Raw genomic sequence first — 72089 nt, forward strand, 5'->3', positions numbered from 1 at the left:
AGACATCCATGCAAACAGATTTTCATAACTAGACACAAGAAGCAAGTCCTGAGTTTGAGGATCAAACACTTTATCGTTCAGTTATTGGGTCACTGTTGTACATTAGTAGTTGGACCAGACCCGACATTGCACTTAGTGTTAATCTCTTATCTTGACACATAGGTAAGGCAAAACAGTTTCATTGGACATGTATTAAGAAATTATTGAGATACCTAAAACACACTAAACACATGAAGTTATTGTTAGAACCAACACACTGATTATGCAGAATTAAGTTGTTATGCAGATTCTGATTGGGCAAGTGATAAGAAATCACGTAAAAGTACTTCAGGTTATATAATGTTCTTAAATGGATGTCCTGTTTATTGGCAAATACGTAAACAGAATTTTGTTTCTTGTTCATCTACTGAAGCTGAATATGCTTCTGTTTCAGATGCATGTAATTCTCTAACTTGGTTTGATGCTTTAGTCACAGATATCTGGACACACCCGATCAGACCGATCACAGTGATGGAAGACAATGAATCGGTGGTTTATATTTCTGAATCACATTTCACAGGTTCTAGGTCAACACAATGACATCCGTTATCAAAACATAAAACATTTAGTGAAAAAAGGTTTTGTTAAAATGCAGTATGTATCTACGCATGATCAAATTGCTGATATGCTCAACAAACCACTTCCAGCAGCTCAACACGCATATCTGCGTAAGAAGATGTGCCTTATTTGATGATGTACTGATATTCGCTCAACTGGTAAAAGAAGGGGATGTCACTGCGTTTTTTGTATTTACCAGCAGAGCTCATTATTTCTGGACTATCAGACTTTCCGTAGCATGCCAAGAATTGTTATCAGTGAGCTAAACTGCGCATGTATCTCCACCCACATTCCTTCACACACTTTCCTTGGTTCTCTTGCCAGGAAGGTCCGGCTGCTGAGAAAGCAGCTGGCATGAACTTTTATTCAAAATGTAACAATTAATCTAATTAGATCAGTAAGATGTTTTATTTTCTTTATAACAAATTAATGAGTTTTGTCTTAGAAGAAATATCTTCGGGTTTTGTTTTCTTAAAGTATACTTGCAAGGAGAGGTCTCGATCCACCCCTCGTAATCAGGTGCGATTATCCCAAAAGCAGAATGGGATTAATCAATGCCCTGACAGTCCTTTTATAGTTTGAATAACCTGCAGTTTACAGATTAATGTAAGAAACATGAAAACAATAACTCTGCCCCACATTAAATATAAAGGAATTTACAAATGTGGAAAACTAAAAAAAGTTGAGCGGAAAAGAATATTTCAAAAAGATTAGATTTCTTTTTAAAAATGAAGTTTTTGGGATGCCATATAAAATTTCCACTGTACCTTAAACTTTTTAAATTAAAGACATTTGAACAAGATCCTTATTGTGTAATTTTGTAATGTGAATATCAGTTGTAATTTAGCATCTGCTGCCTTCATTAAAATGGTATAAAGAGCAGTTGAATGTCCACATTAGAAGCAGCTGTCCTGCCTATAACTCTGCTTGCAATACAGCTACACACACTAACCATGTTATCTACTTCTATTCAAGATGACTGAAGCCGTCAATTAAATTTGCTTTAATATATAATTTTATATGCTTTATCTCCTACCACAATAACATCCAGAATGAAAATATGAAATATAAAAATACAAAGAAAACATGGTAACGTTTGTTAATGCAGATTGGCACCAACTCTCCTTCAAAGCCAGCCATAGTCTATTTGCTTGATATGAATCTAGCTTACAGCCTAAGCGATAGAGGACCTTATTCACAACCTTGGTCTTCACAAAGTACACCACTATACAATGTGGGCCTCTTGAAGCTCCCACACTGCTCCACATTATTCCATTTGGAATAATTCCAAAGCAACACTCCACTTCCATATTCTAAAGCAGCCATCTGATAGTTCTCTCCTGCTGTTTACACCTTATAATCACACCTACAGTAAATATTGCTCTCATGTACCTCCGTCTTGAACTTTGTAACACCCAATAGGCTTTCTCCAATATAGAAGTTGGGGGAATGGTAGCTTCTCTAGGTGGCAGACCCAACACTACACCTGTTCAATAATCCTCCCAGAATACAAAATGTGGAGATCTTCATAGCTTCATAGCTATTGAAGCTTCCAAGTGCATCCTGATAACAAAGCAAATAGTTCACAGAAGCTGCCAAACCACTAGCTCACTATTGTCTGGATCAGTTTGTCTCTCTGTTTAGCCAATTTTCTTCTGAGCAGTTCTCTAATGATAGCCGCACAGCCATCTCCATTGCTTCCAAGTACAGCATACTGGAGTCTCACTTTCAACAGCCATTCTTCATTTGCTGCCTTTATCACTCACTGGCTCCATGCCATTTCCATTTGTTGCAAGGCCAGCTATTCCAATTATGATGTTCTTTTCTACCTTCTCTGTTTCCTTCTCCCTTCTTCATTAAGCTTTCCAATACTCCTGGCTTAAATCTCCCTATGCATTTTACTATCCCCATTATATATATATAAAAAAATCCCTTTCTAATCTATCTCTTTCTTACTCTAAATAAAATCCTCAAACCCCCTACCCTCATTGCAATGGCACATTTCCTTAGGAGCCATCTTTAAAAAAAAATACAATATTGTATTAAACTTATTTTTAATCACATATACAATCCTAACAGGAGGGAAAAGATAAGTCATATGAAATAATAGCTTATCTTATAGCACAAAAGAGGACAAATACAAATGGTAGTACAGGTAATCCCTGGGTTACAAGCGTTCCCTTAGTGAACGTTCAAAATTATGCGATAAGCGTCCCCTAGGGTTTACGAACAAGTCCCAAAATTATAAATGTTGCAGCACCATGCAGTTGTTCACCCTGATGAACAACTATAGAGATTCCGCAACATTCGCCTTGCCAATCCCTCCCACACCTCCCATAGGAACTAGGCCTGTGGAAACTCACCTTGAGAAGATCTAGAGATCCTTTGCTTTCTTGGCCTGTTTTGGTGCTTCAGATCTTTGGTGAGTATGCAGAGAATGGAGGCCTAAAGTACCGCAAGATCACACCATATCAGTAGTGCAAGATCTCACACTACTGATCCAGTGGTGGGTTCCTCCTGGTTCGGCCCGGTTCTCCCGAGCCGGTAGCTGTGACAATATGATGTCACCAAACCAGTTTTGCTACCCCGCCACCCCCTGCGCCACCCCGCGTTATTCTTATCTTTTATTTGGCCGCACCCCCAATCTATTGCTGCCTCCTGAGTCCCAGTTGATGGCTAGAGGGAAAAAAACTGTTTAAACTCTTGCTGCGGGGCTTCAAAGGGCCGTCCTACAGCTGATCAGTGTTAAAAGAAAACAAATGAGTAGAGCAGTGCCTGCAAAAATACATGAGTAGATCAGTGCCTGCAAAATAAATGGGTAGACCAGTGCCTGCAAAAAATAAATGGGTAGTCGGTACAGCTCTGCAAGCAGTTAAAAGCCTGGTAGACCAGTACCTCTGCTAAATCCTAAATAATTGTCACATGACCATCAAGTCACGCCCACAAGACCGGTAGTAAAAAAATTTAGAACCCACCCCTGTACTGATCTCTCATGATCTCACGGTACTTTAGGCCTCTGTTCTCTGCAAACAGAGGCCAGTACAAGATCTGCAGCAAAAGGCTTTGCATATGGCGGGAAGGCCTGAAACATCAAAGTTTTCTCTCTGTTTGCAAAACCTTTTGCAAGCCATCTTTGCAAAAAGCCTTTGCAGTCCAAAATGGAGCTTCGGAGGGGCGGGGGCGTCCCTCTGCACTCCATTTTGGTGTGCGCAGGCCTTGTTCAGCACTTTGCAGCCCAAAATGGAGCTGTGAAGGGGCGCCCCTCTGAAGCAATTTGTAGCCCAAAATGGAGCTGCAGAGGGGCGCGTGCGGCTGAGAGATTGGAGAGGAGACAGCTTGATAGATCTTCACACAGTAAGTGAACCAGTGCGGGGGTTACTGCTTGCTATTCTTCAGCTATGTTGTCTTCAGATAAGTCCTTTAAGGGCTTTATAAATAAAATATTTTTTAAAATTTAAATCTTGCAAAATGTTTAAGGAAAATCATGAAGGCCTCCTCTCTCATGTTTCAACGCTATGTAGAAAATGTGAAGCAAAACATAGACAGTGTGCTTTACATATTAGAGCTGTGTGGATTACATGCATTTTCCATTAAAGGAACAGCCCTTGATCTCTATAGAATTTCTTAAATGTAAAGGCCAAATTGAGCAATTACATAGAGTTGTCTGAAATATGTTCCTTGTTTTGTTTGTTCATTCAAGGAAGATATTATTGTGTGATGATACCAATGTGAACAGTTACGTATGCCTATTTAAAATAATTTCTCTGGCTTTATCCCCATGGCAAGAAATATTTTGTTGTTCATGTGGAAGAAAAGGGGTAATTTGTGTGATGCTAAGTAGAATAGCTACCAGAAGAAAAACTTTAAACAGTTCTGCCACTGCTTGCTTAACACTGTAACTCCCCAAGGCTATTTGTGAATTAAAGTTGATCTCCTTTATAAAATATTCTTGTATTATGCACATAATGTACACATTCTTTTTATATTCTTTAAATATACAAATCTTCAAAATAAATATTACAATTAAAATTCTGTACATTTGAGATGAAAGGCATTGACTCTTTTTTTAGTTATTTCAAGAGCAATGAATTGACAAAGAGCTTGGGGAAAAACAGGATTTAGGAACTACAATAAATGAAAAACAACTTCAGGCTTTTAAATTGTTGCTTTTGGCCCCGTGTCATCAAAGTCATTTTATGGCTTTATTAGTATGTTGTTTGTGGATTCTAAATCTTGCTCATGTATGCAATCTACTACACGATCATAAAATTCTTAATTTTCTATAAATGAAGGAAACTCAAATAATGCTTTCAAAACACAGATTGGCATTCTCTATATTATGGTGCAGAATCTAGTAAAACACAGAGCGTAACAACCAATGCCAATTTTTAAATGTATCCCATCTATACAATTAGGTCAAATTTTGAACAGGAAAGTGAACGTGGTGTAAAAATAAGTTTCAATATCTATATTGCACTACCATATAGCAAAAATTGACCAGTTGAAAACATCTAATTCACACAGTGACATAAGATGGTGAATAAACATAGAGGGTAATAAGAAAGGAAAGAAATTGGTTTGTGTATTGGCAAATAAAGAAGGAATATATGTAAAATTTTCCACTCAACTTTGTTTAATCTTCCTTCTTAGGAGAGCATAAAAGATATTGGAAGCAAGTTGATACACTTCTATGTCCTGCCTGCCTTCCATCCAGGGGAGAAATCCAGCAGGTTCTGACAGGTTCTGGAGAACCAGTAGCGGAAATTTTGATTGTTTGGAGAACCAACAAATACCATCTCTGGCTGGCTCCAGAGTGGGGTGCGAATGGAGTTTTTGCAATATCCTTCTCCCAGGAGTGGGGAGGGAATGGGGATTTTGCAGTATCCTTCCCCTGCCATGCCCACCAAGCCACACCCACAGAACCAGTAGTAAAAAAATGTGGATTTCACCACTGCTTCCATCCCATACACTAATTGAAAATATTATGGGATTGATAGCTAGTCTTGTTAAACCCCAAACTACTGTATATATTCTCCCTCCTGCCATTTCCCTTTTATTGATTTCTGAAAAGAAATATATTCATTGGGAGCACACTATTTGCCTTTCTTTTGATTCAATACCATTTATGAAGCTTTGGAATGACTTAGTGGAATTTAAAAGATCCCATTCTGCTTCCATGTACAGCTCAGGGTTATCTTTTACGATCACCTTTGAAATCGACAGAATGATGCTGAAGAAAAGATTCAACCCCTGCTGTCCTGGAGGGAATAGCACTGGCCTGCTTGTCTGCTTATTCTGGACACAGTTAAGCAGACTCATTAACCCTGAATAAATGTACACCGTGAATTCACAATTAAAACTTTTTTATTCCACTGGGGGCTTCTGAGCAACTTGCCATGGGGGCTGCCTTCCCCCCCCCCCACAAAAATGACATCTTTTGTAACAGTAGGAGGAACAGCTGGTGCAGCAGCTGTGTCTAAAAACTGCATAAGAGACTTGCAGAGATGAGGAAATGAAGAACTATCACAAAACTCTGCTGTAATTTCTCACAGATGGGGAGGGGGAAAAAAAAACCTCAAGGTATAGACTGCATCCATCTGGTCAAACTGCTCTTCATTTTGCAAAACTGTACCAGCAATGGTTAGCCTCTGAGACAGCATTTGTATACGTTGCCGATGTGACCGTCTGCTAACATGAAACTGAATGCTGATCTCAAAATATCTTTTGCTATAAACATAAAACCAGCCAAGCTTTCTTTGTTATTTAAACAAAGAATTCTGTAGTCACATGATTGCTTGGCCCAGAGTTATGAAAACTGGGCTTTTTAAATGTAACTAGTATGAAGGCAACTGCCTCCTAATAGCATGATTTTTAATTGGTTTGTGTTGTACCTTATGATTCTTAATGAACGTATCTTTTCTTTTATGTACACTGAGAGCATATGCACCAAGACAAATTCTTTGTGTGTCCAATCACTTGGCCAGTAAAAATTATATTCTATTCTAATTGAACTACTTTGTGTGTGAATGGTTTAATCAAGGTGGGGGGAGGAGGCATCTTTCTGTCTCTCTCTGATCTATCTATCTATCTATCTATCTATCTATCTATCTATCTATCTATCTATCTATCTATCTATCTATCTATCTATCTATCTATCATCTACCTTCCTACCTACCTACCTACCTACCTAATTTCTGTACTGCCCGTTTCATCCGTGACACCAGGCAGTTTCCAAATAAAACTATACAATCCTATAAAAAAGACGAGTCAAAATACAGAATCAAGAAAGAGTTAAAGCAGAATTAAAACAAAATTAAACAGTAAAAAGTTTAAAAAGGCAGATGGCTTTTAAGGCTATGGTATCATGCTACAAGGATGCAGCTCAGCATGAAAAAAAAGCCATTTATTTGTTCGTTTGCCTTCGAATCAGGCTTGGCTCCTGATAATTGCCTGGACAAATCCTTGCAGTTTTCCTGACAAAATTTTGGAAGTGGTTGGCCAGTGCCTGCTTCCTAGAGATGAGACAGAATGATTACACAAGATCATCCAGCTGGCTTCATGCCTGAGGTGTGATTAGAACAACTCAGGCTCATGGTTTCAAGTCTGATGCCTTAAACAATATGAGAACCAAACTATCTCTCATATTAAATATAAAGGAAAATCGGGTGATTGAAAAATAAAGTAAATGTCAAAATAGTAAATAATCCCTCAATATTAAACTAAGAGCAGGCTTCAGGCTACACTGAGCCATAACATGGTTGCACCTAATGTGACTTTTACATTTGCACTTTAGTGTTTCCTATCTCAACCATGGCTCCAGGCTACATTAGAAGCCAGAGGGAATAATTTATAGTGAGCTCCTTCTTCCAACTACTTGAAGTGAGTCTAGAGATTCAAGACATGAACCACACTGCTTGTAGTTGTCCCTATTGTTCCCATCATTGTTTACCACCCACATATTATACAGAGCTGAAATGGGAACACAAATAGATTGAGGGGGAGGCTCAACTATTCCCCATTCTAACCATGGGAGCTCTCCCCCACATTGGAGTATTTCGTATTTTCAAAAAAGAAAATAAATTCACTTTGAAAGCTATCACAGAGATGACTCATCCAACACTGAGGCTGAGCAGTAATGATGGGTGGATACAACTTGTTGGGTTATCTGGTAAAGCATATATAGCAGGGGTGGGCTATAAATTTTTTTTACTACTGGTTCTGTGGGTGTGGCTTATTTTGTGGGCATGGTTTGATGGCCATGTGACAATTCTTTAGGATTTAGCAGAGATACTGGTCTACCAGACTTTTAACTGCTTGCAGAGCTGTACCGGTCTACCCATTTGTTCTTGGAGTGTCCCGATCTACCCATTTGTTTTTGGAGGCACCGGTCTACCACCATACTGCCTTTTAACACTGATCAGCTGTAGGGCGGCCCTTTGAAGCCCTGCGGCAAAAGTTTAAACAGTTTTTTTCCTTCTAGACGATCAGCTGGGACTCAGGAGGTAGCGAATAGATTGGGGCGGGGCCAAATAAAAGGTAAGAATAATGCGGGTGGGGTGAGAGGGCCCAGCTCCCGAACAAAGAGAACTGGTTCAGTGACATCATATCGTCACCGCTACCGGTTCGGCTGAACCGTCCCGAACCAGAAGGAACCCACCACTGATATATAGGCAAGTACCTTTCCTATCTTCAACTACCCCAAAAATAAGACAGAGTCTTATTTTCTTTTAAAAACCCCCACCCGAAATATGGCCTTGCCTTATTATCGGGGGTTTTATTATTTTTGAGGTGCAGGACCTCAAAACCTCAGCCCCCTGAAGGGGGACTGGTGCCAGAGCGCAAAATTGTACACAAAATTGTCTACTACAATGTCCTACCTGTCAATGACTACTTCAGCTTCAACCATAATAATACACGGGCAAACAATAGATACGAACTCAAGGTAAACCGTTCCAAACTCGATTGCAGGAAATACGACTTCAGCAACAGAGTGGTCAATGCCTGGAATGCACTACCTGACTCTGTTGTTACATCCTCAAACCGAGAACTTCACCCCATTCCTAAGAGGTCTGTAGGGGGCATGCATAAGCGCACCAGCGTGCCTACCGTCCCTGTCCTACTGTCCCCATTTATTTGCACGGGATCGGCACCGGGTCAGAGGCTGCAAAGGCACGACTCGGTCCAAGGCCCCACCAGCCACCCGATCCCAGGCGGCTACCAGGTCCTCGGCCAAGTCATGTGCTAGATCCTCAGGAAATGGCCCAAGCTCCATCTGGAACCTATCAGGATCCATCAGGTGCCTGGGGCGGATCCATCTAATTGGATCCGCCTCCCTAAGGCGGGGGGCAGCGGTTTAAAGGAAAACCATGGCTGTGAAAAATTTTGGGACATCTGCTTGCTTGAAACCTGACTGGAAGCTCACAGAAAGTAATATCTGAAGTCTGAAATTAATTGGCATGGAAAATTGGATACTGTAAAATTCTTACCAGAACTTTTCTCCTGGCTGCTAGACCTTCATAGTTGAAAGCTTTCAAGAGCCACTGAAGGAATCCTTTTCTGTTGCCTCTGTCAATGCCTTCCCTTTTGCATTAGAACAATTAAAAGCACCCATCAAGCCTCCTTGACCTGATCAATTTTAATCTTTTGCCAAGAACTTGTTTCAAAACTCACGTTTTGAAAAAAAAAGTAGGGATTGTAGGAAGTTAGCATTCACCCCTTTCCTGGAAGGGTGGAATATTTTGGGAAATATTAAAAAGGCAGAATATTATATTTCCCTGGATGAGAAATGGAGAAGCATATTTTACAGACAAAGCAGCTCCCACCTTCCTGCCTCCCACCCTTTGTCAATGGGCCATTAAGGCCTGGGCCAGTCTATTCTACATAACAAAGATCTGCCTCCTTCAGACAGAGCCATAGTAGGAATTGCCAAAGATCCAACAAAGATAGGATTAGCCCTCTACACAATAGCAGCAGAAACTCACCACATGTGACCTGGGAAGCACATGTGACCAACAGCCAGCAAGAACCCCCCTCCCTGGGAGTCTGACAACCAATCAGAGTACTCTTTCTGGGCCCCAGGAAGTTCAAAGCCAGAGAAAGCATAAAGCCTGAAAAACTCGCTGTATCTGCCCCCTTTTCTGTTCAGGAACTCAAGCCATGTGATCCTGTCCACCATTAAACCATCTTTCCAAGCAGTCTCCATGTTTCCAGTGTCTTTTTCCCCACTTGGAGCACAACCTAGAAAGATGTTTCTTCCAACATGACAAATAGATTTCCTGCATAAAAGCAAAATATTATCTACTAAACTATCTCAAGAGGAAATTGCTTCAGGGCACTATCAGAATGCCACTTCAGCATTTAGAATCTTGGATTTTTAAAAATTGTTTTATAATATAGGTTATCAACCTAACACACATTAGAAGACACATAAAGTAACTTCATAATCTTGACCATATTTTCTGGGTGTATTTTTGAAGCCAAATGTTTATTTCCTGATAGTACTATGCTGTTATCTTTTCTTTTTCTGTCTTTGAAATTTTAGCTTAAGAAATTTGAGATGAAACTCCACTGGATACAGTGGCTGTTAGTAAAAACTAAGTTTCTAATGCATATAACAACAAAAAAACCTAAAGTTTAAGAGACAGAAAAAGTGACAACACACTCCTATCAGTAAATAAACATTTGGCTTCAAAAATACACCCAGAAAATATAGTCAGGATTACTTTCTTGAAATAAAACCATGAGAATCTATTTTTGCCATCATCTTACTGAGCGTTCAGTACAGTTTTGATCATAGGAATGAGATGTAAAAAGGATATTAATGGTAAATTGATGCACCAATAGCAAACATTATTGAATTACCGCAACTGAGTAATATTGCAATGCAGTGAGAACGAAAACAATAATATGTAATTCCAACACGTGTGTCATATGTGTCTGAATTTGAGAGAGGATATTTCTCTGATAGAGTAGGCATTTGATTAATAAATAGTCCAAAGGTCCTCAATCTGTCCTCTCAATATAAGGTTAGTGAAAATGTCTGAACCCTGTTGTTTATCAATGTAAAGTGTAAATTATGATTGAATGGTCTGGCCAGTAACAGATTGCTGCCTATATACACTACTACTCATATACTGTTGGAAGAAACATCCTTCTAGGTTCTGCTCCAAGTGGGGAAAAAGACACTGGAGACATGGAGACTGCTTGGAAAGATGGTTTAATGGTGGACAGGATCACATGGCTTGAGTTCCTGAACAGAAAAGGGGGCAGATACAGCGAGTTTTTCAGGCTTTATGCTCTCTCTGGCTTTGAACTTCCTGGGGCCCAGAAAGAGTACTCTGATTGGTTGTCAGACTCCCAGGGGGTAGGGGTCTTAGCTAGCCGATGGTCACATGTGCTTCCCAGGTCACATGTGGTAAGTTTCTGCTGCTATTGTGTAGAGAGCTAATCCTATCTTTGTTGGATCTTTGGCAATTCCTACTATGGCTCTGCCTGAAGGAGGTAGATCTTTTTATGTAGAATAGATTGGCCCAAGCCTTAATGGCCCATTGACAAAGGGTGGGAGGCAGGAAGGTGGGAGCTGCTTTGTCTGTAAAATATGCTTCTCCATTTCTCATCCAGGAAAATATAATATTCTGCCTTTTTAATATTTCCCAAAATATTCCACCCTTCCAGAAAAGGGGTGGGTGCTAACTTCCTACAATACATTACTTGATATTTTACATACACTGTAGTTTGCAATAATCTCTTGAATGTGTAAATCTATTAGAAAATATTGCATCCAAATTTACTGCGGAAAGGCTGATCTGTAATGGGCAATCTGCATTTCTTATACTGTACAAGGTATATATTTCAATGAAGTAGCAACAGATTTAGCTATAACAGGAAATAAAAATCCCCTTTCCAAATAAAACTAATCACCAACTTACCGTCCCTGGCAATAAGCATGTTTGGATGTAAAAGACGCTTGTATGCATGCTCACATTTAGCATGCTGATTAAAAGTTTATTTCAGGATGTTTGTACGGTTTTCCTGACTGCAAGAAAGAATAGCTTCGTTTTTATTATTTATTTCCCATTCTAGTCTATAGATCTTGGGTATATCCTTTGTGGACAGTACAATAAGCTGGTCCGAACTTCGAAAGTTGTAGTTGCTCCACCACTGGAGGCTTTTAAAGAGACTGGACAGCCACTTGTCTGGAAGGGTCTCCTGCCTGAGCAGAGGATTGGACTAGACCTCCAGGGTCCCTTTCAACTTCTGTTATTCCTTACTTTTTTTTAAAGCTTCCACTGCTGGCTAGGTGCTGCCACCTATCTGGGCTACACAAAATGAACGGGAGAGGAGGAACAGAACTGAGCTGAGTGGAGCCAGAATGCAGAAGTGTTATAAGCCCAAATTCACGATCCCGCCTTAAAAAAAAACCCCAAATGTATAAAATGGCATGGACGCCGTTTCAATTTATCCTGATTCTGATTCACACGGCGTGGCAAGGATTTAAACTACAATGTTTCTACTTAATAGTACATCTTACTATGACTTACTAAACCCGGATTGGAGGGTCACTTTTGTTTAAACGCACCCTAGGTTCGAGCTACGTCGCAGGCAGTTGGACGATCAAGTAGCTAATAAATAACCCGCCACTTTCGCTGGGCAACCAGGCGTCCTTGCGAGACCTCCCACGCCACAATAACGCCTCCTTCCTCACATGCTCCCCGCGTCTTCCCTCCGATTGGTCAGCCTCCTTCCCCCTCTTCCGCAACCCGGGCCGCCGTCATTGGAAGGCTGTCAGAAGGTTTTGAGCCGTCACCGCCGCGCTCCGGCGGCCGCCCGCTCGTAACCCAACGACAGGGCGGCGTAAGGTATCAATCTCGGAGCGGCGACCAATAAGGGGGCGACTCTCCCCTGAAGCCGAATGTTGATGTGGCTGACTCAGCCAATGGGAGCGACGGTAGCCTGCTCGTGCTGCTTTCGCGGCAAAAAGGATTTGGCGCGCAAACGTGTGCGAGGCCGGGACCAGCTGGGAACAATAACAGTGCCTGAGTTGAGCGCGAGCGGATCGGCTGAGCTCGCTGGTTGGAAAAGACGGGCGGGAAAAAAAAGAAAGCTTCCGTTGATTTTTGGCCGGGGAGGGAGAGACCCGAGTGGGAACAAGGCTGGGCAGCTGGGAAGTCGGCGCTGGCCCCGGAGAGCGTGGATGGAAGAGCCCCCCGCGATGTGCTGCTGTCTGTAACCCCCCCACCCCACCCTCCCTTCCCCTTCCCCTTCCCCTTCCCTCCCGAGCGGCGCCCAGACAGGACTCGCCGATGTCCTCCTGCACAGCCGCCCTGGCGCTCTCCCTCCTCGCTCTCGCCTTTCAACTTCGGGCCTTGGCTGGATGCGACTCCTCCGGACACCATTTCCCGGGCCTCTGCTCTTAAAAGAGGATGGGGCGTGTTCCATCCTACCAGCCTCTGCCATCCGGTGTCTCCCTCCACCGCAGCGGCCGGGACGATGGGATTAGTCCGCTGAGGCGACTTTGATTCCGGGGTGGGGGGACTCAAGACGGGGGGACGGTTCTGACTTCCTGCGGTGTGCGGAGAGGAGGGGGGCAACCCGGGCTCCCACCCCCCCACCCCCACCCCACCCCCACCCTGCCTTCCTCCCAAGTTCTCGGGCATGTGAGTCCCCGCGCTTTGTGCCATGTCTCTGGAGGGGCTGGAAGTAACTCAGAATGTGGCAGACCTGGAAGCCTTGCTGAGGGGAGCGGAGGCCATCCATGTGATGGAACAGCAGATCGTGATCATTTCCACGCCAGACCAGCTCCCCGCTTCCGAAGGAGACACCGACACCGAGCTGCTGCTCTTTGCCACTCCGCAGCCCGCCAGATTGGAGACCGTACCGCAGAGGCCTGCTCTGGAACGGCCACCGGTAATGCCACCGCTTTTTCCTGTCGCTGCCTTCCAGGAAACCAGGCGTTTGGCCAGGGGCGAAACGTGCTGCTCAGTGTGCAAAGTGTGTCACGCGTGTAGCATGAATGCATTGGCGTGTTCGTGAATGTGTGCTCTGAATGGTATAGAGAGGTGGGGGGGGGTTGTTTCTTTTCGTGCTAGCCAAATAATGTGCAGGCCATTTGTTTAGCGCTGGGTGGGACCTGATTCTGGAGCATTTCTCGAGCAAAGCTGCAGGAGGGCCTTGGTGGTGCTGGGTGTAGAAAGATATAAATTATTCTATCGGGACATTAAAAACTGCGTTGGACTAGACGTAATGGACGTTCGATCGTGATCAAATGAGGATTATGGTTATTTTTAAATCCTATGTTGAGAATCCAGTGGTCCTAAATCCCTCTTGTCTGTTGCCATGTATAAGATTCAGCTTGTTCCTTCTGTGTGAATCTGAGCAATGAGGGAAGAAGGGCCATTGTATTAGGTTAGACCTCTTTCATGAGTTTTAAAGTTAGAGAATAGCAGGATATGCTGGCGGTTGTATCTGTGAGCTGATATAATTGTTTTTAAAACACACATGCCTTTGTCAAAAGACTTTCTGGATGGCTATAATTATAGGAGAGTTTTCAAACTTGTGACTGAAATACTGCTGCTTAAACGTGGCATATGCAGCAAACTTGCAGGAAGGGCAGAGTGCTCATGAAAACATGCAAAGAAATGATTAACTAAAAGGCCTAGGCCTCAAAAAGTGAAATTGTAGAACTTAATCCCGCAAGATATTCCTCTCTAACCTACATAGTTAATATGTTTTTTAGTCTGATAGTTAATTTTCTTATTTATAATTGTTTGCAAGTTAACTGAATTATAGTTGGCCTCTTTCTTTATAGAGCAATAGCCTGCAAATGTTGTTAATGAGGCAGCTTCACTTCCTGTTACAGGATGTTAAGGGCTGTGTTCTGTGCAATTTGTTCTTGCAGTAACAAAAGCAAATGTTTCGCTTTGGTTGTGCTATATGTTGCTTTCTGAAGAGCAGCATACTGCTTGATGTTATACAAAAGAGAAGGGAATTCCAAAAGCAATTACTTGCCATGGCATGCAGAGGAAATAAGTGGCTTCAGCAATGCAAGTCTCATTGCTATTCTGTCCTGGAATTAAAGTGTTTAAACTGGAAAAAAACCTAAGGATGTTCCAGTGTTATTCACATACAAAGCTATATACACATCTTTATACAAGCATATAGGTATAGAATTAATGTCAACATTAACTTTTGTCTAGTGCCTTTATACATGGCTAATGGTGCTGTACATTTTTTTCTTTAAAATGCTTTGGAAGAAAAAAAACAAACCTGAAAAACACAAGATTTAAAAATATTTGTGCATACTATTGTGCACATAATGTGTATATAAAGAAATAACCAGGTCTTTCAAGGGTGCTGGAGGGAGAAGGGTTTTATAATACTAATCACAACATGGGAGTAAGTGCCATCTGGATTTTAGATTTCTCTACCACAGACCGTCTAATTTAAATGTGTGGATCCTTTGGGTACAACTTCTGAGAAGTTAGACTAAACATTTCTGTTTTACTGGACCAGTACTAGCTCTGTTTAAAGCTAAGCACACTCTTCATGTCTGCAACATGTTTCGGCTGTGGCCCAATTGTAGAGTGCCTTGTTTGTGTGCAGAAGGGGTCAAAGTTTAGGAAAGTGGAAAAAACACCTACTGCTTGGAATCTTCCTGAAAGAGACAGTATAAGGCAATTTCTTTGTTCCTTCATGCTTTTAACCACCTATGCTACTGGTGGTGTATCTGTGACCCCTTTGTTGAAATGATGAGAATTTTATTGTAAAGCCTAGCCAAAGATGCTGGTGAGGAGTGAGAGTTCTTGTTTGTAATTGAAATGAAGGAATGATGTGAAAAAAATAATGTGCTTGGCATTGAAGCTGCCTGCACTTGTTTTAAAAATGCTATCTGGCAAACTATTTCAGTCATATTCTTCCACATATTATGGTGATGGAGAAAGGGACTGTGTGCATTAATTCTATCTTTAGCACCCACGTGTTTATTATTATGTTTGCAATGGAGTCAGCAGTGTGCATGTGCAAACATGGCACTGAATATGTAATGTCAGGTATGAGATTAGGGCTTCTGATAACATACTGTAGCAGAGTGATAATAAGTGTACATATGTATGCATCTTTCACATATACAACTATATTCTGAATGTGGATGCAAACCCTTCAGAATTATATATGACCACCTACTGTCCCTATCTGTAAGTTTTTACCAGCATTTCAATTTTATTTTTAGGACTAGTTCTAAACTTTTAATTTTGTAATTTTTTGTTTTATTTTGTCAGCTGCTTTGAGCTTCTGTTGACTAGAAATATGGGCTGTATACCTTGAATTTATAAATAGGTGTTCAGGGTAAAACTGGCAGAATGCTATCTCTCTCTTCCATGGATTGGTAGAGAAATGGAGAATGACTGAAAAGATTTCAAATGAATTTTCTTAAGTTATTTTATACAAAACAAAATCATTTCAGCAGATCAGTTCGCTTCCTACAAAAAGTGTAATTTAACTTTCCTCCATTAACTATATAAATGGTTTTTTTCTGCCTTTTCATAAAAGAATGTTACAGCTTCCAAATGCCACATTGTAGTCATTCGATTTTAGTAATATTGCTTCTGTTTCCATGTCTCTGTATTAAGAAATACTGTTCCTGTTGAACTTTGGTCCATTGTGTAGAAGGTAAAAATGGCATTATCTTTCCATAGAAGAAAATGGAAGCTCTCCTGTAGCTCCTTTCCCTGCTTTCTCAATCAAGCTATTTTATTTAGCATCAAGCTATTTTATTTAGCAAACTTGCAGTCGTTATTCTGTTAAAACTACCATTTGCTGTATTGCTTAGGATTCTCTTCCTTAGTGGTCCACTGCTGGTGAACTCAAGCTTTTGGAGTTTCCTTGCGCAAGAGTTTGATGGACCAGAGTAGCAGACATTGTTGCTCTTTCTCAGCAGGCGGAACAAGGGAGGTGATGCCCACAATGCTTTTTTGCTGGCTTGACATCCTCCTCCCACAGAGGCCCTTTCGGTCAAGGAGCCTACAGTACATGGAAGCTTTACAGTTGATTCTTTGTTTTAACTGTGGGGGTCTACTGTTTGGGTCAAGAATCTGTAATGAACTTTCACTCTGTTGTCTCATGGGGTGCCGGTTATTCAGAGAAGGATTTAAAATATCTGATTTATCCATCATGTAAGCCATCGAGTAGTGGGCTTGAGGGCTTGACCTATAAGGAATGGAGGATGCCAGTGTCCTAGAACATTATTTACATGACTCTGTGGTTGACAAGAAGTTATATGGAGAATAAGGAAGGAAGTTTTCTTAAAAAAACAAGAGTATTTTTGGATTAAATCTGGAAAAATATTTCTTGTTCTAAGGTATTCAGTTTAAAGTTTTGGCATGTTAGTATTAGCTTTCTAGATAAAGCATGTTCCTGTTCTTTACATTATTAAATGCTTTCTTTACATTAAGAGGTATATGTAAAATTTCACTGATGTTTCTCCTTTATAATGGACCTGCAGTAGAGTTCAGCTTTACTGAACTCTACTGGCTTTACTGATTGTTTGACATAGTTTTCTGCTACCTTTTCCCCCCATGTGCTCAGCATGGCTCAAAAACTGGAGATGCCAGGTTATGTAACAGCATAGCCAAATATATAGTGAACCCTCTCAAATCCAGATTCTACCTGAATCTTTATTATTCAGATTACCCTTGATGTTTTCAATCAATTTAGTAATGTGTAATCATTCATTAACATAATTTTGGGGGGGTTGGACACTGTTTTTAATGTATAAAAACAGCATCAGTACACTTTTGTACTTCATTTGATAGAACGGGGATATGCTACTGGAAGCACCCAATCAAACACCATTCAACAACTCTTTCCTTATGTAGGGATAAATAGAGCCATAGTTCTACATTGAAGGCTCACCTGGGATTAAAGATACATGTCTCCTGATTTGTTGAATGATGTTCATTGGGTGAAAAATATCCTCTTTAGCAAGACTGGCCACAGTGCAATAGGACATGAGGTTATTCTCCTAGCCGGTGCATTTTTGGCCACTGTTCATTCCTTTAAAATGAAGATATTAATGTCTTTTTCTCATTTCTTTGCAGTGATGATGCAGTGCTTGTATTTTTCACACAGATGTACTACTGTTTTGTGCTGGTAGAAATGCCATGCCTCCTGCAAGCTAGGAAGGAAGAAGCTGGTTGCAACATTTTATGGCATAAATGTAACAGGAAAAGACAAGCTCATAGACAGATTGTTCATATTAAACAGTAATACTTCTCATGATTAAATTAAAAATTATTGTCTTATTCATTATATAGTTCATTAACCATATTCACTAGTTTCAAACCTCACTCCCATTCAGAAGGCATTCTTGGCATCAGTTTTCCAGTATCCATATCTATTCTGCAGATCCAAACTGGTTTAATTACTGCAGCTTTTCACCCAGGGCCTCTAGAAATTCTGGTTTTATGATGATGTGAAGTGTTTTTAATTTATGCTGGGTTCATGATTCCTTTTATTGTGGGAACTGCCTGTTTTCTAAGGTTTCATTCAGACATGTGTATAATTACTCCCTGAAGTATTTTTGTAATGCTTTGAGATCCTCTGAAATAATTCTAATATATTGTGAAAAACATCTACCAGTCAGATGTATAAGAATACATTTTATTAATGTTAAACCAAACCAATTTGTCCAGTTTATCAGTTATTGTCTCTTATTTTAGCTGCCTGAATTGTTAGGATTCCAGGTGTGTTATACACAAAGCAAGTAGGCATAGATCAGGGGTCTGCAACCTTAAACACTCAAAGAGTCATTTGGACTGATTTCCCATAGAAAAGAAAACACCAGGAGCCAAAAAACCTGGGTAGGCGTGGCCAACTCGACATCACTCACTCCCACTCAGTCAAATGACACCCCCTAGCCACGCCTACCCACGCTCTACGTCATTAGAGCAAAGGACTGGTTGTTTAAAAACTTCTTCTCCATCCCCCGCCATCGCCTTTACATTCTCAGGCCAAGTGAGGAGTGACTGGGAGGGGAGGGCAAGGGGCGGGACTAGCCAGTGATGGGATAGGGAGCCGCAGCAGAGGGCCCAAAGAGCCGCATGCAGCTCCGGAACTGCGGGCTGCCGACACTCAGTATAGATATTCAAAGGGCTGAAGGCTCTCCTCACAGATGGGAAGGATGAGATTTAGTTTCATTACTTACCTCTTTAATTAAGATATTTCTGTAATACTCAATATTGTAAAATGAAACCAATTTTGCAATCTTAAAATATAGAAACTGGGTTCAATCCCAGCAATACCAATGAGAATTCCAATACCAATGCCAGTTCAGGGAAACAATTACATCTTTCTCTCTTAGCAATTATTTTAAGAATGCTCTGTATTAACCATTCAGTTATGTCTGACTCTTGGCAACTTTGTAGGCTCTCCATGCTACCTGCCAAGCACAGCTTCTTTCAGTTGTTGGATGTCCATCTTTGTATCAGCTTTGATGGTATCAAGCCAGCGAGTTCTTTGCTTGCCCCTTCTTGATCCACTAACCATTCCTAGCATCATTGATTTCTCCAATGAAGTTGCATGCGTGACATGGCCAAAGTAAATCAGATGTAGTCTTGTGATTTTGGCTTCTAGTGAGGTGTCTGATTTTATGCCATTCAGCACTTCTGTTGGTAGTTCTGGTTGTCCATGGTAAACGCAATAATTTATGCCAGCATCACAGTTCAGAGGCATCAATTCTTTGATCAGCCATTCTTAGTGTCTAACTCTCACACCCATACATTATGATAGAGAAGACTATTGCTCTAACTGCCCTGCTTTTTGTACTTACTCTATATTACTATCTCTGTTTTTCCAGATCTGTGTTTCATGTTAATAACCATTGCTGTGTGGCCTAAGGTTGTCCTGCGTTTGATTTCAGGTGTAAGACTGCCATCTTGAACAATTTTTGATCCAAGGAAGATAAATTCTTGAACTACTTCAATTTCCAACTTGTTGATTTTAAAGATCTCACATCCATCTGTTTTAAGAATATGATGTTAAAAAATAAGGGGAGGAAATGATGGTTGGGACTGTTTGCAAAGTTAACAATATGGTGAAGACAGGGCAAAAGGCAATGACACTACTTTAAAATTCTGGAATTGGGAGTAGATACTTTTCTCTTTGCTTTATCTTCACCATCTCACTTCATCTTGATATAAGCTTTAAATACATTCCTTGTGCCCAGATAATGTCTTTAAGAGAGCAGGACAATGCAAACAAAAGAAAAGAAAGTATAGAAACAATAGCAGTGTTCCTAGATTGAACATTTTGATGGGTGTCATTGGTCAAGAGACTAAGTCAGCAGTAAAAAAGAATAATGCATATTCCCAGTGCTTACTCACTGTTAAGTTCATAGGCAAGCTTTGAGAACTGTGAATAGGAAGAATTTCAAACAATGCATTCTTAGATCAAATGGAGGTCAACCTTAGCTGAGCTCCATCTGAGAGACCTGATTTCGGTGTGTCTTAAGTGGTAAAAGGACAAAAAGGAATTAGGTTGTCCTTTTCTAAAAGCATGGGTGGTTATGAGTAAAGCAAGAGAAAAATGAAAAGAGAAGTTTCTTCTTAAAGTTACAGAAGCAAGATTAACACATAGTACAATAAAATGTAACAGAAATAGAAATACAAAATTTCCATATCACACACTACCTGTACTAACTATGATGATCACGCTGTATTTTAAAAATCTTATTATCTGGCCGGGCTTGTCAAATATACCTACCTGTTCTATACAGTGTGTATGTGTGAAAGAGATTTGCTTTCCTATAGAAGCAAAGATGTCTTTAAAAAACAGTATTTCCAGCTGGTGATGGCTTTGTTGTGGTTATTGCAGATACTGGTTTATAATGTACTTACATAGTTGAATGATTCAGAAGAAAGCCTATTTCAATTTTGTGGGAAATTATATAAGCAAGAAAAAATGAGATAGTTTGAAAGTAGACATATAATTTGTGTCTAAAGACATCAAACTCCATTTCATTTCCAATGTACCAGTTTATCAACAGTTTGCTACTTTCCTGAATTGTCCTAGCCTCTATTTCCTTCTATTACCTGGATCAAGGTTTCCCCCCCAATTTTGGTACATACCTACCAAAGGCCATTAATTTCTAATTATGTTAGCTAATAATTTCTTGTAATTGTCATAAGAAAACAAAGTATCTTGCAACAATATGGTAATTATGGAAATTAAATGTCTGAAAAGTTAACAGGAAAGAATAAGGTGATTATATCCTAAGCTATTATTTTCATTCAGCAAACTTCCATTAATTGATGTGATGCATTGAAACAAGTCCGGAACTGTATCTTACAAAGGATATTCATCTCTTGTTGTGCTTCCCCAGAAAGGGCAGGTTTACTATCTGGGAGCGTCCTGGAATCCTGGCTCTTGGTCAAGTAACAGATAGAAGCTCCAACCAGGAGAGCCTTTGTCCAGCTTCAGCTGGTATGCCAGTTGCACCCTAAGCTTTAGTAATAATTGCTATTGAAGTTTAAAAGTACAAAGATAAAAAACTAATACAAAATAAAAAAAATGCATAAAAAAGTGCAGAGAGAAAAAAGATATTTTTATATAAAATACATAACAGACTTTTCACTTCATTGTAACAGCGTTGCTTTTCTGGAAACATTGTATTGCTAACTAGAGCTTAAAAAATTACGCTAGACCAATCTTAGAGTACTGTTCAACTCTTTGGAATCCCTACCATATATCTGATATTAGTACAATTGAGCGGGTTCAAAAGTACTTTACGAGAAAGGTTTTGCACGCTTCTGTACATAATAAAATTCCCTATGCTACTAAAGTTGAAATTCTTGGTTTGGATAAGTTGGAACTGTGTTGCTTGTGGTCAGACTCAGGTATTGCATACAAAATTGTATGTAGTAATGTTTTACCTGTAAATGACGTTTTCTGTTTTAATCACAATAATACACACGCGAACAACCACTTTAAACTCAATGTAAATCGTTCTAAACTTGACTGTAAAAAATACGATTTTTGTAATAGAGTTGTCAAAAACTGGAATGCTCTACCTGATTCAGTTGTCTCAGCTACAAATTTTCATAGTTTTAGTCGCAAATTGACTTCCGTGGACCTCACTTCATACTTAAGAGGTCCGTAGAGGGGGCGTGCATAAGTGTACTAACATGCCTATCGTCCCTGTCATTGTATTTTTATATTATTCCTGTTTTCGTTTATGTTTGACAAATTACAATAAATAAAATAAGACGTTTCACTTCATCAACGTAAGTACAAACAATTTCAGTAACCTATCACATCCATCTCATTTCAACCTAGAATCTCTTATATATAAATTTATATATAACGTATATATTGGCAAATTTAATATATATTAACCTTAGACAAGTACATTTTCATATTCCTTTCATTTACTTTGTACAATAACTTACTCTTTTTACTAGAAATACACACACCCCATTTTCAGCCTTCGCGCACTCCATTTTGGCCAGTTCCAGGCGGCAGGAATCGCTGCCACCACCTATCCCCACCACCTGGAACTGGCAAAAAATGGGGTGCGCGGGAGCAAAAAATGGGGTGCACAGAGGCTGCAATGGGTGGCAACGGGCAGTGGCAATCCCTGCAGCTTGGAACAGCTGATAGGCGGTATTCCGGGAGGCTGAGCCAACGCCAATCAGCTGCTTGTGCTAAATTAGGCTGTGCTGAAGCTGACCAGGCTGTTTGCTGCAAAGAGGTAAATTGTTGGAGGCAGAGACCGAAGGGTGGGGGGTCGGTGGGTGGGCAGGGCTTTGGCAACATTCACTGTATAAGATGCACAGACTTTTCTAGCAACTTTTTTTTTGGGGGGGAGTGCATCTTATACACTGGAAAATATAGTATTTTAAATATGTTAAAAATGTAAGTTAATTCAAGTAATCAAATGTAATAATTTTTTTCAAACCCATATTTTTGCAGTGTAGCTCTCATCATGCCTTCTTCCTTCCTTCCTTCCTTCCTTCCTTCCTTCCTTCTTTCTATATATATATATATATATATATATATATATATATATATATATATATATATATATATATATATATATATATATATATATATATATAATATTATATTATATTATATTATATTATATTATATTATATATTGGATTGCCTCTGAAAACCATCCAGAAACTTCAGTTATCACCAAATTTGGCGGTATAAGAGTACTAACTGGAATTGGATGTTATAACCATATTATGCCAGCTTTATGCCATCTTTACCTGGTCTCAATTTTTTTCTGATTGCAGTTGAAGAGATAAATATTAACCTCTAAGGACCTGCATTGTATAACACCATGGTATTTGAAGAAAATTCCAACTGGTATGATTTTAGCCATACAGAATGCCTGAATATGGCAGGTAATTTCTCAGATGTGGGCCTTCTCAGTGGTAATCCTCCAAATCTGACATGCTCTGGAACCTATTTTATTGTCAAACACTATGCAATAAACTTTTTAATTGTCCCAGGTCTTTTAATATATTCATGATAGCATATTACAATATAGTAAACTACTCAGAGCCTTTTTGGAATTGAGTAGCATATAAATTGCAGAAATAAATTTGAATTGGATGTGCTACATAGAAGATAGTGGGAAAACACTATCCTGAATCAGCATATGTGTCTCTTAAAAAAAATAAAGGTATAGGGAGAATGAAACCAAATAAAGTGCTATCTTATGCTAAATGAATTTATTTTAATGGCAGCAATGTGATAATACATAGCAAATTAACTGCCCTACTGTTAGAGAATATAAAACCGTTTCATTAATATTGTTTCAGGATCATAATTCTTTGAATACATGGGGTAAAATAACAAAGCATTAGTGCATGCATACACTCACAGACACACATAGAAACCGATTACTATGTTACTGCACATCACAAGGAGAAACAAGAAAGAAGTCCCAATGAAAGACTCACCCATGGACTGGATGGATGAAGATGTGTGGAGTGTCTGTGTTGATGGATCTGTAACACTTCCTTGGCCATCTAACAAGGACTGAACGGCTAGCACAGTCTGATTATCCATTCCTGGAGGGAATAGAAATGGCAGTCAGAAAATCTATATTATTTCCAGGGACAAAAATATGAAAAAATTGACTGCAATAAAACATATTTCAGCACATTAATTTCTAGGTTTCTTACAATGTAGGGATCTTTATTTATTCAAATACTGTACTTAGTCAAACCCGATCACAGTTCAAACTATTGGTTATGTTTAGAACTATGGTCACACAAACACCATTTCTTGACACTTTTTTTCTCCCTCAAAACTGCCACTTCTTTCCTTCCATTAGGTAAGTTCTTCTTTCTTTTTCTGGCAATCCCCAGATTCTGGACTTTTTTAAAAAGATTTTTAAAATTAGTGGCTTAGTTTAAGTCCCAATTACAGAAAATCCTTGACTTACAACCATTTGTTTAACCGTTATTCAAAGTTACAACCGTCTCAGAAAAAGTGACTTATGACCTGTCTTCAAAGTTACCACCATTCCCACAATCAGGTGATCGCAGTTCGGGTACTTGGCAACTAGCTCACATTTACAATGATTGCAGCATTTTGCAGTCATGTGATCATGATTTGCAATCTTCCCAGCTGGGTTTTGACAAGCAAAGTCAATTTGGGAAATTAGATGTGCTTAAGGATCATGTGATTTGTTTAACAATCGTGGGAAAAAGGGTCATAAAATTTGTCCTGGTCATTTGATGACTCACGTAACAACTGCATTTGTTGTTCTTGTGACTGAAATTCTGATTTCAATTGTGGTCATAAGTCATTGCATTTTACCCTATTCTCATTTTATCCTATATTGTTTAACATTAATTATGGATATATGTATGCTGTTTCATATTGAAGAACTTTCCTTTAAATATACATGGTGGTTGCATTTGATTTGCTGTAATTGCAAATATTTTTATTGGTTGCATGTTAACCTACGAATTAGTTTTATTAAATTTATTAAATTGCATAATTGTTTTTTTCTTTTGAACTATACAATATCATGTTAAAAGTGCTTACTAAATGAATACTATTATCACAACCACATATATTTACAATTTTCAAATATCAAGCCTCTATTATATCAATGGTTTAATATATCCACCAGAGTAAAACATTCTCAAGGTGAGTCCATCAATAAGCATGGGAAGATTATTGTTAGGGAACCAGGTTATATAAATTGGGTGGTTTTTTTTTTTAAAGGGCTGCAAGGCATGGTATTCTATGATCTGATTAATTTCAATATCAGGATCCCATTATCTGAATTTAGCCACTAGACTAATCTTTATTTCCTGTTCCTGTACGCATTCAATTACAAAACAATAGGTTCCTAATAAGTGTGAAGGCAACCTTCACTTTCTCCAAATAACTTGAATTGAGAGTTATTTAAAATCTGAACTTTAATTTTCCTGGTATAAATATTACTAAACCATTTTTGCAAATATTTTGGCTCTTTGACTTGAAATCAACACAAGTTTCTCCAATACAACCTTCATAATATTTATTACTAGAGAAAATCCATTTGGGAGAAAAACAAAGAGGAGTTAAGAGGAGCTTGCATTTTGTTTACGGTTGAAGAAGCAGCAGCTGTTAGAAGAATCCTTTTATTAGTATCCTATGCCATGATTTTTCTAGGTGAAAAGACCAATATTACCTTCAGCAGGAAGCTCCAAAAATAATGGAATACCAGCTGATATAGAAATTAATCCAAATAACAGTATCTCTTCAAAGGGTAATGAGTACAATATACAAATATGAATATAACTCTGCATTAAAATAGCTTGATATTCATAATCAAGCAAAGAATTATTGCAATAAGATGGTCCTCCCTCCTACATCTACCATCTCTTTCTAAAAATGCTAGCCTGACAGATTACTATGGAGGATAACAGTCATAGGGAAGACAAAACTGCTTACAGTAGATTTCATAGTATTCCAATGTAGGAAGCCTAGTTACCTACATGGAGAAGGCTTTGTTTAGATACTATACTATACCCTCACATCCTGGACATAAATTGTTTCAACTCCTATCCTCAAACGACACTATAAAGCACTGGACACCAAGACAACTAGACACAAGAACAATTTTTTTCCCCAACGCCATCACTCTGCTAAACAAATAATTACCTCAAACTGTCAAAATATTCACTAAGGCTGCATTACTATTACTATTTCTCTTCTCCCCGTTCCTATCACCCATCTCCTCCCACTTATGACTGCATGACTGTAACGTTGCTTGCATCCTTACGATTTATATTGATATTGTTTCCTGATTGCTTATTTGTACCCTATAACTATCATTAAATGTTGTACCTTACGATTCTTGACGAATGTATCTTATCTTTTTATGTACACTGAGAGCACATGCACCAAAGATAAATTCCTTGTGTGTCCAATCTCACTTGGCCAATAAAGAATTCTATTCTATTCTATTCTATTAAATGAATAAATTAAAAATGAACTTCATACTCTTTTATTAGCTCAAAGATTGCTAGGTATTAATTCCACAGATTGATTACATTAAGCATTTGTCCCTGGACGAGGGTATAATACAAAAGAACAGAGTAAATCTTATACTATCCACAGGATGGCTGTTGAAAATAACATCCTTATGGCAGATACTCCTCACCATAGCATTTAGGAACATTCCATGTATAACTCAGTATCATTACACAGCATATTTTCTGATGCCTACAGCACCATCATGTAAAGATAGTTGACCACAATGGGGGCATTCCTAAATTATTACACAGAGGACAAGTTTCCTTAGGCATTTGGTTTCGATACAATATTTAATCAAGGGTATTGGAATCCTTTCAGCAGATCATTTTCCAACATTCTCCACATATGGCTCTACTTACAGAAAGAGAAAGTACTAATTTAAATATAAATTACTTTCTGTCTGTCCTTGCTATGAAGAGTGAAACACCATTCTGTAATTTGTGGAGCAGCTGCTATGATCCTTCTAGCCTCTTCGTCAAAAAGATTAGGAAGCTAGAAAAGGACAAACACCAATACAAAGGCACAAATTAAATTGCCAACCATTTTCTCCAAGTAAATATCTATAGGATTATAACCTCAAATTATTAAATGGTTTGTGCATCTTAAACATAAAATCTTTTTTTTAAAAAAATAGGAAAGTCTACTTACAAAGTAAAGTTTCTTCCCTTCTGCAATATTTAAATGATAGAACCTTACATCCAGGTCTTTCTTCATACAATGGACAGTTTCACATATTACACTAAGACATTATTTATGAAGCAAATGACGGTGGTTGGATTTATGTATTATACTGAACCAACACTAAACAAACAATATTACGTAATGTAACATGAAAACCTAATATGTAGTCAATGAGTGGAATTCCAAGGTGTGAAAGTACTTAAGGCTCTTAAAATGAATTAAACCAGTCTTCTCCAATTCTGTATATCCTCCCTGATTATCCCTAGTCAATCTTGATTATATTGCTGAGGATAAAATAAGTTCCAATATATCAAGATGACACTAGAAGATTAGGAAAGGCTGAACTAGAAAGTCATGCTTCAACACATACTTCTTTTTACAAATGAGGTAGAGATGGCTATTGTTTCACTGTCTGCTTATAAACAAACAGGCAATGATCGTATCCGCAGATGGGACAAATGACAACATGTGCTGCTACACTAAAACCACAATTTATTCCAACACTATGGTTTGCCATGGACACTACTGGCAGCTTTAATTAAAAACAGAATGTGGAGCTTGACAGAATTTCTTCTTGTCCAGTATGGGATAAGAAGGGATTTTTATTTTTTATATTAAGATCAAATTCACTGATAAAATAAATCAGCTAAGAATCATATTTTTTTTTTAGCTTTTGTCTGGGTCAATTGAAAACTTACATGCATTTAAGTCACCACTGTAATATAGTTTGAAACTGCAAATTAGCCAATATCTTAATGCTTCAAGATCATATAGGAGACTAGCAATAATAATCCCAAATTCCACTCCTTCACTCTTCTTCCTCCTCCTCCATCCATAATCATAGTAATTATCTATAAATAAAGCAAAATAAAGTATCCCTCTTGTCATGTAAGCTCTTTCTCATCACTTCCAATAAAAATATCTTGATTATAATATTGGTAGAAATATTATGTATGAGTTTAAATACACTAAATGTTTTTCCAAAATGAAATTGTATTTGGGTTAACTATAGTTGGAAAGGAGCTGTAAATTCATACATAAGTCTTACGTGATGTATATGCAAATGTTCAGATGATAACAAAATTTGTCATTATACTTTACAAATCACTTGAAGTACATGTGTTTTAATAAGTTTTCCTAAATCCTAGAATATACTATATCAAACATACCATTGTCAGTTATCTGTGACCCCTAACAAAAGGTGAAGATTCCGGAAACCTCAGTTATTTTTCATTGTACCAGATAAAGAGCTTTCGGCAAACATCATACATGTGTGCTATATTTTAGTGCCATGTAGAAAAGTCCTGTCATTTTTCTACTTAACCTGCTGTCAATTTGATCAAAAGGAAATTACCACTGATATTTCTTTTAAAAGATAGTTGATAGAACCTGGTGGAAGCAGTAACCTCTGATAGCTCAAACAACAAAACAAACTCAGAGGGGAGAAAATCAAAATGAGCCTTTGTATCCTGAGAATTTAACTACCTCAGAAACTTCTTTTAAAAGGAAGATAATTTTAAGATCATAAGGTAGATTTTGAAATAGCTTGAGGATATCTTGTGTCCAATTTTATTACTAGAGCTATGCTAAGTCTCAAAGATGCACTTAGTAGAGTCAAGACATCCAATAAAGCAGCACATTCAGTTCTTAAATTGTCGATATTGAGGTAATTCATCATGTTTGTTCAAGTTGAGACAGGCCTCAAAATCAAACTGTTCCAAAACAAGAATGCTCTGTACAGACCTAATTGTTGTTTGGATAGTGATTTATTCTTTAGTATTAATTTAATCAATGGTTTTGTCAGATTTAGCTATACAGAACATAGAACAATCAGCTTTCAAGGAGTGACAAGGAGTTCTTATAGATTGGAGTATGGGATCCAGTAATTGTTTCTTTTTAAACAGAACTGAAAGGACATTCATTTTAGCACACTTTTCTGAAAGACTTGTGATATGACAGCCAACTAAAACTGTTCCACTGCTGTGATATCACATGCCACATCAATTACAAAAACACATGTCAATAGTTGAATTTACTTGTCAGACTAGGCTAAATATTTATCTGGCTTATGTTTTAATGGCCTGGGCAATAGGGCCTAATAAATAAACAATAATTAAAGGAAATTATTGTTCAATACAACATACAAAGTGCCTTGGGGTTTTTTTCTAGATAAGCTTGATACAACTGCTGTTTTAGAGCACTTTCAGAAGACATAATTTCATAAATTAGGCTAATATGCAGATGCAATCATGACCAAGTTCACTATAGAACAAACTTCAGTGGCTGCATTCACACAACAGTGGAAAATGAACCTAAACTAGCCACATTAGTCGGTCCTGAGATGTGTAAATCAACAGTAACAACCAATGGATGTTCTTTTAAATTATATAATATTGTGGAGAAAAATCCAGTTGGCCAAAATCCATGAAATAGATTGCTGAACCAACTCATCAGGGATCCTTCTTCTTAAAACATTCAGTTTTTACAGAAGCATACAGTATTTTGGAGTTTGAGACAGTTAGGGGGAGGGAACGTAATTTGCAACCAGGGAACATTCTCAATTTTGAACTGCCGCTGCAGGTAGCAACTGCATTTGCATTTGTAAAAAAAATAAATAACCTTTAGCGGCAGCGGTTTTCACAAATGTACGTGCCCAGACTTTAATGTCACACTCATCACTACGATGCAATTTTTTCCAGGGAATGGGGGCGATGTTACACAAGCTGCATTATTCGAGAACCCAGAAAAGGCACCTTTAGAGGTAAAAAGGAGTTCTTACAGAGAGGAAATTAAAGCAACAAATGCCCTTTGAACGGAACTTGCAAAAGAGGTGGCGGCAATGAGGTAGCAAGCCACCGTCCCTTCTTGCTTTGGGAACAATTTCCAGGAGGACCCGAGTCGCCCGCTTGCTTTCCCGTCCCTTGCCAAGGTTTGGCTCCTCCGGGATTTATCTGGCGAAACAAATTTATCCGCGCACGCAGACCGCCGGATGGTGCGGTTATTCCTCCAAGGCAGACACTGTACCCTGGCTGTTCCAGGAACCCTCCCTCAGCGCCAGAGATGGCTTAGGGCGGCACCGGCGCCTTCTCAGCCCCCGTCCCATCCACAACGGCGGGAGGGAGGCGCCCAGCGTGGAATAGCCGCGCTTTTTTTTTTTTTAATGGACTTTCCCAGACGCGAGGCCTCAACCCGCCCGGCTCCCCGAGATATACCTTCCAGCGCCTCGAATATCGCCTGCGCCATCTTGAAGCCGAGGCAGCCACAGCAGAACAACCTAAACGGGCATTATGGGAAGACGAGGGAGGGTCGCTCCGCCGCTAGGGGGAGCGCGAGGCGATGAGGTGGGGAGGGGAGGCTGGCTCAGGGAATAGCCTAGCTGGAAGGGGCGGGGCCTCCTGGCCGTAGTGTTAGCGAGGGGGGGGCACTGCTGGGCTGTCCCGGTGTGTCCCTCGGCTTGTTCAGGGAGGGGGACTTTTTCTTTTAATTTATGTAGAAGAAATGTCAGAGTTTCTTCAGGAAAATTTGTATCTAGAGCAAAAAGGAGAGCAAAGGAAAAATTGTGCTATTTGCCATCTTAGCTTAGGGCCAACCTTGTTCTTTGTCCCGGTTGGCAAGAGTTGTATCCGTGATATTGCCACCAACATCAAACTCCATTTCAGATTGAATTTGAACAGGAGATCCCGTGGCTGGACCATTTGTCCAGATTTTGGGGGCTTCCATGCCTCTTCATCCATTCCTCCTTTTTTGCATCATCTTGCATGACTCGTTCATTGGAGAACCTGAAAGTTCCTATGATATTTTGTATCTATTTTTATTGGTCCCAATAAAGGTATTATTCAACTATTTATTTATTTATTATTTATTAATTTTATTTCTATACCGCCCTTCTTCCGAAGGACTCAGGGCGGTGTACAGCCTAATTAAAAACACAAAGACAGACAAAATTTTAAAATAATTAAAATTATTAGATAATAGACCCAATTTGTAAAACCCCAAATTTAAAATCCCATTTAAAACCAATTAAAATCTTTACATTGATAGCCCAGCCTGGCGGAACAACATGGTTTTGAGGGCACAGCGAAACACACGGAGATCAGAGATTTTACGAATTTCTGGGGACAGATCATTCCAAAGGGCAGGGGCTCCCACAGAGAAGGCCCTCCCTCTGGGCATCGCCAGCCGACATAATTTGGCCGATGGCACCCTGAGGAGACCCTCTTGTGGGAGCGAACTGGCCGGTGGGAGGCTACTGGTGGCAGAAGACGGTCTCGAAGGTATCCAGGTCCAATGCCATGGAGCGCTTTAAAGGTGGTAACCAACACCTTGAATCCCACCCAAACTAAGGATTTGGACATGCATTCAATAGGACCTATGTGCAGCTTAAAGGTCATTGCAGCAGAATGTAATATAGGGTACTTATGTATTTTGTTTAATGTTCAGACATTATAGGAGCCTGAGTGGCGTAGGAGGCTAATGCCTCCTACTAAGGCAGCATTTAACATCCAGCTGCCTGCAATTACTGCGAGTTCAATTCTCACCAGGCTCAAGGTCGACACAGCCTTCCATCTAAGGTGGGTAAAATGGGGACCTGGTTTGTGGGGCAATAAGCTGACTTTGTATAAAATATACAAAAGTATGAAGGCTATTGCTTAACGCATTGTAAGCTGCCCTGAGTCTCCGGAGAAGGGCGGCATATAAAAATAAATAAAAATTTAAAAAAATATGTTCAGACAACTGCAGAAGAACTGGAGGTCGTCCATGACTTTGTGTACCTCGGCTCAACTATCTCTGGCACTCTCTTTAGATACTGAGCTGAATAAACGTATTGGTAAAGCGGCCACCACATTTTCCAGACTTACAAAGAGAGTATGGCTTTATAAGAAGCTGACGGAACATACAAAGGTCCAGATCTATAAAGCCTGCGTCCTGAGCACACTCTTGTACTGCAGTGAGTCTTGGACTCTTTACGCATGGCAGGAGAGAAAGTTGAACACTTTTCATATGTGCTGTCTCCAACGTATTCTTGACATCACCTGGCAGGACAAAGTTCCAAATATCGCAGTCTTGGAATGTGCTGGAATTTCTAGCATGTATACACTATTGAAACAGCGACGTCTACGCTGGCTTGGGCATGTCGTGAGAATGGCTGATGGTTGGATTCCGAAAGATCTCCTGTATGGAGAATTAGTGCAGGGAAAGCGCCTCAGAGGGAGACCACAGCTGCGATATAAGGATATCTGCAAGAGGGACCTAAAGGCCCTGGGAATGGACATTAACAACTGAGAAACCTTGACCTCTGATCGTTCAGCTTGGAGGCTAAAGACGCAGCATGGCCTTCTCCAATTCGAAGAGACACTTGTTCTGCAGGCTGAGGCAAAGAAGCAGTCCCGGAACCAGCGAAATCTGGGGGCTGGGCAGGGAACAGAATGTCTCTGCCCTCAGTGTGGAAGGGATTGCCAGTCTTGAATTGGCCTTTTTAGTCACACTAGATGCTGTTTTAGGACCTCTTTCCAGAGCACGATACCATAGTCTTTTGAAACTGAAGATTGCCAATGCAATGTTCAGACTCAGCCACCAAAGGCAGGTGTAGGATAATAGAGTCACAGTAGGTTGCCACTTTCTGCCAGATATTCAGCCACAACCAAAACTGATGAGACTTTCATTATGGGAGTAATTTTCTGAAACACCCAGAACATGCAACTCTAAATGATGCTCACCAGCCTAGCTTTCAGCTATGGAGCTCATGTTATTTCAGAACTGCTATAAGACAATATTCATGTTCCACTATGTATAGCCTCAACAATGGCCTCCATGGGAAGGAAGCCAGCCCTGAAAAGAAATCCAAGTGTTAAAGAGTAATGGGAAAATTATCTAAGTGAATAACACTGTTAAGAATCAGAAAGTTTAAATCCCTCCCAGAAAATGGAAATGCACCCTATCAAAGCAAAGTCTACATTTTGATAAGCATGACTTATTAATAAAGACATATTGAGCCAGCAGGAACTGTTAACATCTTTGTGATCTATCAGAGAGGGCAGGGTGACATGACCATCTCTCTTGACTTAAATCCATAAAATAATTCAGCCTTATGACCAAGAGATCCTATGAAATTCAGTGAATTAGTGTAGGATCTGCATTTTGTCCAATCTATATTCCATTTTTTCTTCCAGCCTTTCTCTATAATGCCTTTTGACTAATTGTGCTAAAAACTCTTTTTATCAGATTGACAAATTTATAAACTAATTGTGGTTAATCCACTGGAGGGGCACTCCAAGCCTGGGAGGGATTTAGGAGCTCACTCTATCCTCTGTCAAAACATATTTTACTTGGAAATCTTTCTCAAACCAACATCAAAGAATTCCACTTGTTCACCACAGATATCAAGTACTTGGTTGACAAGAAAAGCAGTGAAATATCCTATTTTCATATAAACTACCTGTTTACTCTTAACACAATCTTGTTTAAAGGGTGAAAATGAAACATACTCATAAATAATGAGAAGAAATGAATTCAGTGTCATGTAATCTGGCTTCACCTATAAAGTAAATTATAAGCAAAGAGGAATTTGTGTTGCTTTTCATTCATGTTATTATAACACTTTCAAGCTTTTGAAAACAAAACTCTGCCACAAATGTGTAAGAAGTTAGCACCCACCCCTTTCCTAGAGGAATGAAATATTTTGGGAAATATTAAAAAGGCAAAATATTATGTTTCTCTGGATGAGAAATGGAGAAGCATGTTTTAAAGACGAAGTAGCTCCCATCTTCCTGCCCCCACCCTTTGTCAATGGGCCAGAGGCAGAAACTCAATTCCCTCCCGTCTTTGTCAATGGACCATCATCTGCAACACAATAGGACCCATCTAGCAACAGAAACTAACACAATAGGACCCATTTAGCAACAGAAACTCACCACATGGCACCTGGGAAGATTACATCAGTCAGCAAGGCTAGCTAAGACCCCCCCACCCCCTGGGAGTCTGACAACCAATCAGGATACTCTCTCTGGGCCCCAGGAAATTCAAAGCCAGAGAGGGCATAAAACCGCGGGACTCGCAGCATCTCCGCCTTTTCTGTTCAGGAACTCAAACCATGTGATCCTGTCCACCATTAAACCATCTTTCCAAGCAGTCTCCATGTTTCTAGTATCTTTTTCCCCACTTGGAGTTGAACCCAGAAGGATATTTCTTCCTACAAATGAAAATATGAAAACATAAAAAAGGAAGTCTCTGGTTAACCTCTGGTTAACTTCATGGGGGGAAAGTCAGGAGTCTGGTAGAATATTTTTCAACAAACATTTTTTTTATTAAAAGTCATAAAACAGTCCCATATAGTTTTCTTGACACTGTTTTAAAATGGTTTGTCAGTAGAATAGAATAGAACAGAACAGAATAGAATTCTTTATTGGCCAAGTGTGATTGGACACACAAGGAATTTGTCTTGGTGCATACGCTCTCAGTGTACATAAAAGAAAAGATACATTCATCAAGAATCATAAGGTACAACACTTAGTCATAGGGAACAAAAAAGCAATGAAATCATATTAGGAAACAGTCAATATAAATTGTAAGGATACCAGCAATAAGGTTACACTACCTTCTTGGTGTCTATGTATTTCTCTCTGTGTGTTTTAAATTTCCAATCTAATTTAATCCTTGGGATTTGGTAATCTTCCATTCCAATCATATCCAATCCATTGACAATATAGACCATAATTATTAGTCCATATTGTAAAATTAGGGATTTAAGACAAAGTGATGTTACATTTCTGCAAAATAGATTAATTTCCCACAATATTCAGAATGACAAGTGTGATGCCATGCCTTCTGAAAATGCTGTGCTTTATTAATACTATTTGGTCTAGTTCTTAAACGACCGACTTCACCTCTTCTTTTAAAAATGCAGACTAGAGAGAAATTGTTGAATTGCCGCTTGAATGGCCGGCAAAGGAGAAGTTGTAATTAGAGGACGGTACATTTTTCTTTGTCTATAACTTAAATCTTCTCGCGAGCTTATAAAATTAGAGCGGAACTAAAATTCAGGGGTTGGTTTTCCGCTTGGACATTATTTCCTGAAGCTCTACTTCTATGCCTTTTGTGTTTCAGTCGAGTTGTTTCCCCGGATTGACCGGCTGCTAGATCGCAAGTGTCAAGGCTGAAGCGATGGGCGATCAGACGATTCTCAAGACTTTGCTCTACACCGTCAATTCTCTCTTGCAGCAGCGGAGATATCAGGCCACGCTGGCGGTGCTCAAGGGCTTCCGCAACGGAGCGGTGTAAGTTTGAGCTGGGGACCGTCTTTCTTTCGCATTCCTGTTCCGAAACGATCGCCGCAGGGGCGATCTTGGCGACCAGGGACGAGTATTTACGCTGATTTCACTAAGAATTGAGCGGGAGGAAGCAGATTTGCAGTTGACTGCTCTTGGCTGGGCTGTCTTTGCTTTCGCTCTCCTTCATAGCCCCCCCGCTTTCTGGGATGCTGCAATAGATTGCCTCGTAGTGAGAAAATAATAACTCGACCCTTTTTACTGATGTGTTTTGTTGATAGGTGTAAGTGACGTTTTGGGTGGGCAGGTATAAGATTTTAATCTAATGACAGATTCTCCCATCTTCTGTAAATAAGATTTCAAATTATAGACACCAGCTAAGTTGAGTGACGATCAGACTGACAGCTTGGGGTAATTTAAATAATTTAAAGTGGTCCTGGCTATGTATATATCAGCACGTTTGCTTCTTATGCTTTATCTGCATTTCATTTCAAAATTCTTATGGTTGACTTCAAAGAAGTATTACTGACCAAGTGATAATATGTCTGCTATTAGATTGAGTTTTCATTTCCTTTTAGAGGACAGTATTGGTTCAGTATATACTGTGTTGTGGTAAAACATTGCTGTATATATAAATTTACAGAACAGCAGTGAGCTTAGGTAATGCCTTCTAAGGTCTGGATACACCTAGATTTCATTTTTAATCATTCATACTAAATGCTTACCGATAAATGCTTTTTTGTTTTCTTCTTGTAGATATCTCCAAAATCCATTCATTCAACTATCATTCTAATAAAGCAATTGTTATTTTATACATTGTTTAGTAGTTACCTATCTCAGCTTCTGCAACATTGTGGCTAGATATTTTAAAATCATCTCTGGTGTTAAGAGTAAAGTTTCTTTTCTAGTGGGCGATACTTCAAAACAAACTCTGTGGTTCTCTTATGAACAAGATTATCTTCCTGTTTTTGGCTGTCTCTATATTTTCAAAGCATTAGTTATCATTTCCCCCATGATAATAACGAGTATTCTAAGAAGTTAAAAGTGAGGAAGAGGTTTCAGAACATTGTTTTAGTGGTACACTAAATGTGAGTATTCAGATTTATGTGCCATATTAGGCAAGCAGTGTAGAGCAAACTCAACCTGTTTGTGCAATTTATATCCAATACACAAGGCAAAGGAGTTGTGCAAGATGCCTTGTCATCTTGGCTGACAAGATGTTCTTGTCATCCAAGAACTCTATCCCCAAGTTACATAAAGCAATAATTAATGGGGCCTTGGTGCTCTCTGAGCTTGCTTTTCTTGTAGGCGTTTCATTACCTTAACTAGGTAACTTAATCAGTGCAGGTAAAGAGTGCTGTTTTCTGACAGTTTATATTATGGTGTCTTGCCTGCCTGCCTGTGTGGGTGGGGGAAGTCTTAGAGATTCTTTGGTTGGGCTGTTTACTGAGGGCTTTTTGGCAGTTTCTTGATTGGGGTATTGCTTACTTGCAATAATTGCATTCAAACACACATTAAACTTTATTTTACTGACAATTTTATGCATTTTCTTTATTTTTGGCAGTTATGGAGCCAAAGTCCGTGCCCCCCATGCTTTGGTAATGACATTTCTCTTCAAAAGTGGAAGGTACATTTCTCACAGCATCTGTCACTTACAGATTAATGTCATAGAAGTTGAAGAAGCCTACCTTGTTTGTGTGTATGTTTTTCTTAAATATAGGTAGTCCTCCACTTACAACCATTAGTTTAGCGACATTACTGAAAAATGTGACTTACAACTGATACTCACACTTACAATCATCACAGCCACTTACAACCATCCCCACACTCGCATGATCAAAATTTGGGTGTTTGGCAACCAATATGCATTTATGATAGTAGCAGTGTCCCGGGGTTACTTGATTGTCATTTGCAGTCTTCTGGAAGCAGAAGCCAGCTTCCAACAAGGAAAGTCTTACTTAACAACCCTTTGAGTTACTTAACAAGTGCAGTGATTTGCTTAACATCTGTGGCAAATAAGGGCATAAAATTGGGCATGACCCAACAAAAACCCTGTTTAGCAATGGAAATTCTGATCTCAGTTGTGGTTGTAAGTCCAGGGCTATCTGTAGTCTTAGTACGCATTGTGATTTCTTCTCTGCATTCTTAATGTTTCTGTTTGGATGTTTTTCACTGAATTAAATATATTAGGACAGAAAAAGAAGAGATTGTCATCCTTTTTTTACTTAAATCAGACTATAAATATATTTAATACTGTTTTATGGATATTTATGCATAGAAACAACATTTTATAGGAAATCAAGGGGGGGGGCTATGATGGCAATCTAACAATACAATTTTGCATATATATTCTCAAGCAAGTTTCACTATGTCCAATGCAGTTTATGATGCAATCATATCAGCCCTTATGTAGAAATATCATTGCAATCTTATCCATTGTTAATGTGACTCTGTAGTTGAAGATTCATGGATTTATAAATGTTCTCCTGACTAAATATAATAGAATTGAGGTAGTAGATATCAGTAGAATTTCCTTCTTTGAATTTTTAATACTTTTAACAATCTTAGTCATGTCAGATTTAACTTAACTGCCACTCTTTGCCTGTTAATTCAATGTTAATTCCAATGTTATAGTTTATACAACTATAAATGTTTTCAAAAGTGCCACAAACTGTAAAAGTTATGAACATTTGAGTACATCTCTATATTGACTAGAAAACATATTCATGCTCTTTTATTAGAAACAGATTGACTTATGTGGCTTTAGTTTTCTAATATTTTCTGAAAGTGAAATGAAGATCATTGTTACTTTTTAATGTACATCAGAATCAATGACCAATAAATATTATAATTGATTTATAATATTTTCAGGGAAATAATATTATGTGTAATAATTGTTCCTTGTTTCTTCCCTTCAGCCTAAAGGAAAAATTGAAAGCAATTCTTCAAGCTACCTATACTCATTCCAAAAACCTGGCCTATTTTGTATTCACTTATAAGGGTTTGATGGCCATGCAGTCACGAATGCAAGGAAAGAAGGTTCCATTTCAGTCTTTCCTCGCAGCGTTCATTGGGGGCTGGTTAGTGTTTGGGGAAAATAATAATATTAACAGCCAGGTAAGCAACTGTGTTGTTTTGTGTTAGATTTATGGTTCTACTGATCTAATGAAGAATGAAAGGGAAATTAGGGAAATTTAGTAAATTGTACCATCACATTCTTCCATTATTAATTTTTGCATATCTGCCGTAGATGGGGTAGTGAATTTATCTGAATACAATTCTTTTGCCTCTTTCTTTCACTCTAGCAAATTGTAAGAAAGGGATTAGTAATCATAATAATTTGTTTAGCTCGTATGATGCCCAATTCTCAACTACTCTGGATGGATCACAACAATCACATTACAAGAACATTAATAAAAGATAAAAGGCGGCAAGTGGAATGAAGTGAGGGGTCTCACTTTCCTGTACCAAAAGCTTGGGTGAAGAACCAAGTCTTCACAGCTCATATAAACAATAGTAGACTGGGGTCCCTTTGGGTCTTGGGGGCAATCTTATTCCAGAGGGCAGGCCCTGCTATAAAAAATATCTGCTATCTATTTGCTAACCACACACAATGAACATTTTAACAAAATATAAGTATTGTTATTCAAATGGTAAACCCATTGAGAGAAGCATTATTTCTTCCGGGATGAAAAAAAAATACAATTGATACTTCACAGTGGTAGATAATTGTGGCAGAAGAATGCCTATCCATGTTGATTTTTTATTGTAAAAAATCCAGGTATAATTTGGATGCTTTTTAGGAAATGTACTTTGTACAGTTGCATTTCTTTTGAAACCAGATGATAACCAGAAACAAACCATTGTTTCCATGCAACTGGGAAAGGATTGATTTACAGCTCATATTTCTAGCATTAGAATTGGGAATAGAGGTATATTTGCTGAACCTTATTAAAATGCAAGCAGGCTGGTTAAAATTAAAGACTGATTTTGGTATGAAAGAATTTGTTGATCTCCTAAATTGAAAGTTGTTTCAAGTAATCTCATTTTCCTGTTGTGATAATTGCCTAATTTTAATTCAGTATTTTTTCCTGAACAGGTAAATATGTATTTATTATCTCGTATCCTGTTTGGCTTGTCTCAATTGGCAGTAGAGAAGGGTTATATCCCACAGCCCAAACAAGATCCCTTCCCACTTTTTGCTGCTATGGTTTGGGGGATTGTTCTTTGGCTCTTTGAGTATCACCGGCACACTCTACAACCATCACTACAATCATCTATGACCTACCTATATGACGACAGTAATGTTTGGCATGATGTTTCTGACTTCCTTGTACATAATAAAAGATCTACTACCAAATAATCCTGTTATTTGGATAATAACACATTCCAATGGCAGTTAAAAAGATGTATATCTAAACATCCTTTGCAATACTGAACATTTCTTTATATTAACAATGGATATGAATGTCTACTTGAAGTCTGTCCACAATGTTTGGTATAAATTGCTGATTTCTGTTGATTAGAGCTTGAAACAGTATTTTACAAGCAAAATGTTTTCTTCCTTTTTTCTTCAAGATATACAGTTTCCCCTGCTATGCTATCAGCTGAGGAAAATATCTCTTAATTGTTTTAAAATCAAGAAACATGAATTAAATGTTAAAAGTGAAGGATCAGATGACGCAAGTAACTTTTGCAACTAGGTGCACAATGTCATCTACAATTTCTTCAGCAACAAACAAATTTCTTCAGTAAACAAATTTTCTGCATGATGGATATCATTTGATAATGATCTTGGTCTATAGTTATGGTACTTGGAAGTGTTATTGCTTGTTTTGTTTATCCATACCTCTTTTCTAGATTATAGGGGTAGATAACATATCAAACAAATTTTAAAGATGCTTTTTTAAAAAAAATATGGACTTTTTAAATTCAGTTGCATAAACATGACACAAAAATTTGGGTTTTTTAAAGTACACCATCTTACAAAATGCTTAAGATTTAGTAACATTAACAAATAGAGAAAAATTAGGTTTTATTTCTTGGGTTTCTAAAATAAAAGAAGAGAGTAGATAGTATGGTGAACATAGGAAGGGTGTCAAATAGGTTATTCTTGTTGTGAAATTCTGTGTTATGATGTGTGTGCGGTGGGGGAGGGGGAAGAGTGAATACTAAAAAACTTTTTCTTGATTGAAGCTCTACCAGATGGAAAATGATGCAATCATGCATAGCTAGAACTATTATTGCAGTTGTCATACTCTGATCATATAGTCAACAGGTAGAATTCTGTTTAGCAATCCACCAAAAGTGCCAAATCAAGTATTAGATTTTATCCTATTCTTTTATTAATGAATACAGATAACTGTGTATTGCATTTTTTGAAATTTATTTATTATTAAACAAATTTATATGATCACCTGACTTGCACACAGTGACTCCAGGCAGTGTATAACTTTAAAAATCCACATTTTTTTAGTGCAGTAACAACAAAATCAGACAAGCCATTTGACTGGTTCAGAACGGGGTCCCTAAGCCCTCTGACAAAACCATGTCTTCAAGACCTTATGGAAAAGCATCAGGGTAGAGGCCAATCTTATTTCTGGAGGAATGATGTTCCAAATATTTATAATCCAATCATGTGAACTGACTAAAGCTAGTCTTTCTGGGTCTTTTCCAATCTTGTACAGATGCACAGAAAAGCAATGTGGATTTCTTATTGTAAAAGAACAAAAAAATGGACTTATAGATGAAATGGAAGATCTTGCAAAATGTATTTGCATAGCAAGCATAGATCTTCCTAAAATGTTAATTTCTTTTCATAATTTCATCTCTTTGTGTCAGGGTTGTCAAACTCGTGGCCCATGGGCCAGATGTATCACACATTGGCCATGCCCACCCCCTTTAGCGAAGGGGGAAAAAGTTGTGATATATCACATGACGTGTCGTCATGAGTTTGGCACACCTGCTCTGTGTCATGAATAGTACTAGGTGGCCTCATTCACTGGACATACACACACACTGCTGCTGCTGCTAAAAAGTTAGGTTTATAAATTAAAATGTCTGCTATCCTAATCTCATTTTAGAGTAATCACTTTTAATACAATCAGTATAGTGAAAAATCTGTTTTTAAACATCATTACACAAATTGAAGCAGCTTTTTTTAATTGAAGAAAAACAAATGTACTTTTGTATGTGCTGGAGTCTTAGTTGAAACAGGATGCTTTAACCTTGGTTAAAAAGCCAAAACAAGACTGATTATAAGGCATTAAAATTATTGGTTATGCTGTTGTACTGAGTTTTTATTTATCATTGAAAACTTGCTTGGAAGCTTTGTATTTAATTTATAGGACCACAATATTGCTGTGGCTTTTATCGCATGTCTTTACTTTGCTTGTTTGATCTATTTGTTATCTTGCACCATTCTGTGTCTGTTCTCATCAGATAATCTGTGGAAATCTATTGCCTTCTTTCTGAATTCATCTCATACGAATGTTTGAAAGCCACTATTCCAAAATCACAATCACATCATGTTTTATGTTCAAAGGAATAAATACCAATCTGCTTCAGGATATTATTGATATTTTGGGCAATGTCTGCCCTAAGCTTTTATTGGTTCTCTTCTCACATCATTGCTTTCATGCAGTGATACCTTCTGCTGCCTTCTCCCTAAACAATGGGCAGTATTTCTTCTGGATTCTTCTAAAAGTTGAAGGATCAGTATATTTTTAACCAGTACTTCAAATAGATTTTAGCTTTTTCTGTGTTTCTTTTGGGCTGCAGTCATCAAAGTAATACTGAACTTTCTTTTCTTAAAAAAACATATTGTTTTAAGACCCTGTCTGAACTCACACAAAGCACAGAACTGTAAAGCAAATCATATGTGATCACTCCACTACTGTTCCTATAGCTTACAGATGAGGTCGAATCCCTTCTGCCACTAATGTGACTGAACAATGCTGGTGTGTGCTAGGGAAGTGAACTAGAAGTAATGGGTCGGTCCAAAGACTCTTGGATACATAAGTTCCATTCCTCACTCTTTCAAATTGTATTGTTTAGCAAGCTAAGTATTCTGTTTGGTTTTCATGCTAATAAGAAAGAAACACAAAAAGAATAAGGCGACCGTTTGGAAATCCAGCTCCCAGGCCGCCTGTCCCATCAAAATTAACCAAGTACCAACTATCTCAGCCCTGAAGATCAAAACAGATGCATATGTGAATTGTGTTAAAAGCAGTTCAGCAAAGGTTTTACATTGAGAACATTTTAACAGGAGATCTGGATTCCTGATCTGAGAAAATATCCATCCTTATTTAATATGCCATGAAAAATGTTTCCAAAAAAATAATAAAATAATATAAAAAAGTATCTGCTATATTGATACTATATAAATTGAGTGAATTAATTATACTATTTAAACTGAATAAAATAGATCTAGAAATGCTGTAAAGGTAGCTTTTAAAAAAATAAAATAGAAAATGAGGAAGATTAGAATAAGTCATTATCCTAATTTGAATAGGAAAAGTACAATGTCCTACATAATTCAAAGATACTCCATAATAAGGTTTTCCCCTATCAATGTTTACACTTAACTATCTATAAACACTACTTAACATAAGCTCCCTGATGTGAAGGTTCTGACATGTTTGTGGATCTTAATTGATATTGTAGGTGCAGAGTCTCAAATAGTATTAACTAATGGAACAAATCATTTAACAGTATAAAGAATGTATAAGTACTTTTTTGTTAATAGAGGAACTTTTCTGTGGGTGTCATGGAAGTTTCTCCTTAGATTTTTTTAACACTTCATATTGGCAATAGCAAATGGCCATTCTACGTGTATTCCTGAATTTAGACATTTTGGAAAATAGCCATGTGTTTTTTATGATAATAGATTTCCCCCATTCACTGGAAAAGTCTCTATTCTATTTTTTGTTCCCTGTTTTCATATGGGTAGATATAAAGTTATTTTTAAAATATACTTTCCAATATAGGCTTTTTCAGGCTGTTGTAAGCTAATCATATTTTTGTATGTAAGAAATATTAAATGGCTATACAGTACAAGTAGTCCTCAACTTATAACCACAATTGAGCCCAGAAGTTAAGTTGCTGAGAAATTTGTTAGGTGAGTTTTGCCCTATTTTACAACTTTTCTTGCCATATTTGTTAAGTGAAACACTGCAGTTCTTAAATTAGTAACATGGTTGTTAAGTGAATCTGGTTTCCCCATTGACTTTACTTGTCAGACGGTTGCAAAAGGGGATCACATGACACCGGGACACTACAACCATCATAAATGTGAGTCAGTTGTCAGATATCTGACTGTGAATCGTGATCATGGGGATGCTGCAATGGTCATAAGTGCGAAAAATGGTCATAAGTCACTTTTTTCAGTGTTGTTGCAACCTCAAATGATCACTAAGTGAACTGTTGTAAGTCAAGGACTACCTGTAATTACCTATCCTTAAATATTTCACAGAACAGGTTATCTTCTTGAAGTGTGTGGGATATCCAGGGTGTTACCTATTCTCTTCCTCTCTTGCAATGAAACAAGACTGATCATATTTTGTGCAGCAAATGCATTTTAAAAAATAATCTTGGCTGTTAAAAGATACTGATTATGAGTCTTGACTGAACTCTCTTTCTCTCAAACCAAACATTTTTAAAGCTGTACAGGTCATCTAAATGATTCATCCTGAAAGAATAAATGCCATGGGCACTACATACCAATATAGGAATGTAACATCATTCATTAGGCTTGCTGAGTTCATGAAGTTAAGCTCATTTTGATAATTAACTGAAATTCTTTTTTTGGGGAGGGGAGAAATCTTAGTTTTATTGAAATGCATATTTAAAAAACATTTTATGTTATATCATACATCAAGTTACATAAAATCTGGTTTGTTTGATTTTGGTTTAATGCAATGGGTGAACATGACCACTGTGGTTTATAAACATGGTGCATAGTCTAATACTTGGCAACTTTAAGATTTGTTGATTTTAACTTATGGCTGGCTTAGAAATTCTATACAGATAGTCCTTGACTTAAGACCATAATTGGGAAGAGAATTTTCATTACTAAGCATGTTGATTGTGAGCCACTTAGAGTTGCCTCTAAGCAAGATGGGCAACACAGAAGTTTAATAAATAAGTAAATAAAGCAAGCAAGCAAGACAGTTAAGTGAGTGACACCCAATTTTATAATCTTTTTGCCACAATTACATGAATCACTGCAGTTGTTAAGTGAATCACACTGCTGTTAAGCAAATCCAGTTTACCCCATTGACTTTATTTGTCAGAAGCCAACTGGGAAAGTCGTAAATGGTGATCATGGGACCCCAAGACAATGCAACTGTTACAAATACATGCCAGTTGCCAAGCACCTGAATTTTGATCACATGACTGTGGAGATGCTGCAACGATCATAAGTGTGAAGACTGGTCATAAGCTGTTGTAACTTCAAATGGTTGCTTTAAGAAATACTGGTCTAATGCAATATATAAACAGGCTAATGACTGGTTCAGTTTAAGAAGAAAGATTTAATGTAGGTTTAATCGTGTAATAGAACAATAAGTCAAATAGGTACCTTTGTTTGATATCAGAGTGGTGTGTATTAAATATAAATAATTTGCTTTAAGTTGCATTCTGTGCTATTCATCTTTATTTTTATATTTTAATTGTCCTTTTATAGTTTGAATAACCTGCAATTTACAGATTAATGTAAGAAACATGAAAACAATAACTCTGCCCCACATTAAATATAAAGGAATTTACAAATGTGGAAAACTAAAAAAAGTTGAGCAGAAAAGGATAGTTCAAAAAGATTAGATTCCTTTTTTAAAATGAAGTTTTTGGGATGCCATATAAAATTTCCACAGTACCTTAAACTTTTTAAATTAAAGACACTTGAACAAGATCCTTATTGTGTAATTTTGTAATGTGAATATCAGTTGTAATTTAGCATCTGCTGCCTTCATTAAAATGGTATAAAGAGCAGTTGAATGTCCACATTAGAAGCAGCTGTCCTGCCTATAACTCTGCTTGCAATACAGCTACACACACTAACCATGTTATCTACTTCTATTCAAAATGACTGAAGCCGTCAATTAAATTTGCTTTAATATATAATTTTATATGCTTTATCTCCTACCACAATAACATCCAGAATGAAAATATGAAATATAAAAATACAAAGAAAACATGGTAACGTTTGTTAATGCAGATTGGCACCAACTCTCCTTCAAAGCCAGCCATAGTCTATTTGCTTGATATGGATCTAGCTTACAGCCTAAGCGATAGAGGACCTTATTCACAACCTTGGTCTTCACAAAGTACACCACTATACAATGTGGGCCTCTTGAAGCTCCCACACTGCTCCACATTATTCCATTTGGAATAATTCCAAAGCAACACTCCACTTCCATATTCTAAAGCAGCCATCTGATAGTTCTCTCCTGCTGTTTACACCTTATAGTCACCTACAGTAAATATTGCTCTCATGTACCTCCGTCTTGAACTTTGTAACACCCAATAGGCTTTCTCCAATATAGAAGTTGGGGGAATGGTAGCTTCTCTAGGTGGCAGACCCAACACTACACCTGTTCAATAATCCTCCCAGAATACAAAATCTGGAGATCTTCATAGCTTCATAGCTATTGAAGCTTCCAAGTGCATCCTGATAACAAAGCAAATAGTTCACAGAAGCTGCCAAACCACTAGCTCACTATTGTCTGGATCAGTTTGTCTCTCTGTTTAGCCAATTTTCTTCTGAGCAGTTCTCTAATGATAGCCGCACAGCCATCTCCATTGCTTCCAAGTACAGCATACTGGAGTCTCACTTTCAACAGCCATTCTTCATTTGCTGCCTTTATCACTCACTGGCTCCATGCCATTTCCATTTGTTGCAAGGCCAGCTATTCCAATTATGATGTTCTTTTCTACCTTCTCTGTTTCCTTCTCCCTTCTTCATTAAGCTTTCCAATACTCCTGGCTTAAATCTCCCTATGCATTTTACTCTCCCCATTATATATATATAAAAAAATCCCTTTCTAATCTATCTCTTTCTTACTCTAAATAAAACCCTCAAACCCCCTACCCTCATTGCAATGGCACATTTCCTTAGGAGCCATCTTTAAAAAAAAATACAATATTGTATTAAACTTATTTTTAATCACATATACAATCCTAACAGGAGGGAAAAGATAAGTCATATGAAATAATAGCTTATCTTATAGCACAAAAGAGGACAAATACAAATGCTAGTACAGGTAATCCCTGGGTTACAAGCGTTCCCTTAGCGAACGTTCAAAATTATGTGATAAGCGTCCCCTAGGGTTTACGAACAAGTCCCAAAATTATAAATGTTGCAGCACCATGCAGTTGTTCACCCTGATGAACAACTACAGAGGCTCCGCAACATTCGCCCTGCCAATCCCTCCCACACCTCCCATAGGAACTAGGCCTGTGGATACTCACTTTGCGAAGATCTAGAGATCCTTTGCTTTCTTGGCCTGTTTTGGTGCTTCAGATCTTTGGTGAGCATGCAGAGAATGGAGGCCTAAAGTACCGCAAGATCACACCATATCAGTAGCGCAAGATCTCACACTACTGATCACTACAGTGGTGGGTTCCTCCCGGTTCGGCCCGGTTTTCCCGAGCCGGTAGCGGTGACAATATGATGTCACCGAACCGGTTCTGCCACCCCGCCACCCCCCGCGCCACCCCGCGTTATTCTTATCTTTTATTTGGCCGCACCCCCAATCTATTGCTGCCTCCTGAGTCCCAGCTGATGGCTAGAGGGAAAAAAACTGTTTAAACTCTTGCTGCCAGGCTTCAAAGGGCCGCCATACAGCTGATCAGTGTTAAAAGAAAATAAATGGGTAGACCAGTGTTGCCGTAATTCGAGGATCAGACTCAATAATAAATTCAGACTTCTTATATTCAAACAGAAGATAGTTTATTTACATAAGGCATTCTTTATTCACAGAGTGATTGCAGAAAGAAGCAAGGAGAATGAGTGTGCATCATCTTTTATACCAGGGAGGCGGGATTAGAAGTGGGGAGTGGTTAGTGAGGAATACATTAGAAAGGAGAGAATGAGTTAACTCTTGACACACTATGGATATGTGTTTCTTTCATTTAAGAAAGAGGCATTATTTATACATGACAAATCCCCCTCTAAATGCCAATTCGACACACAACAATAGTTACATTCAGAATTAGGATAATATTGAACACACAATTTTGAAGTTAAATATTTATGTTGTTTGGATTGTAAAGGTTTAGTCAATATATCAGCTATTTGTTCTGTAGTGTCACAATGAATAGCTTTGATGAACCCATTTACAGATAATTGTCTTACATGTTTGTATTTGATATCTATATGCCTAGACCTTTGGCCAATAGCGTCTGCTCTCGATATTTCTATTGCGGCTTTGTTATCTTCATATATAGTGAAGGGTTGTGATGGACTTTTCCAAACATTAGTCAATAAATCATTGAACCAGATGAGGTTATTAGATGCTTTTGACAGACAAATATACTCTGCTTCAGTGGTTGAAGTAGCTACCAAATTCTGTTTCCCAGTATACCAGTAGACTGGGCAGTTGTTAAGGAAGAATACATAACCGGAAGTGCTCTTCCTACTCTTAGTGTCACCTGCCCAGTCAGCATAACAAGTGAGGTTAGGCTCTTTAACATTATTTGGTTCTAATAATAGACAGAAATCTAAACTGTGTTTCAAATATCTCAATACTCTCTTAACTGCTTCCCAATGGTAAATTAGAGGTTTACTGACATATCTTGACAACAAATTAAGGGGTAGAGCAATATCAGGTCTGGTCCAATTAGCAATATACAAAAGAGAACCGATAACAGATCTATAAAGCGTATTGTCATTAAATTCAGGAGATGATTCATTCATATTTTTTATGAAATCAGTCTGCATTGGAGTGTCACAAGGTTTTGCATTATTCATATTACATTTGTTCAAGAGCTCAATTATTTTATCCTTTTGTGATAAGATAAATCCTTTCTCGGTCTTACTGATGTGTACTCCAAGATATTTATTTACTTTCCCCAATGACTTTAATGAGAAATGTTCTCCTAGTTTTGGTACAAAAATATCTCTCTTGTCTTTATGTTTGCCAATATACAAAATGTCATCCACATAAATTAATACAAATTCTAATGATTCACCTTCTCTTCTAACAAAAAAACAATTATCTGCCATTGTGGCATTGAAGTTCATGGTCTTGAGTACGTTAACCAAGCATTCATACCAACGTTTGCCGGATTGCTTTAATCCATACAAACTTTTGTTCAGTAACCATGTGTCATTTCTATTTGTGTTTTTGCTGTGTGGAGCTCTTACATAAATTTCTTTATCAAGTTTGGCATGTAGATATGCAGTTTGTATATCATATTGAAAAACTTCAAGATTAAGAGCTGAGGCTATCACTAAAGCTGTTTTAACACTTTCAGTTCTCACTGTGGGAGAATATGTGTCGGTATAATCCTCAGGGTATCTTTGAGCAAAACCCTGTGCTACTAGTCTTGCTTTATATAGTGTGTTACCCTCTTCTAAATTTTTAATCTTAAATATCCATCTAGTGCTTATAACTGTTTTATCCTTTGGGACTGGTGCTGGAGTGAATACGTTGAGTTCTCGTAAACTGTCCATTTCTTTGGCCATGGCTAGTTCCCATTTGTTTCTTTCTTCCAAAGGGAGTTTTAATACATCTTCATAAGTGTTTGGTGTTGGTGTTTCATTATGTATGTGCATTATATAATCTTTAAATCGTTCAGGTACTTGATTTCTGTTACCTCTAATTGTTCTTTCTGGTCTATCATTATTATCATGTAAATATCTTGCCTCCTTTTGTGTTAATGAATCTATTTTGATTCTGGGACAATTTCCTATCCACGTTTTGGTATTGTCCTTTTGTGTGTCACAATTTTGTTCTTCTTGTTTTGTTTTACCTTGTGTTTTGATACTGGGTCTTGTTATTGGGAGTATTTCATTGAGATGTATCTTGGACCAATTGGTCTGTTCGTGAAATACAGCAGTTCTAGAGATTATGAATTTATTGTTACTGTCAATAAATCTATATCCTTTTGTACCTGTTTCATAACCCATGAATCTAAGCCTTCTGGACACATTATCCCCCTTACGCCTTAATTGTTTCGGTATATGTACATCTGCTGTAACTCCAAACACATGCATGTGGGCTATCTTAGGTTTTTTACTATACATCAATTCGTATGGTGTTTTGTTTATGACGCTAGACCAAAGTCGGTTGAGTGTGTAATTGGAATATAACAGGGCTTCTGACCAGAAATGCTTACCTAAACTTGCATCCTCTAATGTACACCTAATCATAGTTTGTAGTGTCGAGTTTCGTCGTTCTACTACTCCATTTTGAAAAGCAGAGAAAGGACTAGAGGTGAAATGTAACATTCCCTTTGATTTTAACCACTGAGAGAATTCTCTTGACATGAATTCAGACCCTCTGTCTGTCATGATTTGTTTGATTTGTATGTGATGTTGTGTTTCTACACGTTTATAAAATTCTTTAAATTTTTGAAATGTTTCATCTTTATGCCTTAAGGTGTAGACAAAACCATAACGACTGAAGTCGTCTACAATAGTGAGAAAATATCATTTTTTGTATGTAATTGATGGAGTTAATGGACCAACTAGATCCATATGTACTAGATTAAAAAATATGATTTGATGTCCTTGTTGCCTTTTTGGGTCTGGGTTTAGTTTTCAGTTTCGAAGACTTACATACTGAACACTCCAGGTAATTATTACAGTCTTTTATTTTAACACCTTCAGCATGTTCACTCATTTTTTATATTACAGGAAAACTGGCATGTCCTAATTTTCTATGTAATATGTGTGCACATTCATCATGAATTGGTTTTCCAATTATGGGTTTTCTGTTCATGTGTGTATTGTTGTCAGATGTAGTTTCATCATCATGTTCTGGTTCATGTTCTTCATTGTCACTATCTATATCATTTTCTGTTTCTACGTTAGTGTTAGTTTCTATCCTTGCATTAATGTTGTGTAACCATTTTTCTTCTGTAATTAAGTATGGTAGGTCTCCTTTGGTAATTATATTACCTATGTTCATTTTGTTTTTCTCTAGAGTTACTTTTCCCTTTGAGAATATTATATTTATGTTTGATTCCCTGCTTAGCTTTACTGCACTGAGAATGTTGTGAGGTATTTTGGGTATTAATAGTACCCCCTCTATTTTCCCTAGACCGGGTAAATCTATATTTCCTCTTCCAACAACTTGGACTTCCTCTTGGTTAGCTACTTTAATTAAAAATTTATCTTCGAAGAAGGAAGATAATATTTTCTTATCATGTGTAGTGTGATTTGTTGCTCCGGAATCAATGAGCCAAGCATTGTCTTTTGAGTCTTGATTTTTGATTATTGTGTGTTTATCTATTCCGTACAATGATCCGGACTTCCTGTCCCTTGAGTTGTCTCTGCCCCCTCTATGTTCTCTAAAGTTTGGTGAGTTTCTGTGTCTATATCTGTCAATGGATGATTGTCTATCATGATATCTGTTTCTTGTGTCATGTCTTTGTCTCTCTCTAGGAGGTTTTGGACAGTCTCTCCTATAATGTTCTTTAGACCCACAGTTATAACACCCTATTGTGTCCTGATGCCTGTCTTGGAATACTACCCTTTTGATCTGTCTATGCTCTTTATGTACACTGTAGCGGCTTCTTCTCAAATTATCTTCAGCAATTAATCTGTTTGACAAACTCTCTATAGATAGGTAGCCTAAGTTAATTGTGTCTAGATGTGATATGAAGTTATCTCATGATGAGTCTAATGAGTTAATAATAACGCTTTTCATTGTCTGGTCAGATATTATTTCTCCCCTTAAATGAAGTTCTGCTCTAGTTGTGTTTAGTAATAGTAGATGTTCACTTATAGTAGTCCCAGGTTTTATCCTGGCTGAGAAAAAGTTTTTAGACATTCTAGTTGTGGTTGCCACACTTTCACTATGAAACAGTTTAAACATACAATGAATTATTTCTGAGACAGTTAAATTATGCTTAATACTATGATAAATAGCAGGTGAGATACTAGAGATTAGTAAATAAAATGCTCTGTGATGTAGGCAGTCCAATTTCAGTGTCCATGGTTTTTTAGGAGGGTTAGTTATGAAAAACAATAAATTTTCTTTTAAGAAAACAACCTGGAGTTGCTGACTCCATTCCTGTAAGTTAACACCATCTATTCTCAATTTTGGAAAATCATTAGGCAAATTTCCAATGTTATTTGTTGCATTACTTACAGCTGGTGGCTGTCCATGGTCCTGTATATGCTGATAATTGCAGAATGGTGTAGGGATACTCGCGATTAGTCTGAATGGTTCCCTCTGTTCTTTATTATCTCTAAGTTCGTCTGGGCGTATTTGCGCATGCGCGTGGATCATTTCATTCCTGAAGCTGTCGGGGAAGGGTCTCACCGCTGCAGCTCCCTCGTAGTGCTCTTCCTCTGAAGATTCGCTTTCTGGCTCAACCTTAGGTGTCCAGGTGTGGATCGGGATCTGTTTCTTTTCGTCGTAGTCGTCTCGGCTGAGGTTCCTGGTTCCCGGAAGCGTCTGCGGTGTGGGCAAGTACTTGCAAGACTCGCTGGGTTCGGGCGTTAGTGCTCTTGTCGGTCGGATCGGAGTAGACTTTAATCGATGCTGGGACACTTGTGTGTTCGTTCCTGTGTCTTCGTTATTGGATCGTGTAGTTTGTCTTTTCTTTATTATTTGATTGACTGTCTTTGGTACTTTCGTTGATTCTTTTGTAATTTTTAAATTCGGGCCGAGGGCTGCGAAGAGTGTTTTCATAGCTGCTTCGATTTGTAGCTTGGTTGATGTTTCTTCGGTGTCTGTATCGGATTCTTCTGATGAGTAGAATTTTTCTTTTTTCTTTTTTATGTTGTGTAGAGTTTTTCGCGCCAGCCATTTTGAACTCTGCTTTCTGATTGGTTCTGAGTCAGTCATTTTGGCGGGCTGATGAATCCAAGATGGCTGCCATTCAAAATTTTGCACGGGATCGCTAGTCTTTTCTTTAGTTATATTTTCATCTATGGGTAATTTGCTCACCGTTTCGTGGTCTTTTGGTTCTGATGTGTTGATGTAGTTTTCTCTCGCTGCTCCGCTATCTTTTATGATGTCTTGGAGGTTCGTGATGAGATTTTTGTCGTCTTTTTGGCTTTTCAGTAGTCTTAGTATTTCTAATCTGAGTGTGTTGTTTTCTGTCTCGCTCGCTTCTTGGTCGCTGGATTCATCGATTACCTCTTCGTCGTCTGTAGTGAGGTTTTCAGATTCTTCTGTCATTTTTATTGTAGTTTCGTTGGTTATTTCTTGATCTTTTTCCATTTCTTTGGTGTGTGCCCTGGTGTTGGGTCTTTTTCTTTTGTTTCTGGAGTTTTCTTTCTTTGGCATTTTTGTTTCTTATTGAGTCAGTCCAACCATCCTCTGCTACCAGATTGTTGCCGTAATTCGAGGATCAGACTCAATAATAAATTCAGACTTCTTATATTCAAACAGAAGATAGTTTATTTACATAAGGCATTCTTTATTCACAGAGTGATTGCAGAAAGAAGCAAGGAGAATGAGTGTGCATCATCTTTTATACCAGGGAGGCGGGATTAGAAGTGGGGAGTGGTTAGTGAGGAATACATTAGAAAGGAGAGAATGAGTTAACTCTTGACACTCTATGGATATGTGTTTCTTTCATTTAAGAAAGAGGCATTTATACATGACAACCAGTGCCTGCAAAAAATAAATGGGTAGATCGGTACAGCTCTGCAAGCAGTTAAAAGCCTGGTAGACCAGTACCTCTGCTAAATCCTAAAGAATTGTCACATGACCATCAAGCCATGCCCACAAAACCGGTAGTAAAAAAATTTAGAACCCACCCCTGTACTGATCTCTCATGATCTCACGATACTTTAGGCCTCTGTTCTCTGCAAACAGAGGCCAGGACAAGATCTGCAGCAAAAGGCTTTGCAAATGGAGGGAAGGCCTGAAACATCAAAGTTTTCTCTCTGTTTGCAAATCCTTTTGCCATCTTTGCAAAAAGCCTTTGCAGTCCAAAATGGAGCTTCGGAGGGGCGGGGGCATCCCTCTGCACTCCGTTTTGGTGTGCACAGGCCTTGTTTAGCACTTTGCAGCCCAAAATGGAGCTGTGAAGGGGCGCCCCTCTGAAGCACTTTGTAGCCCAAAATGGAGCTGCAGAGGGGCGCGTGCAGCTGAGAGACTGGAGAGGAGACAGCTTGATAGATCTTCACACAGTAAGTGAACCAGTGCGGGGGTTACTGCTTGCTATTCTTCAGCTATGTTGTCTTCAGATAAGTCCTTTAAGGGCTTTATAAATAAAATATTTTTTAAAATTTAAATCTTGCAAAATGTTTAAGGAAAATCATGAAGGCCTCCTCTCTCATGTTTCAACGCTATGTAGAAAATGTGAAGCAAAACATAGACAGTGTGCTTTACATATTAGAGCTGTGTGGATTACATGCATTTTCCATTAAAGGAACAGCTCTTGATCTCTATAGAATTTCTTAAATGTAAAGGCCAAATTGAGCAATTACATAGAGTTGTCTGAAATATGTTCCTTGTTTTGTTTGTTCATTCAAGGAATATATTATTGTGTGATGATACCAATGTGAACAGTTACGTATGCCTATTTAAAATAATTTCTCTGGCTTTATCCCCATGGCAAGAAATATTTTGTTGTTCATGTGGAAGAAAAGGGGTAATTTGTGTGATGCTAAGTAGAATAGCTACCAGAAGAAAAACTTTAAACAGTTCTGCCACTGCTTGCTTAATACTGTAACTCCCCAAGGCTATTTGTGAATTAAAGTTGATCTCCTTTATAAAATATTCCTGTATTATGCACATAATGTACACATTCTTTTTATATTCTTTAAATATACAAATCTTCAAAATAAATATTACAATTAAAATTCTGTACATTTGAGATGAAAGGCATTGACTCTTTTTTTAGTTATTTCAAGAGCAATGAATTGACAAAGAGCTTGGGGAAAAACAGGATTTAGGAACTACAATAAATGAAAAACAACTTCAGGCTTTTAAATTGTTGCTTTTGGCCCCGTGTCATCAAAGTCATTTTATGGCTTTATTAGTATGTTGTTTGTGGATTCTAAATCTTGCTCATGTATGCAATCTACTACATGATCATAAAATTCTTAGTTTTCTATAAACGAAGAAAACTCAAATAATGCTTTCAAAACATACAGTCAGGTCCAGAAATATTGGGACATCGATACAATTCTAACATCTTTGGCTCTATACACCACCACAATGGAGTTGGAATGAAACAAACACAATGTGCGTTAACTGCAGACTGTCAGCTTTAATTTGAGGGTATGTACATCCAACTCAGGTGAACGGTGTAGGACTTACAGCAGTTTGTATATGTGCCTCCCACTTGTTAAGGGACCAAAAGTAATGGGACAATTGGCTTCTCAGCTGTTCCATGGCCAGGTGTGTGATATTCCCTCATTACCCCAATTACAATGTGCAGATAAAAGGCCCAGAGTTCATTTCAAGTGTGCTATTTGCATTTGGAATCTGTTGCTGTCAACTCTCAAGATGAGATCCAAAGAGCTGTCACTATCAGTGAAGCAAGCCATCATTAGGCTGAAGAAACAAAACAAACCCATCAGAGAGATAGCAAGAACATTAGGCATGGCCAAAACAACTATTTGAAACATTCTCAAAAAGAAGGAATGCACCAGTGAGCTCAGCAACACCAAAAGACCTGGGAGACCATGGAAAACAAGTGTGGTGGATGACCGAAGAATTCTTTCCCTGGTGAAGAAAACACCCTTCACAACCGTTGGCCAGATCAAGAACACTCTCCAGGAGGTAGGTGTATGTGTGTCAAAGTCAACAATCAAGAGAAGACTTCACCAGAATGAATACAGAGGGTTCACCACAAGATGTAAACCATTGGTGAGCTTCAAAAACAGGAAGGCCAGATTAGAGTTTGCCAAACAACATCTAACAAAGCCTTCACAGTTCTGGAACAAGATCCTATGGACAGATGAGACCAAGATCAACTTGTACCAGAGTGATGGGAAGAGAAGAGTATGGAGAAGGAAAGGAATTGCTCATGATCCTAAGCATACCACCTCATCAGTGAAGCATGGTGGTGGTAGTGTCATGGCGTGGGCATGTATGGCTGCCAATGGAACTGGTTCTCTTGTATTTATTGATGATGTGACTGCTTACAAAAGCAGCAGGATGAATTCTGAAGTGTTTTGGGCAATATTATCTGCTCACATTCAGCCAAATGCTGCAGAACTCATTGGATGGCGCTTCACAGTGCAGATGGACAATGACCCAAAGCATACTGCAAAAGCAACCAAAGAGTTTTTGAACGGACAGAAGTGGAATGTTATGCAATGGCCAAGTCAATCACCTGACCTGAATCCCATTGAGCATGCATTTCACTTGCTGAAGACAAAACTGAAGGGAAAATGCCCCAAGAACAAGCAGGAACTGAAGACAGTTGCAGTAGAGGCCTGGCAGAGCATCACCAGGGATGAAACCCAGCATCTGGTGATGTCTATGCGTTCCAGACTTCAGGCTGTGATTGACTGCAAAGGATTTGCAACCAAGTATTAAGAAGGGAAAGTTTTATTTATGATTATTATTCTGTCCCATTACTTTTGGTCCCTTAACAAGTGGGAGGCACATATGCAAACTGCTGTAAGTCCTACACCGTTCACCTGAGTTGGATGTACATACCCTCAAATTAAAGCTGACAGTCTGCAGTTAACCCACATTGTATTTGTTTCATTCCAACTCCATTGTGGTGGTGTATAGAGCCAAAGATGTTAAAATTGTGTCGATGTCCCAATATTTCTGGACCTGACTGTAGATTGGTATTCTCTATATTATGGTGCAGAATCTAGTAAAACACAGATCATAACAACTAATGCCAATTTTTAAATGTATCCCATCTATACAATTAGGTCAAATTTTGAACAGGAAAGCGAATGTGATGTAAAAATAAGTTTTGATATCTATATTGCACTACCATATAGCAAAAATTGGCCAGATGAAAACATCTAATTCACACAGTGACATAAGATGGTGAATAAACATAGAGGGTAATAAGGAAGGAAAGAAATTGGTTTGTGTACTGGCAAACAAAGAAGAAATATATGTAAAATTTTCCACTCAACTCTTTTTAATCTTCCTTCATAGGAGAGCATAAAAGATATTAGAAGCAAGTTGATACACTTCTATGTCCTGCCTGCCTTCCATCCAGGGGTGAAATCCAGCAGGTTCTGACAGGTTCTGGAGAACCAGTAGCGGAAATTTTAATTGTTTGGAGAACCAGCAAATACCACCGGATGCAAATGGAGTTTTTGCAATATCCTTCTCCCAGGAGTGGGGAGGGAATGGGGATTTTGCAGTATCCTTCCTCTGGAGTGGGGAGGGAATGGAGATTTTGCAGTATCCTTCCTCTGCCACACCCACTAAGCCACACCCACAGAACCAGTAGTAAAAAAATGTGGATTTCACCATTGCTTCCATCCCATACACTAATTGAAAATATTATGGGATTGATAGCTAGTCTTGTTAAACCCCAAACTACTGTACATATTCTCCCTCCTGCCATTTCCCTTTTATTGATTTCTGAAAAGAAATATATTCATTGGGAGCACACTATTTGCCTTTCTTTTGATTCAATACCATTTATGAAGCTTTGGAATGACTTAGTGGAATTTAAAAGATCCCATTCTGCTTCCATGTACAGCTCAGGGTTATCTTTTACGATCACCTTTGAAATCGACAGAATGATGCTGAAGAAAAGATTCAACCCCTGCTGTCCTGGAGGGAATAGCACTGGCCTGCTTGTCTGCTTATTCTGGACACAGTTAAGCAGACTCATTAACCCTGAATAAATGTACACCGTGAATTCACAATTAAAACTTTATTCCACTGGGGGCTTCTGAGCAACTTGCCATGGGGGCTGCCTTCCCCCCCCCCCCACCCACAAAAATGACATCTTTTGTAACAGTAGGAGGAACAGCTGGTGCAGCAGCTGTGTCTAAAAACTGCATAATAAGAGACTTGCAGAGATGAGGAAATGAAGAACTATCACAAAACTCTGCTGTAATTTCTCACAGATGGGGAGGGGGGAAAAAAAAGCTCAAGGTATAGACTGCATCCATCTGGTCAAACTGCTCTTCATTTTGCAAAACTGTACCAGCAATGGTTAACCTCTGAGACAGCATTTGTATACGTTGCCGATGTGACCGTCTGCTAACATGAAACTGAATGCTGATCTCAAAATATCTTTTGCTATAAACATAAAACCAGCCAAGCTTTCTTTGTTATTTAAACAAAGAATTCTGTAGTCACATGATTGCTTGGCCCAGAGTTATGAAAACTGGGCTTTTTAAATGTAACTAGTATGAAGGCAACTGCCTCCTAATAGCATGATTTTTAATTGGTTTGTGTTGTACCTTATGATTCTTAATGAACGTATCTTTTCTTTTATGTACACTGAGAGCATATGCACCAAGACAAATTCTTTGTGTGTCCAACCACAGTTGGCCAACAAAAATTATATTCTATTCTAATTGAACTATACTTTGTTTGTGAACGGTTTAATCAAGGTGGGAGGAGGAGGCATCTGTCTGTCTGTCTGTCTGTCTGTCTGTCTGTCTACCTACCTACCTACCTACCTACCTACCTACCTACCTACCTACCTACCTACATTTCTGTACTGCCCATTTCATCTGTGACACCAGGCAGTTTCCAAATAAAACTATACAATCCTATAAAAAAGACAAGAGTCAAAATACAGAATCAAGAAAGAGTTAAAGCAGAATTAAAACAAAATTAAACAGTAAAAAGTTTAAAAAGGCAGATGGCTTTTTAAAGGCTATGGTATCATGCTACAAGGATGCAGCTCAGCATGAAAAAAAAGCCATTTATTTGTTCGTTTGCCTTCGAATCAGGCTTGGCTCCTGATGACTGCCTGGACAAATCCTTGCAGTTTTCCTGACAAAATTTTGGAAGTGGTTGGCCAGTGCCTGCTTCCTAGAGTTGAGACAGAATGACTACACAAGATCATCCAGCTGGCTTCATGCCTGAGGTGTGATTAGAACAACTCAGGCTCATGGTTTCAAGTCTGATGCCTTAAACAATATGAGAACCAAACTATCTCTCATATTAAATATAAAGGAAAATCGGGTGATTGAAAAATAAAGTAAATGTCAAAATAGTAAATAATCCCTCAATATTAAACTAAGAGCAGGCTTCAGGCTACACTGAGCCATAACATGGTTGCACCTAATGTGACTTTTACATTTGCACTCTAGTGTTTCCTATCTCAACCATGGCTCCAGGCTACATTAGAAGCCAGAGGGAATAATTTATAGTGAGCTCCTTCTTCCAACTACTTGAAGTGAGTCTAGAGATTCAAGACGTGAACCACACTGCTTATAGTTGTCCCTATTGTTCCCATCATTGTTTACCACCCACATATTATACAGAGCTGAAATGGGAACACAAATAGATTGAGGGGGAGGCTCAACTATTCCCCATTCTAACCATGGGAGCTCTCCCCCACATTGGAGTATTTCGTATTTTCAAAAAAGGAAATAAATTCACTTTGAAAGCTATCACAGAGATGACTCATCCAACACTGAGGCTGAGCAGTAATGATGGGTGGATACAACTTGTTGGGTTATCTGGTAAAGCATATATAGCAGGGGTGGGCTCTAAATTTTTTTTACTACCAGTTCTGTGTGTGTGGCTTATTTTGTGGGCATGGTTTGATGGCCATGTGACAATTCTTTAGGATTTAGCAGAGATACTGGTCTACCAGGCTTTTAACTGCTTGCAGAGTTGTACTGGTCTACCCATTTGTTTTTGGAGTGTCCTGGTCTACCCATTTGTTTTTCGAGCGTCCCGATCTATCCATTTGTTTTTGGAGGCACCGGTCTACCACTATACTGCCTTTTAACACTGATCAGCTGTAGGGCAGCCCTTTGAAGCCCTGCGGCAAGAGTTTAAACAGTTTTTTTCCTTCTAGCCGATCAGCTGGGACTCAGGAGGCAGCAAATAGATTGGTGGCGGGGCCAAATAAAAGGTAAGAATAATGCAGGCGGGGTGGGAGGGCCCAGCTCCCGAACAAAGGGAACTGGTTCAGTGACGTCTTATTGTCACCGCTACTAGCTCGGCTGAGCCGACTCTAACCGGGAGGAACCCACCACTGATATATAGGCAAGTACCTTTCCTATCTTCAACTACCCGTGTCTCCCCAAAAATAAGACAGGGTCTTATTTCCTTTTGAAACCCCCCACCCGAAATATGACCTTGGCCTTATTATCGGGGGTTTTATTATTTTTGAGGTGCAGTACCTCAAAACCTCAGCCCCCTGCAGGGAGACTGGTGCCAGAGTGCCGACCAGCTGCTCTGCTGGTGCTGCTCAGGCCACTGCCTCTAGCAATCGTGGCAGCTGCCCAATGCCTGGAAACTTTTCTTTTCTTCCACCACCCACCGCTCCCGTAAAGTTGTCAGGGCTTGGTTGGGTGGAACGATACCCCAGAGGAGGATCCCAAGTCCGACTCCCGAGCCAAGGCGATGCCCGGTGCGGAGGTCAAAAGGGAAGTGAGCGAGGCTCACTTGGCACAGGGCACAAAGGCCAACAACATGTGTCTTCTCAGGCTCGGCCACGGTTGACATCGGCTAGCACCTCTCCAGCCAGCTCCACCGGGCTCCACCGGGCTCCACGGCATCCTGGACGAGAAAGGCTCCGGAGCAGGAAGGCGGAATTTCTGGCAAGCCTGTACACAAGCAAGCTCCGCACGATTGGCTTTGTGTGTGAAAGGAGGGCAAGGGGGCAGGAGAAGCACAGCGGGGCAGCCCGGGGGTCTTCTTGGACCTTCTCTCCCCCCACCCTACTTCCCCAGCTGCCAACCAAGGTGGCTGGCTGGATTGCGCTGGATTGGGCTTGCACAGCCGCTCTCAAAGCAGCCAAGGGGGCTGGGGTGGGGGGTCTTCACCCTGAGGGTCACCTGGCCAGCCTTGCCAAAGTTCTCCCGAGGCACCCTGCCAGCCAGGGATGGGGTGGGATGTGGGTTGCAGCTCCTGGAGCCGAAGCAGAGAACAAAAGGATGCCCGGGAAGAGTTTAAGAGAATTCAAGTTCTCAAGTTACCCCACTCGGGGGGGTTGGGGGGGGAAGGAAAGGAGAGCAGAAGAAGCAGCGCTGGCTTGGATTGCAAAAGCCACGGACTGGCTCAATCGCCTTCCTCTTGCAGGGCAAACAGTAGATCTGGGGTTTGGGCGAGCAGCAGAATTCTTGCTTTTCTGCCGCCCCACCCCTCCCCACCTGCCACTCCCCCTTGCCAGCTGAGATCAGGAAGCCAGATTTGGGGAGCTGAATGCACTGCCGCCACCCAGGAAAATAAGAACATAAGAAATGGGTGCTCTTGCAGCGTCTCCTCTCTCTCTTCTTGTCCCGAGTGGCAGCAGTGCATCTGGCTCACTGAATCTAGTCTGCTGATCGCAGGCAGCAGAGGCTCTGATGTTCCCCCTCCCTTCCCCCCTGCATATGCGTCTAAGTATTTTGGGGGGCTTATTTTTGGGGGGGCTTATTTTAGCACATGCGCTCGAAAGCCCAATTGGGCTTATTATCCAGACATGTCTAAGTTTCAGGGAAACATGGTAACTATTTTATATCATTTGCTTCTTGCTAAAGAGGATATTGTTTATTCATAAACAATAAAAGTCCACATATAGAGTAGCTATCCCATTTTTATAGACACCAGGGAATGGTCCCAAAGTCATCCATCCTTTAGAGAAATTTGCTAACAAAGACAGAGGAAAGTCCTAGAAAGTCCTACTCTTCTACTTACATTTTTAACATCCTTTTAAAACCAGCCCTTTTATCCAATGATGAAAAGTCAAGAGCTACAGTAAGCCGAGGGCTGAAGGGAATGAAACATTTGTCATAAAATGTAATTACGGGTTCCTTTTCCAAGGCCAGAGACAGAAAGAGTTAAATTACATTTATTTTGACAAATTATATCCTGTCTTTTTTTAAAGTAACAATTAAAAATCTTACAAAAGAGTTAGAGTCATTCTTAAACCAAATCGAACAGAAACGTCTTGGCTGAAAAGTAATTTTTCAGGATCATTTTGGGTGGAGGGTTGGAGCAACTTCAAAGAGAGAACATTTCAGAGTTTGGGAGCAACCCTGCCACGTGGCAACAGCCCTGCCTGAGCTGCTTGATGTTATAGCCGCAGTGGCAGTTGACACCCCCAGACTTTTGGTCATGGGGGATTTTAACCTGTCATCAGTCGGCGAGACATCTGAGGTGGCTCGGGAGTTCATGGCTTCCATGACGGCTATGGACCTGACCCAGTTAATTTATGGCTCTACTCACATGGGGGGACACACACTGGACCTGGTTTTTGTCTCTGGACAGTGGTCGAGTGATCTAGAGATAGGGGATATAGCGATTGAACCCTTGTCATGGTCAGATCACTCCCTCCTTCGCCTGGACCTCCGAACCGCCACAGCCCGCCACAGGGAGGCGGAACCAACCAGGTGGTTCTGCCCCAGGCGCCTGATGGATCCTGAGAGATTCCAGATGGAGCTTGGGCCATTTCCTGAGGTTCTGGCACACGACTCGGCTGAGGACTTAGTGGCCGCCTGGGATAGGGCGGCTGCTGGAGCTTTAGACCGAGTCGTGCCTTTGCGGCCTCTGACCCGGCGCCGGTCTCACCTGGCTCCTTGGTATACTGAGGAGCTGAGGGAGATGAAGTGCCGGAAAAGACGCCTAGAGAGCAGTTGGAGGGCTAGTCGTTCTGAATCCGACCGAACACTGGTAAGATCTCATATTAAGAATTACCTAGTGGTGATAAGAGTAGAGAAGAGTAACTACTTTTCTGCTCTTATTGCGTCATCAGATAATCGCCCAGCCGCCCTGTTTAGGGTGACCCGCTCCCTGCTCCACTAAGGGGCGCGGGAAGATCCCTTGGAGGGTAGAGCTGAGGATTTTGTACAATATCTGTATGACAAAATCGCTCAGATTCGGGAACAGCTGGACTCTGACTGGGTTGATCCAGGGGAGATGACAAGGGCAGGTCCTGAGAATATTATTTGGGAAGAGTTTGATCCTGTGACTCCCGAAAGCGTGGACAGGATACTGAACAGACTAAATGCGACCACATGTTTATTGGACCCGTGTCCCTCCTGGTTGGTACTGGCCTCCCGCGAGGTGACACGAGGCTGGCTCCAGGAGATTATAAATGCTTCTTTGAGTGAGGGTGTCTTTCCCGCCGCCTTGAAAGAGGCGGTGGTGAGGCCCCTCCTCAAGAAGCCCTCCCTGGACCCAGCTGTGTTAGCAAATTATCGTCCTGTCTCCAACCTTCGCTTTGTTGCGAAGGTTGTTGAGAGTGTGGTTGCACGACAACTGCCTCAGTACCTGGATGAATCGAATTATCTAGATCCATTCCAGTCGGGTTTCAGGCCCGGGTACAGCACAGAGACAGCATTGGTCGCATTGGTTGATGATCTCTGGAGGGCTCGGGACAGGGGTTGCTCCTCTGTCCTGGTCCTATTAGACCTCTCAGCGGCTTTTGATACCATCGATCATGATATCATGCTGCACCGGTTGGAAGGGTTGGGGGTAGGGGGCACTGTTTTACAGTGGTTCTCCTCCTTTCTCTCTGACCGGTCGCAGTCTGTGTTGACAGGGGGGCAGAGGTCGACCCCGAGGCCCCTTATATGTGGGGTACCACAAGGATCGGTCCTCTCGCCCCTTCTGTTCAACATTTATGTGAAGCCGCTGGGTGAGATCCTCCGTGGTTTTGGGGTGAAGTACCATCAGTACGCTGATGACACCCAGCTGTACATCTCCACCCCGGACCACCCCAATGATGCCCTCAAAGTGATGTCCCGATGCCTGGAGGCCGTACGGATCTGGATGGGGAGGAACAGACTCAGGCTTAACCCATCCAAGACCGAGTGGCTGTGGTTTCCGTCGTCCCGATATAGTCAGTTGGCACCATCTCTGACTATTGGGGGCGAGTCGTTGGCCCCCACAGATGGGGTTCGCAACTTGGGCGTCCTCCTAGACTCGCGGCTGTCTTTAGAACAACATATGGCGGCCATGGCCAGGAGGACTTTTTATCAGGTTCGCCTGATTCACCAGTTGCGTCCCTTTCTGGATCGGGACTCGTTACGCACGGTCACTCACGCCCTTGTCACCTCACGCCTGGATTATTGTAATGCTCTCTACATGGGGCTCCCCTTGAGAAGCACCCGGAGACTCCAACTGGTCCAGAATGCAGCCGCGCGGGTGGTGACAGGAGCAATGTGGCGCTCTCATGTGACCCCCCTCCTGCGCGAGCTGCACTGGCTCCCAGTGGTCTTCCGGGTGCGCTTCAAGGTTTTGGTTACTACCTTTAGAGCGCTCCATGGCTCAGGACCAGGGTACTTACGAGACCGCCTCCTGCCACCAGTAGCCTCTCACCGACCAGTTCGCTCCCACAGAGAGGGGCTCCTCGGGGTGCCATCAGCCAAACAATGTCGACTGGCGGCCCCCAGGAGGAAAGCCTTCTCTGTGGGGGCACCTGCCATCTGGAACGAGCTCCCCCCGGAGATACGGAGGATCCAAGACCTATGCATCTTCCGCTGCGCCCTAAAAACGTTTTTATTCCAACAGGCTGGTCTGGCCTAACTCTCCCTTTTAAATTGGCCTTTAAATTGGCTTTAAATTGGGTTTAAAATCTCTTTTAGTTAAATTGGATGTTTTAATCTTTGAACCTAATCCTAATTTATTTAATATTTTTTAATAGTTTTTAACTTTTGTATGTCTTTGTATTTATTTATGGCTGTTCACCGCCCTGAGTCCCTCGGGAGTAGGGCGGTATACAAATATGAAAAATAAATAAATAAATAAATAAATAAAGAGAGAACATTTCAGAGTTTGGGAGCAACACTGGAAAAGACTTGCCTTGTATCCAACAAAAGGGCCCCAGACAGTGAGAGCATCATGAAAAGGGTGTTGCCTGCTGACCTTAATAACCAGATAGGTTTTTCTGATAGTAGAATTTTTTTTTAATGCCTTTTAGTCAGTTTTGATTCTTGGCAACTGCCTGCAGTTTTCTTAGCAAGATTTTGGAAGTGGTTGGTTCCTAGAACTGAAATGCCTGCTTCCTAAGATTGAAGTGACAATGATTGTCCCAAGATTCCCCAACTGCCTTTGTGCCTAAGGTGGGACTAAAACTCATGGTCTCCAGGTTTCTAAACTGGTGCCCTAAACACTACTCCAAACTGGCTCTCATAGGAGTAAAGCTATCCCTTAAATAATTGTGAGCTATGCCTTTTAGGGTATTAACAATTAATTGGCATATCTAAGTCTGGAACACGAGCAACTAACAGAGGTCTTTCAATAAAAGTCCATGATTGTCTTAAAGTAGGACTAGGATTTTGATCTCAATGACCAAACCAAAGTATCTCTCTTAATATTATTTCAAGGATCATTGTTATCCTTCCACTACTTGATCACAACATTTTAAAGCCTATTTATTGCAGAACAAAAGGCTATTTAACAAGTTATTTATTATTTGGCATATCCTTATAATAGTTGTTTAACTAGTTTGAAAATGTTCATCATACTTTTGCTTGAGCCTCTTTCTATAACAAAGGGCCTCGAATGCTTAGGATAGCTGTGGGAAACTGTTTGGTATCCAAGGAATGAATTTGCCTATGGCTATGAGTGTGGGTCAAAGGCCCTGTATGGGATAATGATACAAAGTGACCAGGGGCATGCCAGTTTAAAAGGAGAATTGAGATCTTGCATTTTTCCTAGATTTTTGAAGAAAGTTTGTGATTTTATTTTATTTTAAACTACAATTAATTTTATTTTAGGGCATGCATGACTTTATATTTTTTCTTTCCCCAAAAGAGTAGGAAATATTGTCACAAATTTTCAGCAATAGTGATGAGAGGAGGCTCCAAGAAAAAGGAGAAATAGGCTTAGGTTGTTGTTCAGTTGCACTGTTCCCATGAACTGGCGGAAATCATTTTGCAAGGATTGTCTGCCAATATCTGAGTTGTTACAGCTTAAGTTTAGTCATCTCATTCTCTGCTAATTTATCTTTCAACTGCCTTACAAACATCTTCTTTAATGATTTTTGAAAATAAATTTTACCTTAATTATTAGTGCTTATAGTCAGCAGTCCAGTTCATCTGATATTTATTTTTTTTACAGTCCAAGACTGTACACAAAATTGCACAGTACACAAAATTGTCTACTACAACATCCTACCTGTCAATGACTACTTCAGCTTCAACCATAATAATACACGGGCAAACAATAGATACAAATTCAAGGTAAACCGTTCCAAACTCGATTGCAGGAAATACGACTTCAGCAACAGAGTGGTCAATGCCTGGAATGCATTACCTGATTCTGTTGTTACATCCACAAACCGAGGACTTCACCCCATTCCTAAGAGGTCTGTAGGGGGCATGCATAAGCGCACCAGCATGCCTACTGTCCCTGTCCTACTGTCCCCATTTATTTGTACTCATTTCCTGTGTTTATTTCCATGTTTATACTTATATCTGTTTTCTCGTACATGTTTGACAAACTAAATAAATAAAATAAATAAAGACCCTGACAACATTTTTTCTAGCAACAGAATTCAAAAGTATCAATGTTTTTCATTCAGAATTTCTAATGATCCAGCTTTCATATGTTACAGCTGGGAAAACTATAGCTTTCACAATTGGAAGAGTGATATTTCTGTATCTTAATATTTTATTTAGATTTATCGTTATCTTTCTCCCAATTCACCATCCCTGTGAATTTTTGAGCCAAAGAAAATAATTACTTCAAATTCATCTCTACCTAATTGCATTATACTGCCTGTTTATTTTTTAGCAATGACCAGCAAACCAGCTCCTGCATTCTTCAATTTATATCTTGAAGGGATTCCTTATGTCAGGGGTGTCAAACTCGATTTCATTGAGGGACGCATCAAGGTTGTGTTTGACCTCGGGGAGGGGCGTGGTCAGCTCAACATCACTTGTGTCGGGGGCACCTGTGGTGGCCCGAGCACTCTTGTCAGAGAAAACGGGTTCCCAAGCTCAGTTTTAAGCTGCAACAGCCTCCTGCAGCCCTCTGTCAGTGAAAACAGAACTTGGGCAGGCCTCCAGCGGCCCTTACAAGCTCCATTTTCACTGGCAGAGGCACTGCAGGCCGGCCCTTCACTGTTTCTAGGGCAGGCCAGTGGGCCAGATCTAAGCACCCCGCGGGCCGGTTCCGGCCCCTGGGTCTTGAGTTTGACACCCGTGCCTTATGTCTTCCTTGCTTTCATCAGCATATCTAGGGTCAGTGGTAATTCTTCCTGCAATTTTACTTCCAATTTCTAATCCACCATTTCTTTTGATATAGTCTAGGCATAAATTAAATAAGTAAGGTGAAAGTATATAATCTTTGCATATTCCTTTCCCAATTTTGAACTACTTAGTTCATCTTCTAGCTTAACTGTTGCTTTTTTATCATCAAAGAAATAGGCAGATGAGGTGGCTTTATATACCCATATCTTTGAAGACCACCCACAATTTGTGGATAATAAGAGTTAAGATGTCAAGTCCAACCCCCGCATGATTTTCTCCCCATCACTGATTGCATGATGACTCCATGAGGTCATCAATCCTACCCAGATACATGCGGACTTCAACTTCCATAATTCCTGGCTGGTGATGTCAAGCTCGTAACATTTGAGAGCCAGTTTGGTCTAGTAGTTTAGGCGCCAGGCTACAAACCAGGAGATGGTGAGTTCTAGTTGGGTCTTATACATGAAAGCCGGCTGGGGTGACTTTGGTCTCTCGCTCAGCCCAACCCACCTCACAGGGTTGTTATTGGAAAAATGGAAGGAGGAGGAAGGAGTACTATGTATGTTTGCTACCTTGAGCTTTTTATAAAAATAAAGGAAATAAATAAATAAACAAGCAAGCAAGCAATGTAATAAACCCAAACATCTGAAATATTCACTCTTTATTTCTCTTTCCCTTCACCAGTGTTTCTCCCTATTCTTTTCCTTATTCACCTCTTAGGATTAGGTGTGAGAAAATAAAAACCCATCCCTTTTCATATGCAAAAGCCTCAGTATAATCAATAAAGCAAAAATAGACATCCTTTTGAACTTCCTTGCCTTTTTCCTTTTCTTTTGTATGTTAATAGTACAGTTCACTTGACCCATTTATTCCAAATTCAGTTTGTACCCCCATATACTGTTGAAATCTGCATTGCAAAATCTTTAGCATTATTTCACCTGCTTGTTAGATAAGGATAATAGCCTGAGCATTCTTTAGCGTTACCTTTTTGGTACTGAAATATATAAATCGATGTTTGTTGAACCCTTAGCCACTCCTTTGTTTGCTACACCAACAGACATTATCTTTCATGCATCATCATCCCTTTCCATCTCCTTTCTCCAGTAGATCTTTGCTTGTTTTATCATTTATTGTGCCCATCTAAAGGACAAAGTTTCCTTTGATTTCTGCTTGCATTAGTTTGTGATTTTGCAAGAAAGATTCACCAGTTAAGCCACAGTCAGCTCCAGGATTTCATTTTTGAATGAACAGAACTTCTTCATCTTTCTTTGCAAAGTATATTGTCTATTTAATATTGATGTTATCCATGCAGTGATGTCCTTTTGTTAAGGCTTCTTTTAGGTTACAGAAAGCAAGCGAGATATTCATGGCACATTCTGAATAGGAAATATATTACCCATTAAGTGCTGCATGGTTTTAAAGCTGTCAGTGTTTCCTTCATTGAGTCTATATCCTGGTTTGTTTTAAATGCTGAAACAGTTGGGTTACCAGGTCTGAGCAGCTAGGCTCAGGTCTGAGATGCTAGGCAATCACAAGATATTAGCATAAGTATAAGTTTTCTGTATCTCTTAGATGCCTTCTACTACTCATCTGGATTTTTACATCCCCAGCTCCAGTTTGGAGGGATTAGTGTTCTCCAATTCTGAATTGCAATATAATATAATGTCATCTTTATTTTTATCTATAGCAGAAAATGACAAGTTCTAAATGGACTTCTTTGTATAGAATACCAATACAGGTTTAGACTTTCAATTTTTATATGACACACATACAAGTAAACCAGAAATACTAGGTCGTTAAATCTAATCAGAGTAAAACCTGCTTATGTTGTTTTTAAAGCTGTCAGTTCAGCTATTAGACTTTTTCAAACAACAGAACTTTGCCACATTATATTGTCAGGGAATATTTATAAAATTGAATCATAGGAAACTTTTTTAAAAATAAAAAAAAGCAGCACACTAACCACACTGCAATATTAAAACATGATTAGGAATAATTTGATGAATAAATATCTACATTTCAAGTATGAACATAAAACAAATACTTACAAATGCTTTCGAAGTTAACGGACAATTTAAAGTATTATATAATGCGATTTATCTAAAGTCTTAGAAAAAAGTGGCTGAAATATTGTTTTTTCAGTTGATTCTTTTGAGTAATACTAATAAAGGGAATTGTTAGTAGTTACTTGAATTCTAACTTTTCAGCAAGTTGTTTGTATCTGAAACAAGTAAGAAATCCAACAGATAAAGCATTGCCATTTGATCTGACTTCATTCATTCCTTCTTCTGCGCATGTCCAAGATGGTGGTTCGACGCTAGAGCTCCGTTCCTTGGGGGCGATGTCCTGGTTTAAGGGGGCTTCGGGGGAGTCAGTTTGATCATCTACGACCCCCCGCCCGGGTAAAGGAGGGTCTATAGAGCATTTTGAGAGCTCTGCTAGCTCTCCGGGTCATCCCAGCACTGAGAAGGATGGCGTTCAGGGAAAACAGCAGGAGACAGCATGAGATGACGGGCGCGGCCTTGTGGGGCGGCTGTGGCTGTCCCAGCGGCTACCTGGTGGGTGGCGGGGCAGCGGCGACATTCGACGATGGCGACGCTGAGGCCCCCTACAGAGTCTTCCCATGCCCCTGGATGCCTCGAGAAAGATCTGTGGAGGCTAGGGGCGGCTGCGGGAGGGCCAATGGCGACGGTGTCGGCGGCGGCGATGGTGTCTGCAACGGCGGTCGGCGAGGATGGCGGCTGGTGCCAGGGCGGCTTCCTAAAGGCCTGCAGACCAACTGAGATGGCGTGGGACTCTTGGCAGCAGCCGTAAAATTGGATTTCCCTGGTGGCTGGAGGGTGTTCGGCCCTTGGGGGCAGGGCCGCCCCCATGCAGACCCGGAGACCTCCATGGTGAGCTGGAGGGGGCAAAACTGGGGAGTGCTATGTTTCATCAATTGGAAGCTGTGAGAGACTGAGGGGGCTGGAAAATGGCTATTGGCACTTGCTGCCTATACTTCCCCCCTCCCCTCCCTCCTTTGTCTACTGAGTTGAGACCTTGTTGGCTTTATTATGGTTATAACTACCCAACCTATCCTGGCCTGCTGAGCTGTTCCTACTTTCCCCCATTTCCATCAAGCCATCTCTGAATCTCCTGCCTTTGCAAGATTTCTCCTGAACTAAATTTCGAACTAAATCCTGCTCGTGAGCTGGAGGATTGGGCTTTCTGACTTCTCCTAATCCATATGGGGAACTGGATCTATGGACTCGAGGCCGGTGGGAGTCGGTGTATGGCTGCCTTCAGTCCCGTTGTCCATCAAAGTTTTATTGGTCGGCCTTTGTGAGAGGACGGTTGGCCAAGAAACTTCCGGGATGGCATATATCTCCCTCTCCATTGCTGTGAGAGGGCAATGGAGCCCAGTTGCCTGTGCCATGGACTGGAACTTTTTCCCCTGTACTATAACATCATGGTGGTCTCCCGACCATGGACTTTTCTCACCCCTAATGATTTGATGTATTCAGTGTCTGAACTCCTTGCCCTGCGAGATTCCCCCCTCTCGCAGGTTTGGCCCTCCACTTTATCGAGGGCCTATCTCGATGACGGATTTTGGAATCCTGAGAGATGGCATGGTGCGAGGAAGGGCTTGTGGGGTTTTTTGGGGAAGTTTTTAAATAAGATTTTAAAGGGTTCAGGGAGGGGGGGGTTAACAATCTTTTAAGTGGAACTGAGAGAACGACCAAAGGGGATGGGGGGAGGGAAATCCACTAAGGTCGGAGCCAAGCCCGGCACGGGGCAACGGTTTGGAGGATGCTGGAGGGGAGGGGATGGAGGGCTATACCAATGAGGGATGGACCATTAGCACAGTGGATGGGAGGGGCAGATATGGTGGGAGCAGGAGACCATATCACATGTCGGGGGAGCGCACTCGCTGTTTGAGAGCTATTGCACGCCCCGGTCTCCAAGGCTCCTCTCGGATACTAGGTGGCTCGGATACTCAGGATCTGGGCCTTCGGCTGATGCTGTGCAACGCCAGATCCGTGGTAAATAAGGCCCCCCTCATCCACGATCTTATACAGGAGGGGGGAGCGGACTTGGCAGGTATTACGGAGATCTGGTTGGGCCCGGAGGGAGGGGTCCCCCTGGTTGAGATGTGCCCACCAGGCTTCAGATCATTCCATCAGCCGAGGGCCCAGGGAAGGGGCGGGGGGGCTGGCGGTTATTATTAATGAAGGTCTTGGTCCGAGGGAGACCACTGTGCCACAGATTGCCGGATGTGAATCCCTCTTTGTGAGATGGGGTCATAGGGTTCAGATGGGCTTGTTGCTTGCGTACCTGGCTCCCTGCCGCGTGGCAACAGCCCTGCCCGAGCTACTCGACGTGATAGCCATGGTGGCAGTTGATACACCCAGGCTTATGGTCATGGGTGATTTCAACTTGCTGTCCATTGGTGAATCGTCCGAGATGGCTCGGGAGTTCATGGCTTCCATGACGGCCATGGACCTGACCCAGCTAGTTCATGGCCCCGCCCACAGGGGGAGTCACACTCTGGATGTGATTTTTGTCTCTGGCCAGTGGTTGAGTGGTCTTGTTATAAGGGATATAGACATGGAACCCTTGTCATGGTCAGATCACTCACTCCTTCACCTGGACCTTCAAACCGCTACACCCCGCCGCAGGGAGGTGGAGCCAATAAGATGGGTCCGCCCCAGGCACCTGATGGATCCTGAGAGATTCCAGATGGAGCTTGGGCCACCTCCTGAGGATCTGGCACATGACTCGGCCGAGGACCTGGTGGCTGCCTGGGATCGGGCGGCTGGTGTGGCCTTGGATCGAGTTGTGCCTCTGCGGCCTCTGACCCGGTGCTGATCCCTCGCGGCTCCTTGGTTTACCGAGGAGCTGAGGGAGATGAAGCGCCGGAAAAGACACCTGGAGAGCGGTTGGAGGGCCAGTCTCGCTGAATCTGACCGAACACTAGTAAGGTCGCATATTAAGACCTACTTAGTGGCGATAAAAGCGGCAAAGTTTAATTACTTTTCCGCTCTTATTGCATCATCAGAGAATCGTCCGGCCGCCCTGTTCAGGGTGACCCGCTCCCTGCTTCAACCGGGAGCGCGGGAGGACCTCCTGGAAGGCAGGGCTGAGGATTTCGGACAATATCTGTATGACAAAATCGCTCAGATCCGGGGGGATTTGGACTCTGACTGGGTAGATTCAGGCAGGGTGGCGAGGAATAGTCTTGAGAACGTTATCTGGGAAGAGTTTGACTCTGTGACCCCTGATAACGTGGACAGGATTTTGGGGAGACTTAGTGCGGCCACATGTTTACTGGATCCGTGTCCCTCCTGGTTAGTACTGGCTTCAACCCTTCCAAGACTGAGTGGCTGTGGTTCCCGGCATCCCGATATAGTCAGCTGACTCCATCGCTGACTATTGGGGGCAAGTCTTTGGCCCCCTCGGAGAGGGTGCGCAATCTGGGAGTCCTCCTGGATACGCAGCTGTCCTTGGAGGAACATCTGACGGCTGTAGCCAGAGGGACCTTTTGTCAGGTTCGCCTGATTTGCCAGTTGCGACCCTTTCTTGATCGGG

General features: G+C 40.1%; 2 protein-coding genes across 3 annotated transcripts; one reads left to right on the forward strand and one right to left on the reverse strand.

The window, feature by feature from the left end:
- The first annotated feature begins 12582 nt into the window (after positions 1-12582).
- Positions 12583-41374, forward strand: LOC117663683 (peroxisomal membrane protein 4). 2 transcript variants are annotated; one of them, XM_087889227.1, is made up of 5 exons: positions 12583-13503; positions 34926-35095; positions 36651-36713; positions 38005-38203; positions 39186-41374. In XM_087889227.1, exons 2-5 carry the CDS (start codon positions 34983-34985, stop codon positions 39447-39449), a joined length of 639 nt encoding a protein of 212 aa, XP_087745353.1. In that variant the 5' UTR covers positions 12583-13503; positions 34926-34982; the 3' UTR covers positions 39450-41374. The 2 variants fall into 2 exon arrangements, with proteins under 2 accessions (XP_087745353.1, XP_087745354.1); XM_087889228.1 differs by having other exon boundaries at positions 13059-13503; positions 39665-41374.
- LOC148114541 (zinc finger protein 341-like) lies at positions 18239-30189 on the reverse strand. The gene is made up of 3 exons (XM_087889229.1): positions 30035-30189; positions 23564-23674; positions 18239-19609 (listed from the first exon to the last, which is right to left on the reverse strand). The coding sequence occupies exons 1-3, from the start codon at positions 30063-30065 to the stop codon at positions 19422-19424; spliced, it is 330 nt and encodes a 109-aa protein (XP_087745355.1). The 5' UTR covers positions 30066-30189; the 3' UTR covers positions 18239-19421.
- Positions 41375-72089: the final 30715 nt, after the last annotated feature.

The sequence above is a fragment of the Pantherophis guttatus genome, chromosome 3, assembly GCF_059756535.1.
Source record: "Pantherophis guttatus breed Tessera chromosome 3, ASM5975653v1, whole genome shotgun sequence".
Classification (NCBI taxonomy): domain Eukaryota; kingdom Metazoa; phylum Chordata; class Lepidosauria; order Squamata; family Colubridae; genus Pantherophis; species Pantherophis guttatus.

Excerpts from the sequence above, each read along its gene's own strand:
- LOC148114541 (XM_087889229.1), bottom strand. The coding sequence starts at position 30,065 with ATGGCGCAGGCGATATTCGAGGCGCTGGAAG. Across the intron at positions 23,675-30,034 it reads GATATTCGAGGCGCTGGAAG|GAATGGATAATCAGACTGTG; the intron begins GTATATCTCGGG and ends TATTCCCTCCAG. Across the intron at positions 19,610-23,563 it reads TTCATCCATCCAGTCCATGG|ATGGATGTGAGATCTTTAAA; the intron begins GTGAGTCTTTCA and ends TTCTTAAAACAG.
- LOC117663683 (XM_087889227.1), top strand. The coding sequence starts at position 34,983 with ATGGGCGATCAGACGATTCTCAAGACTTTGCTCTACACCGTCAATTCT. Across the intron at positions 36,714-38,004 it reads TTTCTCTTCAAAAGTGGAAG|CCTAAAGGAAAAATTGAAAG; the intron begins GTACATTTCTCA and ends TCTTCCCTTCAG. Across the intron at positions 38,204-39,185 it reads ATAATAATATTAACAGCCAG|GTAAATATGTATTTATTATC; the intron begins GTAAGCAACTGT and ends TTTCCTGAACAG.